This window comes from Ostrinia nubilalis, chromosome 27 (genome assembly GCF_963855985.1).
Source record: "Ostrinia nubilalis chromosome 27, ilOstNubi1.1, whole genome shotgun sequence".
Lineage (NCBI taxonomy): Eukaryota > Metazoa > Arthropoda > Insecta > Lepidoptera > Crambidae > Ostrinia > Ostrinia nubilalis.
Window position 1 is genome coordinate 127,201 of NC_087114.1, and position 72,089 is coordinate 199,289.

The 72,089-nt window shown below is 39.0% G+C and overlaps 4 protein-coding genes and 1 long non-coding RNA gene across 5 annotated transcripts; 2 read left to right on the top strand and 3 right to left on the bottom strand.

The window, feature by feature from the left end:
* Positions 1-5,647: 5,647 nt before the first annotated feature.
* On the bottom strand, positions 5,648-6,358 carry LOC135084760 (integumentary mucin C.1-like). The gene has a single exon (XM_063979499.1). It carries the CDS (start codon positions 6,356-6,358, stop codon positions 5,648-5,650), a length of 711 nt encoding a protein of 236 aa, XP_063835569.1.
* An 11,018-nt stretch (positions 6,359-17,376) lies between these two features.
* Positions 17,377-19,045, bottom strand: LOC135084883 (uncharacterized). Its single transcript, XR_010259965.1, has 2 exons — positions 18,200-19,045; positions 17,377-17,875 (listed from the first exon to the last, which is right to left on the bottom strand). It is a non-coding gene; the product is annotated as an uncharacterized LOC135084883 (long non-coding RNA).
* Positions 19,046-30,314: 11,269 nt separating this feature from the next.
* Positions 30,315-31,867, top strand: LOC135084914 (elastin-like). Its single transcript, XM_063979661.1, has 2 exons — positions 30,315-30,424; positions 31,358-31,867. Exons 1-2 carry the CDS (start codon positions 30,410-30,412, stop codon positions 31,757-31,759), a joined length of 417 nt encoding a protein of 138 aa, XP_063835731.1. The 5' UTR covers positions 30,315-30,409; the 3' UTR covers positions 31,760-31,867.
* An 8,029-nt stretch (positions 31,868-39,896) lies between these two features.
* LOC135084844 (perilipin-4-like) lies at positions 39,897-42,731 on the bottom strand. The gene is made up of 2 exons (XM_063979581.1): positions 42,632-42,731; positions 39,897-40,949 (listed from the first exon to the last, which is right to left on the bottom strand). Exons 1-2 carry the CDS (start codon positions 42,644-42,646, stop codon positions 40,002-40,004), a joined length of 963 nt encoding a protein of 320 aa, XP_063835651.1. The 5' UTR covers positions 42,647-42,731; the 3' UTR covers positions 39,897-40,001.
* Positions 42,732-50,288: 7,557 nt separating this feature from the next.
* Positions 50,289-59,435, top strand: LOC135084866 (perilipin-4-like). Its single transcript, XM_063979604.1, has 2 exons — positions 50,289-50,343; positions 58,680-59,435. The coding sequence occupies exons 1-2, from the start codon at positions 50,329-50,331 to the stop codon at positions 59,328-59,330; spliced, it is 666 nt and encodes a 221-aa protein (XP_063835674.1). The 5' UTR covers positions 50,289-50,328; the 3' UTR covers positions 59,331-59,435.
* Positions 59,436-72,089: the final 12,654 nt, after the last annotated feature.

A 72,089-nucleotide genomic window follows, 5' to 3' on the forward strand; every position in this document is an offset into this window, starting at 1 on the left:
CAACTTGCTGTATCTACTCTAATCCATATCTGTGGGTTATTGTTATAGTTACGGTCAAAGTTAGCTGGTCCAACTCAGCCTAAGACTTCGTTAATACTTACATAGACTTTTATTAGTGCATTCTCCAAAGCTCGAAGGCAGCGCAGGATCAGATCGCTCGGAGCAGGAGCGTATGCGACGTGTCGACAGTTTGACGCCCTGAAAACGCATTTTAAACGCTAAATTAGCGGTGCAATTACCACAAATAAAAATGTTGTGGTCATGTTACAATTTTAAGTATTTTTACTATATGTAAGTAGGCCCTACTAGCTAAAGTACTAATTTATTCATCACTATCAGTAAATTGTACGAGTCTACCCATGAGAATTAAAGAAAGCGTTGAGTAATAATAATCATCACAATCTTACCTTATAGCAATAATTAGATATTATTTCCTCATCAGAAAGCCACGATGACCCAAACTTCATGATGCACCAACATTCTTACATGTTGGGAGCAGGCGCTGACAAACTTTCAGCTTTAAAATAACGTAGGTGGTTATTAGTTCATTAGATTCGCAACGCGCGTATTATATCTGAAAACATCCAAAGCAAGAATAATTAAATAAATTTTTGAATCAATCTCGAATTATTAACAAGTAACAGAAATTTTATAGCAAATTAAAAATTAATCACCCACCTCTCACGAATCTGATTAAAAATCTATCTTTTTTTCGTCCACAGATATTCTATGCCACAGATTATATTTATCCGAGAGTTCTGTATCCACCCGCCAATTATTACCGGTTTTTGTTTGAAAATTGTTGACCGTACAGGCAAAGATAACCATTATTATTCAGCCATGTTTTTTTCATGTTTTAATTTTAATTATTTATTGGCCATGGAATAAAGATAAGAAATATTGTGTAAAATCTACTACTTTTATTTACTAATGTTACATTTTGTGGTTACTGTAATGTAAAGTGCTTCATTATTTTACTAATACTTTCAATTTTATTAAACCTAAACTTACACGAGCCGTGTATTTACATTCTTGGATGCAAATAATTACCTACTTGTTAAAATTAAAAATTCTTGTTAAAAAGTTTTTGGTGTTTACCCAGATGGTGCGTGCACTGTCGTCATCGCGCTGATGCAACATCAATGCAAAATAAACATTAATAAAATAAGTACCTAAGTTTGCGCCAGAAATAACTACCTAATCGTCGTTTCAGCCGAAAGACGTCCACTGCTGGACAAAGGCCTCCCCCAAGGATTTCCACAAAGACCGGTCCTGCGCCGCTTGCATCCAGGTACTTCCCGCGACCTTCACCAGATCGTCGGTCCACCTAGTGGGAGGCCTGCCCACGCTACGTCTTCCAGCTCGTGGTCGCCACTCAAGAACTTTTCTGCCCCAGCGGCCATCAGCTCTTCGAGCTATGTGCCCCGCCCACTGCCACTTGATTTTAGCGATTCTGCGGGCTATGTCAGTCACTCTGGTTCTCCTACGGATCTCCTCATTTCTGATTCGATCACGCAGGGAAACTCCGAGCATAGCACGCTCCATCGCTCTTTGGGTGACCTTGAGCCTTCTTATGAGGCCCATAGTAAGCGACCACGTCTCAGAGCCATACACCATCACTGGCAACACACACTGGTCAAATACTTTTGACTTGAGACACTGCGGTATTTCGGACGTGAGAATTTCGCGAAGCTTCCCGAACGCTGCCCAGCCGAGTTGGATTCGACGATTAACCTCTTTCTCGAAGTTGGACCTACCTAACTGGACTGTTTGTCCCAGGTATACATAATTGTCAACAACTTCGAGTGTAGTGTCTCCAACCTTCAGAGGAGTGGGTACAACACGGGCATTTGACATAATTTTTGTCTTGTCCATGTTCATTTTAAGACCCACTTGTTGAGAGGCTCTACTGAGGCCATCGAGCATTGTGTTTAGGTCCTCCACGGTCTCAGCCATGACTACGATATCGTCCGCGAAACGAAGGTGGGTGATATACTCGCCGTTGATATTTATGCCGAATCCACTCCAGTCCAGAAGCTTGAAAACATCTTCCAGGGCGGTGGTGAACAGTTTCGGAGATATGACATCTCCCTGTCTCACCCCTCGCTGCAACTGAATAGGTTTCGAGTTCTGATCCTGGAGGCGGACCGACATTGTGGCGTTTTCGTACAAGCCCTTCAGCGCTTCGATGTATCTATAGTCAATTTGGCACCGTTGGAGAGACTGTAGCACTGCCCAGGTCTCGATCGAGTCGAAGGCTTTTTCATAGTCCACAAACGCCAGACAAAGTGGCTGATTATACTCCTCGGTCTTCTGTATAATCTGCCGTAGCGTATGTATGTGGTCTATTGTACTAAAGCCTTTTCGGAAACCGGCTTGTTCGGGAGGCTGGAAGTCGTCGAGCCTGCGAGCGAGACGATTCGTAATGACTCTCGAAAACAGCTTGTAGACATGGCTCAGAAGTGAGATGGGTCTATAATTTTTCAACAAGGTTTTGTCGCCTTTTTTGAAAAAAAGTATCACCACACTTCTGTGCCATGCCGTAGGCGTTTTTCCCTCAAGTATGACGGAATCGAACAGCCTCTGAAGAGCCTTTAGTACCGGCGTTCCGCCTGCTTTCAGAAGCTCAGCCGTGATTCCATCATCACCCGGTGCCTTGTTGTTTTTCAGCTGTTTGAGAGCCATTCTAATCTCGTACAGGCTGACGTCCGGGATATCTTCGGTGTAGTGTCGGGTCAGTCTAGCTCTTGGGTCTTCGGCTAGATTTGTGACAGGTGTACGTACACTCGTGTATAATTGTCCGTAGAACTTCTCAACCTCTTCCAATAACTCAGGCCCCGACGAGATGTCTCTGCCATCCTCGGTCTTCAGCTTGGTCAGTTGACTTTGGCCAACAGACAGATCCCTAGCGAACACTTTAGAGCCTTTGTTACGCTCAATCGCCTCTTTAATACGATCTGTATTAAATTGGCGTAGATCGCGAGTCAAAGACTTGGAGATCTGTCTGTTAAGATGCCGATACTGAGCAGCATCTTCAGAGGACTGCAGAATCAAGTTTCGTCTCTCTTCCATAAGTTTATTGGTGAGGTCAGAGATCTTTTTGGTTCCTTTTGGACGACGGGTTTTAAAGAACTTAGACCCAGTCGTTTGGACAATTTCCACGAACCTGTCATTGTATTCGTCCACATTTTCGCAGTCTCCTAGGCATTCGAAACGATTTTGCAACTCGAGCTGAAAGCTTTCGGGGTTTTGGAGTTGGATGGGCGCTGGGCGGAGCGTAGACTTCATCAGTCGACGCCTCTCGAGCTTGGGTCTGATATTCAATGTGCCTCTTACCATTCGGTGATCGCTTCCTGTTTTGACCGAGTTGATCACAGAGACATCATTGAATATATGCTTCTTCGTCGACAAGACGAAGTCGATCTCATTTTTTATAGCGCCATTGGGATGCAGCCATGTCCACTTTCGCTGTTTTGGCTTCCTGAAGAAGGAGTTCATCATAAAGAGGCCCTCCCTCTCCATAAAGCCAGCCAGCAGTTGGCCACGTGCGTTCCTCTCTCCATACCCAAATTGCCCCACTTTCAGCTCATTATCGCTTCGTCTACCCAGCTTCGCGTTGAAGTCCCCCATCACAACGGTAAAATGGGACCGGGAGCTATGTATGGCTCTGGAAATATCCTCATACATAGTCTCCACTTCGTCGTCGGGGTGTTCCGTGGTCGGTGCGTATACCTGTATGACCTTCAGCGAATACCGTTTGGTGATTCTGAGTATAAGGTACGCTACCCTCGCCGAAACACTCTCGATCTGGACCACGTTGTTGACAAGGGACTTGTGGACGATAAACCCGACACCACCCTGGGACTGCTGGTCGCCCTCCCGGAAATAGAGCAGGTTTCCGGATTTCAGGATTATGGTGTCCTCCCCCTCTCTTCGGACTTCGCATAATCCTACGATATCCCACCGCAACCTGCTCAGTTCTTCCTCGAGTTCGGCGAGCCTCACGTCAGTCCGCAGCGTGCGAGTGTTAAATGTTGCCAGGGCCAGAGGTCGTCGGGGTTGGTAGCCTGTCGGTACCCGGTGATTCTTAGCACCCCTCGCCCCACCGTTACCGTGACCGCTACCGTGGCCCGGGATAGTGGGGCCGCCGGGGACTAGGGGCCGTGTTTTTTTGTTCCTCTCCATGGGGGGGATTTGCCTTAATCGCCACGCTTGGCAGGCGGGTTGGCGATCGCAGTTTTTTATAAGGTTTCGCACGCAGACGCTGCTGCCCGTCCGGTGCTGCAGGGATTTTGTCGCCTCTTACGACACGCCTCCTGTTGGCGACCTCATAATTTTGTAAAAAAAAAACAATTTAATCCTTTGATGATTCATTTCGTTACTATAGGAAATAGGAATTAAAGGTAGTGTTGTGAAAAAGAGAAGTATTAATTAACAGTAAATACCCTTAAATACCTACATTTTTATTTTATTTTATTTACAAACCAACGGCGTTACAATGAGTAAATCTTAAAGTAACTTAATTGTATGTAGGTATGGCTAATTATAGGTTTCCCTGGAATAACCTTAAAGTAAATCTACTGTTCGGATTACCGATTTCACTTTACCATGTGACGATTATCTCGTGTTTTGATTAAGGCGTAGAGCTTGTTTAGTGAGGGCTTGTAGAGCTACAAACTTGGCTCTTTCACTATGGCATCCATTAGTGTCTCGTCTTAGCAACATTTTTCATGAAAATGTTTTTGATGGGATCAGTCTTTCTGTACCAAAAGTGTAAAAATAACTTAGATTGTAACAAAAAGGGTAAGGGAAGATCTATACGGCATAAAAGTCAAATACACACGACCCCACGTGCGGGAGAGACTACTTTTAAAAAGTGTACCTATATTTAAATACAAAACATTCCACTCACTAGACACCACCTGACACTGACATTCGCCATGTTGTCTGGGCTTAGTTTTTACCCAATGCCAAAAGGAGAGTTATGTTTTTCAAGTGTATGTCTGTATTTTCTATAGCAATGTAATCGGGTAACGTTTTTTCCTTTTTTATTATAATCAAAACCATTAACTTAAATGCAGACATCATAATCATCGTCATCATTGCAGCCACAGGATGTCCACTGCTGAACACAGCCCCCCTAGACAAAACGCACTTTTTGATCGAATCGAAAATCGAATCCGTCAAAACTCCATACAAAAAAGGGGCTTTTCGACCACTTTTCGACTGGTTTGCGATTATAATTTGCACTTTGTCTAGCTAGACCCACAGGCCTCCCCCAACGATTTCCACATCGCTCGGTCGGTAGCGGCCTGCATCCAGCGCTTTCCTGTCACCTTTATGAGGTCGTCAGAAATGCAGACATAGAAGATTGAAAAATATAATAACAAACGGGTTTCCCGCTGAAAATCAGGGTGTCCCGATTAAAACTGAGCAGGCACCATTTGAACACACTTTTTTCTTTTAATTTTTATGTCTTCTGTGTGTTTCTAATACAGTCTTTTTATTATTATTAGCCTTTCTGCTACCTTTATTAATGCTTTAATTTTCTGTAATACTTAATCAAATAAATACTTTCTTTCTTTATGAGGTCGTCGGAAATGTAGACACAGTAGATTCAAAACAGCCAAAAAGTTTATCGCAACATTTATTTCAAATTAAAGTACGCGGGTATCCACGCCAACATGTTGTTGGCGGCGGCGTAGGCGCGCGCGCGGCCGGGACCGGCGTAGGCGGTGGCGGCGGCGGCGGGGGGCGGGCGGGGAAGGTAGACAGGCGGGAGGACGTAGGGCGGCACGTAGGGCGGGTACCTTCTAGGCGGGTACCTTCTAGGCAGGGTGACGGGTCTGGACGTGGTGCGGGTGGTTATAGGGACAGGTGTAGTAGTGGTAGGGACGGGTGTAGTGGTTGTAGGGACGGGTGTAGTGGTGGTAGGGACAGGTGTAGTGGTTGTAGGGACGGGTGTAGTCGTTGTTGGTTTTGGAGCAGGAGTCGTGGTACTTGTTGTCGGAGCAGGAGTAGTACTAGTGGTTGTTTTTGATGTCGTAGAAGCAGGAGTAGTACTAGTAGTTGTTTTTGATGTCGTAGAAACCGGCGTTGTTGTTGTTGTTGGAACTTTCGTTGTTGTTGTCGACGTAACCGGCGTGGTTGTTGTCGTAGAGACAGGCGTTGTTGTTGCTGTAGTGGAAGTCGAAGTTGTTGTCGTAGGAACGGGCGTTGTTGTCGTAGGAACGGGCGTAGTTGTCGTAGGAACCGGCGTAGTTGTGGTCGGCGCAGCAGTAGTGGTGGTGGTAGAGTACGGGATAACAGGGGGCGCCGGGGGGTCGGGCGGGGGCGGCGGGGGCAGGCCCGGCGGCATGTTGGGGGGCCCCGCGGGCGGCGTGTTGGGGGGCCCCGCGGGCGGCACGTTGGGGGGCCCCGCGGGCGGCGGTCGCCTGAACAGGTCCCATATCGTGGGCGGCGCGGCCTGCGCGGTCAGCAGACTAGCGCTAAACTGTCGAACAAAATTTATTTCTTAGTTAAATTGCACATTCACTATTAAAGATTCGTACCCACTTTTCACTGAGTTTTGAAACGGAATTCGAAACTACAGTAGGTATGGTATACCTTCCTATGATATTGTTATGGATCGTTTCATCCACGAAGACCATTCATCCGCCAATGTTAGAGTGTTATCGGTACACGCTAAATTATCCATGAGTGCACACGCACACTACAATAATAACGCTCGGATTGCTCGGATCAAACTCCCCGCACCAAAAATTGGTGGAGCGCGTCTTCGTGGATGAAACGATCTATTTTAACTCTCCGTCAAAAAAGCTCTTGGAAGCTCTCTCTTCTACTTGTTTTTAAAAAATATTCTCGATTCTTTATTAAAAATGTGTACGTGCGATTTACACCAAACGTCATCGGTAGCGGCTGCCTAAAAAAATACATGAAATGTATGAGGATTGTGCAGCATCTTCAATCTAAAATCTTCATACATTTTGATGCTCTCGCTTAGTATAGCGACGACGTTCAATGCAAGCACACAGTTACTTCCTATTGTTATTCTCTTTATTTTGATTATTTAATTACTCTGCAACTGAAAAAATCCTTCCATCTATTAACTGACATGCTGCACATCACCACAGTAAACACACACACACACACACACACCTCACTCACATACACACACCTCACTCACACACACACACACACACACACACACCTCACTCACACCGCACACACCTAGTCACAACCTTAGATCCTTAGATAGTAGTTTTTGCCTGCCTTTACGACGCTTTTACATTTCATTAAAACCTTCAAACTTTATTGTATCATAGTAGAACCGGAGCTTTTTTTCACAGTATAATTATTGAAAGTAAATTTCACTCACTGGCTGCTGCGATACAGGCCGCGAGCCTAGTGCAGGAGTCGCTGTTAAACTCAAATTATGTAACAATTTTAGCAATAAAGTTTATTTATTATTATTTATTATTATTATTATTATTATTTATTAATGTTTTTTTTTTTAATATGACTTACCGCCACAATAAAGACTGTCTTTGCGAAGGCGGCCATCGTCTTTCTAGCACTCTGCGTGTGCCCGTCCCATTTCACCCGCGCGTCTGTGCCGCGCTCCTGAACAACAATATTTATGTGCTTGTTTTTATCGTACAAACATTAACTGCATTGTAAATGCAACTAAACAAATAGCTTCTATTCAGAATTAATTTATTATATTAACTTTTACAATGTAGGCACGTCATGGCGATAGCAAATTAACGCAATATGAAAAATTAAACGTTACATCAGAAGGTCGAGCCGACCTTGTTGAAGCATACGCAAAAAAAACATTAAGAAGTTCCATGCCAATCATGCTTTCATTCACTGTTCTGCAAACATTGAGGTGATACTCAGAAATAACCAAATTCCTTTGTCTAAAATAAATTAACATTAACTGTCAATGAAATGTTTTGTAGCGATCCAACTGGACAAACAAAACATCATGTAGGTATGTTTTCTTGCATAATTCTATGAAAAAATTTCACGCTAAATTAAAATAATGTAACTACGTCAATCTAACTGACGCATTATCTATTTGAACTAAAGTCATTGAATGATGATGCCCATAGAATAATCAAAGCAAAGAAGAAAAGAAAGAAAAGTAGGGAAGGTGGAACATGCAAAGTGTATCCCATAAGGAAAAACAATTGTCAAACAACACTGTTCCTTTGTCCTCATCATTCCCGAACCCACTAGAAACGAGGTGTTCCATCTATCGCCATGTTAACAGTGGCTTTAGGTTCTAGAAATGATAAAGAACATGCTCCTCTCAATGGGAGGCCGTGGGAATAGCGGGGCACACAGGGCCAATCTTACAGAACATCTATACTAATATTATAAATGCGAAAGAACTCTGTCTGTCTGTCTGTCTTGCTTTCACGTTTAAACCACTCAACCGATTTTGATGAAATTTGACATAGAGATAGCTTGAGTCCCGGGAAAGGACGGATAGTTTTTATTCCGGTTTTTGAAACAGGGACGCGTGCGATAACGTTTTTTTGTGACAGACAAAATTCCACGCGGGCGAAGCTGCGGGCGTAAAGCTAGTAGATTATATTATGTTCTGAGGCCAGTCTCATCAAATGATGGTGGTGACCGGTGCTGGTCATTGTGTCTCTACGCCTTCGGCTTATTTATTTATTTACTTTTTGCTTGCACGAAACGAAACGATCATACTTCAAACCCTCTCTTCGGGTCTTTTCAATCCTATCCGCTTGCGCTTGCCTGTGGGTACCACAATATGCGTCGCAGCAAGTATCAAGGTGACATCGTGTCATGGTTAACATTATTTATTGTAAAACAAACACATTGCCTCAATGAGAACCGCGCAAATTGAATAAAACAAGTGTTTTGATGATCGTTTACACTTTACGTCAATGATGCATACAAAGGAATATCAGGTGGTTAAAGACTTGGTGGTCTAAAAGTTCGCTTCATCTTTCTGTGACTATAGAGCACTATTTTTATCCTACTTCTCTTATCGTGTCAATAGCATCATCCGACTAAAGGTCATAGCACACTAATCAATCCGGAAAGGGATCAACACCATATCGCCTATCGCCGCGAGGCGAGGCGTTTTCGTGCGTTGCAGTGCGGATTTTCATTCAAAAATATGGGCTAATTCAAATGCATTTGTCGAGAGTAGAAATCGTCTGTCAAATAATTTTCTAGTAATCAATTTTGAACTGATTGTCAAGGTAATACAGTTGAAAATTGAATATCAAAGCCAGACTACGCCTAATGTCAGATCAGCCGATGGTAGATGCCAAATTTCCAATATCGCGTACGAAGACGGAGAACTTTGTCAATATAGTGGTACATAAGGGTCATAATTAGTGGATGCCGACGATTTTCGCGCTGTCATCTCAACGACTGCCCACCCTTGTCGTTAGAGCAGTCGACTGGATAAAAAGCATGGAAATAACATGGTGATTGATAAACTAGGTGCAAATAAACATATTTTATAAACACAGAATGCTTTTTGCTTAAATTTGAACATAAATTTACCATAATATAACTTATTACACTTATGTCTGGATTTGTAAGCAGAAATATGGATAGGTACCTACTGGATGGAGTGGATGACATAGTGGATGGAGTGTTTTGTAAAACTGCAAAAAAACTTTACCACTAGCTGCTACTAACTGTAACTTACACAAACTTCTGCCGTTCACCGCTAGGGGCGCTGTGCAATCTGCCATACATTTTGTACGCACTTGGTAAGGTTAAACTTATGGTAGAGCTACAGAACTTTCATATAATAAATTATCATGCGCAAAAATTAGTCTGTTTGGGCCCGCCATACACGGACAGTTCGAGCAATTAGCCAGTGGTCAACATAAAGGCACGGACCGCTTTTGCAGCCAGTCAACAGCTTGAATCTACCATTGATAGGTAACTGCTGGAGTAGTTGGTAGTGAAACTGCTCAACAGGTCACAATTTCATTTTCATTCAAATCAGTAGCAACATTGATTTTGAGGAAGAGGAACCACTGCTACTTTGTAATATTTGCTCGAGCAGTCAGTATAAAATATACCTGGCAACTGAAATTTCACCGTGCCGAAGTAGTCACAACTGCTCGAGCAGTACCGTGTATGTGTGTATGTAGAAATCAGTTGCAGCTAGAAGCTGTCGTAATTGTGTAAGAGTGCCTAAAATGATTTGTGTCTTAGTTTTACTGCTATAAATTTATACTACCCATACCAATATTATAAATGCAAAAGGAATCTGTCTGTCTTGCTTTCAACCGATTTTGATGAAATTTGGCATAGAGATAGTTTAACTCCCGGGAAAGGACATAGATAGTTTTTATCCCGGTTTTTGAAACAGGGACGCGCACGGTAATGTATTTCGGTGACAGACAAAATTCCACGCGGGCGAAGCCGCGGGCGGAAAGCTAGTATAAGTATTATAACCCATGCTTAGAAAGGCACGATAAATGTTGGTCTGGGCTAATATCTCTTTTCGTCATTTTCAAAGGCTTTACAACAGTTTTTAACTGTATTATCACATTGTAACACCTATATTACTATTATGGAAGCAATAAACGTATTGAGTACAATTGAGTATTGAGTATTTGATAAAATCTAACATTAAGATTGACCCCTTCCCTCGCACACCCACATCTCTCCACCTAGATTAAATTATTGTCATTATTTACTGTGTTCATTTGATTTGGTGCATAATCTGAAAACCATTTAAAGATTTAACCATTTACAATGAAAATAATTAGCTCGAATTCGTATAGTTTTTTTTATTTGTCATTTTTGACAAATAGTGTAATGTTTTAAATAAGACCGAAAATGATACGATTTTCTTTATGGTTTTTGTATTTGTTTTTAAAATTCACTTTATAGTAAATTACAGATAAATCCAGATTTAATCACAGTGTTATTTATTAAACTAGCTGTGCCCGCGACTTCGTCCGCGTGGAATAATGACTTTGGGTAGGCACTTTTAATAATTTAGTCTAATTATTTTACAAATAGCTTTTGCCCGCGACTTCGTCCGTGGAGAAGTCGAAAACGTTCTCATACGATTATTTTTAAATGTTTTAACGTTATTATCTAAATGTTTAAATACTTTTAAAATATAAAAATTAGGTTAAATAAACTTGAAAATATTTTTTTCTTATATTTTATGAATATGCAGCTCGGCCTTTGATCCGGTGAAAGTTACTCGGTGGTATTATTTTTTTACAACGAAATCGAAAACTACACCTACCGCAGTATTATTGGTAAACTTTTTTTTTATATTTTCCTACGGGTGCTAGAATCACCAAGCTTCCAGCATGCCACTGGCCGTGGGAGAAGGAGCTTTTCCTCAAGACTACTCCCACTACCTCAAGGGCCTCCGCCAAAACTCTCGCGCGAAAATGAGTTTATGTATACAGCGCAAGCAGGTGCCCGCGGCATGACTTTCATGCATTACTATGCATTGTTGGGCGAGCGCACGCAGCGGGCACCCACTCCGAGGTTAAGTGGAGGCCCCTAGAGTATGGTAGTCGTTAACATGACGTCATGATTGTAAAAAAATGCACTAATGAGTAATTAATATCAACTTTGAAGCAAATCACCACTAAAATAACTTTCTACCCCTTTTTAACATAGTTAGGGGGTGCATTTCACTAAAATACGAAACACGTCTTCCATTAATTCTGTTATAGAATGCTTATGCAAAATTTTAAGTAGATTGGACGAAGGAATCTCGTTATTTCATACAAACTTTGCCCCTCCTTTTTACCTCCTTAGGGGTAGAATTTTGGAAAATCCTTTCTTATCAGATGCTTACGTCATACAAAGAACACACCGTCCAAGTTTCAGGTCTTTACGATCAGCGGTTTAGGCTGTGCATTGATCCATCAGTAGCGCGCGTAGTACCTACTTGATCATTATTTTGCTGCGATGTGATTTTAAAACTGGGATATCTCCTAAGATATTTATTGAAATCGAATGGTGTAAAGGGCAAGAATGTTTAAAATTAAATACTTGTGGTGAATAATTTATTTATTTGGATAAGGATTAATATCATGTTTATAAAAACACCTTCGCAAATAATGCATTATTTTAAAACAGATTTTTTTTGCATAAAAATGGTTACTATGAGCCAACCTTAAAAGATAGACATATGCTACCGCGGACTTTTTTAAAGAGCTTTTAAAGGGGAACAATCCTGTCATACATGATTTTTGCGAAACTTTAACCGTTTACGCAGCATCAGCTCTCAAAAGGTAAAAATTCATTGATTTGAAATATTCTTGATTGGTGCTCCGCTCCTATTGGTCTTAGCGTGATGATAAATAGCCTAAAGCCTTCAGGAACTAACGGGCTATCCAACACAAAAATAATTTTTCAAATCGGTCCAGTAGTTCCTGAGATTAGCGCGTTCAACCAAACAAACAAACAAACAAACAAACAAACTCTTCAGCTTTATAATATTAGTATAGAAGTATAGATATACCTATATATAAAAATGTCTTCATTAAAGTAAATATATTATGTAATTTTAACAGAGGGACTTATATTAGGCTGTCTTTACATAACTAAATTATTATTTTATAGCTCTAATGTAAACTTTCATCAATCATTCCTCCCTCCAATCCAATGACATATAAAAACATCTTAAAGATGACCTAAACTCTATGCCTAAACTGAACTGTCCCACCAAACTCATTGATAAGGGGGCGCTACCGTCGTTCAACTATATAGTTTCCAACATGGCAAAAATCGGAACCAGCGATCCGGTATTGACGGTGGCGCCCCGCTGCCAATGTCAAGGTTTTATTTCTATCATATTTTTTTTACCACAAAAACTGTCAGATGCTATTTTTCAAATAGCCCTATCCTACTATTTGATACAAAATCTAACGAAATGAATACTTTACATTTCTTGTGGGCTGCCCACAGGGAAGAATTGCGGAGAAGGCGGAAAATGCGAGAATTAGCCAGAATATATGAAGAAAATTTTGAAGACATGCCAGAGCTTCTGTTCAGGCAACGTTACAGGCTTAACAAAGGCCAATTTCAGGAGCTTTGTCATATATTGAAACAGGAAACCTCTTTGCGGGGAAATACAATAATTTCTCTGGAATCCAAGGTTTAATATCTTACTTAATATTATTTAAATGCGAAAGTGTGTGTGAATGTATGTTTATGCGAGTACCTATAAAGATAAAGATACATTTATTTGTTCAAACATGTGTAGGTACCTACATAAGGTGTTAAGTCAGCATTTAAAATGGTATCAACATGTCTTACCTTTGCGGTGTACAAATTAAAATTAAATTAAAAGAGTATTATGAATGTTACTCTTTCACGCAAAAACTACTGAAGGGATTTTGTTGAAACTTTATAGTATTATTGTATAAACGTCATAATAACATCCTACTAATATTATAAATGCGAAAGTTTGGATGTCTGGATGTCCGTATGGATGTTTGAGTTTGTTACTCTTTCACGCAAAAACTACTGAACGGATTTTAATGAAACCATACAGTATTATTTTTTATAACACAGAATAACATTATAGGCTATAGGGGTAAAACAGGATCCACGCATACAAAGTCGCGGGCGGCCGCTAGTGCCCAATATATTGTTTGGATAAATTATCTATCAAATTATTATCTTCTTAGTTTCTTCTCCCTTTTCTTTATTTTAAGAAATGCTGTCAAAATATCTGATTACTTAACTAAAACTTGTAATATTGTTTAAGATGAGCTGCCTGCAGGATCTGTTGCAACAGCCACTTTTCTGGAGCATTTTAACAATTTATTTGATTTACTTAATGCGCATGCATTCACCAGACTGGCAAGAAGGGAAGCAATCAGTGTGTATAATATTAATTAAAAGATTTTGTTTAATAGAGAACAGAAGGTTCTCCACTGAATCTGCCTAGTAAAGGCTGCCAAAAAAAAAAAAAATATTAAAAAATTCATACCTCCTTGTTTTATTGAAGCAGCTCTATAATGTACATTTGTTTAGTTTTGAGCAAGTTAAAGCAGTTAAGCCATAAAATTTGTTTCTTCATAACTTCTTGCTTTAAATTAAATGAATGAATGAATAAATAAAACTTGAATAATTGTGAAAGAACTGCGCTGCCCAGACAGTAGATTTATTAAATTAGTTATAGCTTTCGATGTTTAGGTTTCACAAATTGAATACCTTACTATGAAGTTTTCACAGCTATATCCTAAATCCTCTCAAAATTTGGTTGTGTTGGATGAGTTTTTTGAAAAGATCACTCTGTCCAGGGATATCCGTAACCGAAACTTTCGGTTATCCGAAACCGTAACCGATTTAAAAGTTTCGGATGTAGGCAGTTTTAATTGTTTTTGTATAGCATTATATGTAAAGGCAAAACAGTCTGATTTACCTTTATAATGCCATCTAGTATAAATTTATATTATTTATTCGATGTAAAGTGTGCGGCCATGAATGAACCGAAAAAAATATCCGTAACCGAAACCGGTATAATATTATTCCTATATCCGTAACCGTATCCATAACCGAAACTACATAATATCCATAACAGCCCTAAGTAACTCAGTCCACACGCACATGGCTCAAGGGTATAGGTATTTACAGCTTAATTACTATCCATTCGCTTTAAGTTTGCCGCTGGCGATATGACGTCACTCGAAGGGAAACGTCTATAACTATAACAAACTATATTTAGAATGTTTTTTAATTATTAATATTGATAAGAATTGTGTATTTGCATAAAATAAGACACAATATTATTTGCGTTTAATCACTAACCGATTGCCTTGAATCGCGGTTGGGGGAGGGGACGCGCGTTTAGTTATGGAGTAGTGTCGATGGGAATGAAGATGTATGGTCCTTATAAATAACCCATTACCCAGGACACTACTGGCTTGGTAGTGTAGAAGGGAAAAAATATTCCCCACGACACTACTGGTAGTGTGGTTTGTTGGTGCGGTCGGTCAGAAGGGCGGCAAACTTAGCGCGAACGGGTAGTATGTGAGCCATTCCACACGCATACATAGGTACGAGTAGTACCTATGGCCCCATGCTAGGGTGTCATACTTGCTATCGAACGTTGAAGTATCTATTGTCTAGATATCGATAACTATGCATCAACGGGTCGCTACATCTACGGTACTCCATATTAAAAGTCATGAAATCAACGGGTCGCTACATCTACGGTACTCCATATTAAAAGTCATGAAATCAATCGGTTGTTTAATCAGTGTCATGACATCAAAAGTCGCGGTGGGTAAATAACGAACTTCTCAGGGTGGGTAAGTAATATTTTCCTACCAAATTTTGTACTAAAAGGTAAAGTATTAAGAAAAAACAATTTTTTAATCATACATAATTGTGTATTTAAATAATGAAATAAAGTAATTAATTAGTACATGTTTAAAGTAAAGTTAAAGTATCTTATTGTGTATGATACGTACTACAAAAAAGAATTGCTTGCTATTCCTTTCAGAAATTGAAAAACATCCATACTATCGTCACGCGTTCAAGAAACCGCGAGATTGCTTCTTGATGCATCCTCTTTTTCTTTCTAGGTGGAGTAGCTGGTAGCCCGCTTTCCATTCTGGCAATTGTTAAGTTGGTGGCTGCTTGTTCTTTTTTTAGCTCACCAATTGTGGCATAAAGACCCATTTTTTTATTATCCATTAAGGAGTTCCAGCGTCTGTGCCACGCTTCAATTTTATTTTGAGTCCTCGGCAAATTACTGTTGTTATGGTGCACTGACCACAATTCTGGAGGAAATACTGGGACTGTTCTACGTATAGTTAGTTTTGAGTCACCAGTATTTCGCGATACCAGTTTGCCGTTCACGTAATTGGTTTCAAACCATTCCACAATTCGAGTATCATCTGTTGGAAAAACATTTTCCTTCAAAAGTGCGAAAACTGACGGTATCTCTATAGGTGGTAAATACGCTAAAGCGATGAAATGACGGATCTTAAGAGAAAATTCGCCATCTTCAACATATTTTTGTTGCAGCCCATACTCCTGAACTCGTCGCCAAACATTCTGCCCCAAATGAAATAGACAACACTTGTGGACTGTTCCAGGAACTTGCGAGCAAATCCGTGGGTTGCGGGCGTACGTTAAAAAACCCATGCCAAAGCGGGAATACAAATAGATACAGCAACATTCATTGTAACGTACCTACTAATTATTATGGAGTACCTACTGTAGATGTAGCGACCCGTTGATGCATAGTTGTCGATATCTAGACAATAAATACATCGACGTTCGATAACAAAACATTCATTGTAACGTACTAATTAATATAGAGTACCGTAGATGTAGCGACCCGTTGATGCATAGTTGTCAATATCTAGACAATAGATACTTCGACGTTCGATAGCAAGTATGACACCCGGCAATAGATAATTATTATTGTCTTTGCAACACGTCTAGCATAAATATGTAGGGTATACCTACTAGGTAAAAATAGGTGATTTATTGTAGGGCTTTTGTTCACACGGAAAAAATGACAAAGTTTTTAGTTACTTATCAAATAGGTAGTAGTAACATATATGTAGAAAACAAGAACTTAGATGCCAACGAAAGAAAATAGGCTATCAAATGTTGTTTTGGGGACTTACCTTTATAAAAATATCACATTTAAAAATTCATACCATTTGTTGTTATTTAAAAAACAATGTCAATTTTGACGATTAACTGAAAGTCTATTATCTATGAATATAGTAGCGATATATGGTATCCAGCGGCAATGGCAGTGCAAAATTTTGACAATGACTGTAGTTATCATACTTCGAGTTTGTCCATGGAGACGGCAAAAGTCCTTTAGTTGGCCATAAAGTAAACTTAACGAAAAATGTTACTTAATTGATACCGAGGCGCAACCTGGAAGCATTGCTAAGTGTGCTCCTCGTTACTGGTTCATCGTTCGTCATCGTCATTGTTCGTAAAAACCGGGTCGCGGCAGGCAAATAATAAAATTAGTCTTATGTCTTCTCCCTTATTAACTTCGATGGATAAATAGCTAAACCTCCTTGCGCGTAACTGACGTTTGTTGGAAAACCGATTTTTTCAGGCCATCGGATTTTAATTTCAAAAGTCATTGACCAATCCCAGTTCATATAATAACTATTATGACGTTTTCTATTGGCCAAAAGATTTAACTCTCTAAAAATCCGCGTGCAACCATATCCTGCTTAAATATTGTGCCTTTATTGAGCACAGATTAAACAAGCTAAATGACAAATAGAATAGATTGAAATGACAGATTGCACTTGAATTACCCTACTGATCGCCTTGAGTTGATACGGGTACGATCCGTTTCCGGGTACTTGCAGCTAATTGAAAAAAACAAAGAAATCATTTTCTGAAACAATTGCTTTTATTTTTCTAACACAATAATGATCATTTTGACACAAAACTTCGATTAACAAAAAAAAACATCTCTTGTAGTGAGTTACCAAAATGTATTAGGTATTATGTACCACAGTTCCAGCTACCCATTTCCGGGACATTTAATGTCGTCGCGTTCTATCGCAAAGATTTATTTTATGAGAGCGAGAGAAAAAACGGAAATGGGTAGCTGGAACTGTGGCCTGCTGCATCAGTCAGGAAATTAGAAATACCGCGGCCGCGGTCTCCTTGTTGCTCGTGTGGTCGTGGTCGGCGCTGGAGTCGTCGTGGTCACTGCTGGAGTCGTCGTGGTCACGGCTGGAGTCGTGGTGGTGACGGCAGGGGTTGTCGTGGTCACGCTAGGGGTCGTCGTAGACGGCCCAGGCGTCGTGGGGGGCGCGGGGCCGGCGCTGGCGGACGCATTTGCTCCAGTCGCGGCGTACGCCAGCAGGACCAGGGAGCAAATCTGAAAAGAATGTATTGTTAAATAATATTGCATGCAGAATGTAGACGTCATCTATTATCGTATAGTCAACTACGACTATAAAACTACTGTTTAATTGGCTCAATATTGATCAAACATGAAACAAACACAGCTAACTTAGAGTAAACTTTTCAGACAAACAGCTTGATTCAAGTGTACAATGTCTTATGTCCCAACTTATCTGATTGCAATTATATTTCGTCTACTAGTGTTCCCTCGCCACTCATTGTGTCTGTATGTATCCAATGCATAACTGGTGTAGTGTTTTAGTTGCTTTAAATATTTTAATTGAAAAGATGTTCTTACCAGCACAAGCCTCATCGTGTCCGGTCTCCGCGTGGTTGCTTGGCTACAGCCCAGAATGTGACAGCGGCTGCTTTTATAACTTGACACCACATCTATGTAATTTCAATTTCACACTTAAACAGGCTCACTTTTGTTCGCTTTCAGCTGTTCAGCATATTGCGTCTTATTTATGACTACTACCACAGAATAAGTAATAGTACAGGTACAGAAGGATTACTCCGCAAGACGATTTAAATAAATGCGAGTCTTGCTACGACGCGATACAGTGGAATTCAGCTCGCACAGCACTACGTACCTACAATTTTATTCACCTACAAGTTTTGTCTCTTTCTATCGCGTGCCTCTGAACTCTTCTTACGCTGTTAGGGTTGCTGTCTAGTGAAAAAATAATTAATCTAGGTACTTATTTGTAATGAGGTACGTATGTAGGTAAGTATGCATTCATTATGGAAAACCTTGGGAGAGGCCTTTGTCCAGCAGTGGACGTCATTTGGCTGAAACGAACGAACGAATTCTGAGCAGTAGTCATGGTAGGTTAGGTTCCTATACTATCCTAAGAATTATTGATTACCTACATGGCCAACATACCTTTCAGCATCTTTGGGAAGCGAAAAAAAAAGATAAACCCGGTAGATTTCTTTTCGAATTTTAACACCCGAACGCCGCACAATATTTCTTTCTCTTTATGTCCATTTTTAAATAATACTTCGATCATAGAATTATAATCATACTACAACGCACGCCAGCGTCCTGAGGGGCGCGCGCGTGACACTCGACTGATATAATACCCGCCGGCGGGGCGCTTCGCTGTAGGTAATTATCGGATGTACCGCGCGGAGTGAGCCAGGCCTGCTACTACTATAATGGCAGGTTATTGCTCCTTCCCCACACGCATTACTTGCTTTCGACAGCAGAGCTAACAGACAGCTTTGGGATCTTAATGTATGGACTAAGAGCTTCTCGGGCAAGGAGTTCTGGTGGTCAAAGCTATCTGTACGGCTAGCACGAAAAAGTTTCGAGTTCGAATCGTTTGCGTATTCAGTCAGCCACATTGTGAACGTGTCGTAAAATAAACTTAGTATGAGAAATGGTGGCATGAAACTTATTTTGAGAATCCAAATACCTACCTACTCGTATTGTCACGTTACTTATCTTTTCATTCAAAGGTTTCGAATCAAGCGATTCGAAGACGAAAGTTGTTCATGCTAGAGGTAACTATTATTAATTTATTCTGTGGTACTATCTAAGCATTTTAGGGTCGCTGCCAAAGCCACGATGACCCAAACTTGATGATGGTCCAACGTTTTTACCTGGAAGCATAAGTACTTAAATGATTTCATTTTAATCATATTTACCAATCATGAGGTAATTAAATAAATAAATAAATAAATTAGTCATAATAACCGGTAATTATGAATAATTTTCACATTTATCTAATTTACCGTAATATTTATCTTTTGCACGGTTTATCCTAAACGGCTTGATATTTTCAGCGTGAGAGGTGTTGTTAGCACAGTAGAGACACTGCAGAACACCGCCGGCTCCACTATGAAGATATTTTCGGTGAGGGAAATTAAATTGTTTGATGTATTTTTAAATGTCTAAGTATTTACAATTTAAGGATACTGTTGCTGGCAGTTTGGCCAGCACTCCTCTTTTGATATTATTTATGGTTTTTTCCTTTTTTTTAAAAATTTTTTTTTGTTTTTTTAAGTTGCTTTTTACTGTCTTTCGGCTGTATCTAAGTCTTGAGAAAAATACACTGTTCGGAAATTCCTCAATAGCTTCTTGCATAATCACCAATAACAGGCCTATCTCACGAATATACAGTCCACTCGTTCACCTTCTAACAGATACAATTATTTTTTGTATAAAAAAGCTTTATATTGACTTCACTTGTTAGTAGGTATGTGTGGGATAAATCTTGCAACTGAATTTAAGACCACTTTTCCTCAACCGATTGAGCTGAAATTTGGCATACTTATGTAAGTACGATGACAATGCAATGTTATGGTACCATTGAGTTTGAGCTGGTCTGATGATGGAGTCAGGAGGTAGCCATAGGAACTCCTAAAAGAAACGGCGGAACCTTATCGACTTTGGGTTCGTTGGATTTGTCTTTTCGAGCACTTTAGTGCTAGATGATCTCGGGCTCTGAGATTGAGATACAACTAAAAATTGTAAAATAAAATTATAACATATTTTTTTTAAAACAAGCTTTATTCTGATATGCAGTTTTACTAAAACGAAAAGATAATTGTATGCTAGGTTTAAATTAATAATTTCGAAAGCTTGTAGCGCAAACAGAAAAACCGGCCAAGTGCGTGTCGGACTCACGCACAAAATTCATAAAATTCATTTATTTTTGCAAATAGGCTTTAAAAAAGCGCTTTTACACGTCCCAATATTAACCCTACCACTGCTTCGGGACAATAAATGGGCCAGTGCTGAGAAGAAGCAGCGCAAGAAACTCAGTCACTATTGTCAGCCTCCTTTTCAAGGTTTTACAGTCTTTAAAATATACAAATTATAGTCATAAGTATTAATGCGAGCTAGGTAGTTAAACATTCCAAACATTTTTATCCTTTATATAATCATCAACTTTATAGTAGCCCTTTTTCATTAAGGTGCTTTTGATATGTGCTTTAAATTTATGAATGGGCAATTCTACAACAGTTTGTGGTAATTTATTGAAAAGTTTAATACATTTCCCCATAAATGAATTACCAATCTTGTGCAGTCTGAAATTTGGAACGGCAAGTTTATTTTTGTTTCTTGTATTGAACTTGTGTAAATAACTCTTTCTAGTAAATTGCTCTATATTTTTGCGAACATATAAAAGGTTTTCATAAATGAACTGTGAAGCTACTGTCAGTATATTAATCTCCTTAAAGAATTCTCTCAAGGAAAATCGGGGTCCAAGGTTATAAATGGCCCGCACTGCTCTCTTCTGCAGAACAAACACAGTTTCAATGTCCGCAGCTGAGCCCCACAACAATATGCCGTATGACATTATACTATGAAAATAGCTAAAATAAACTAGCCTTGCCGTTTCAATGTCAGTTAATTGCCTTATCTTTCTCACTGCAAAAGCAGCTGAACTGAGCCTTGCTGACAAGGTTTCAATATGAGGACCCCACTGAAGTTTAGAGTCTAAAGTGATTCCCAAGAATGTTGTGGAACTTATGCTATTTAATGGTTCATTCTTCACCATCAATTGTGTGGGAACCTGCCTCACATTAGGTAAGGTAAATTTAATGCACTTAGTTTTGTTTGCATTTAACAATAAGTTGTTAACAGTAAACCAATGCAAAACCTGTGAGAGTGTGTCATTTATATCATCAAGGTTTACTTTACCTCTATCAACTTTGAAAATGAGAGATGTGTCATCAGCAAATAACACAATATCACATAGATCTTTTACAAAGTAGGGAAGGTCATTAATATAAATAAGAAATAGCAAAGGTCCCAATATCGATCCCTGCGGCACACCCATGGTAAGAGGTGCTCCAGAAGACTCAGTTCCATTAATACAAACTTTTTGCTTTCTGCCTGTGAGATACGAGTTCAACAGATCAACTGCCTCATCCGAAACACCATAATGTCGCAATTTTTTTAGTAAGGTTTGGTGGTCTACACAATCAAACGCTTTTGAAAGGTCACAAAAAATACCAACAGCATCTTTTTTACTCTCCCAAGCATCAAAGACGTGTTTCAGTAGTGCTACTCCAGCGTCAGTAGTACTTCTACCTTTGGTAAAACCAAATTGTTTATTGTGAAGTAATTTGTTGAAAATAAAATGAGAAAGAAGTTGATGAAATATAATTTTCTCAAAAATTTTGCTAAGTACTGGTAAAATAGAAATCGGCCGAAAATTAGAGGGGTCACATTTATCACCAGCCTTAAACAATGGGATTATTTTACTTAATTTCATTAAACTAGGAAAGCAACCTTGATGGTCCTCGGTTTTTTTCATATTCAATTCTCTGAAGGTTTTAATTACTGTATTACAATCTATATGCCTGAACTGGAGTAGAGACTTGCACTCGGTGACATTAGATTTTAAGAGAGACTCTGCAAGAATTGGCGATGAATTCAATGCTTTAGTTGTTTCGGACGCAATGTTTGAGAAGAATGTCTCAAATGTGGTTGCAACATAATCTGTATCTGAATTTATTACTTCATTCCCGACTTTCAGTGAGAATGTGTTATCCTTCGATTTATTTTTACATGTTTTATTGGAAATAGGATGCGGGCGAAAAGAAAAATGCAGGTTTAAATATGAAAAATACGTTAGAACGTATATTATTATATGTGGGTAGTATACGAGGAAGGTATAATGTCTGCCTCCTAACACACAGTGCGTAGCGAAGTATCGAAAAGAAAAGAGAGCGTAAAATGGGCGTCCATGGCTTTTATACTGAACACATTTGGTGTTGCCATGTTAATAACATTGCCAGTAAAAGAAACATAAAATAATTAATTTTTGCAATAATAATTTAAAGTAAATGCTAACACGCCCCCTCAAAAATTTATTATAAACTATTTACAATCATAGTTTTCTGACTAACCAGAACATTAAAACCTTCCAAGTATTTTCTGGGAAAAATTACAATAAACAATGGCCCAACATTTGTTGCAAGGATTAGGAAAACCCAGTAAAACCTAATCAGACCATTAAATAATAAAAAATATTGCATCACTCATTAAATCATATTTAAAATATTGCAAACATAAACTCATCTCATCTCTGAACTTAAATAAACAATGCATCACTCATTAAATCATAAGTACATAAAATAATAAAATATTTACAAACATAAACCCATCTCATCTCTGAACTGTCTAAATACAACTGCTGGTAGCGGCTTAGTTAAAACATCCGCTATCTGTTTACCTGTGGAGAGATACAACAATTTAATTATATTGTTTTGTACTTGTTCTCTAGAAAAATGGTACTTAATATCGATGTGTTTAGACCTTTTATGGCTTGTAGGATTGTTTGCTATACTTATACAACCATTGTTATCCTCAAAAATGGGTATTGGATCGACAATTATATCAATTTTGAAACTAATTATTAGAGACTTTAACCATAATGCCTCTTTTACAGCCTCAAACAATGCCATAATTATACTCGGCCTCAGTCGAAGAAGCCGCCACAGTATTTTGTCTCCTTGTATTCCAGGTTACTGTACAGCTTTCAAACAATTTAAATAAGAAACCTGAGGTACTTCTCCTATCATTTATATCATTACCACCCCAGTCTGAATCTACATACCCACACAAAATATGCTCAAAATTATTACACCTTTTATACGTTAGTTTTAATTCTGAAGTGCCTTTCAAATATCTAAGCACTCTTTTGAGACTTTGCCACAACTCCTTATTATTTTTATTTGTGTATCTGCTCAATATATTAACACTGACGCTCAGATCAGGGCGTGTACACAACATAACGTACATTAAACAACCAATCAAGTTACGACAAGGTGCATTATATTCACTATCTATGTTAAGAGCTTCATAGTTAGGTTTATTCTCCATAGGTGTACCAATTTCATTACAGTCAGCCATGCCAAATTTCTCTAAAATGGCTTTTATATACGAACTTTGATCTAAAGTTACAGTATCATTACTTCGAGTAATTTTAATGCCAAGAAATAGTTTAATCTCATTAAAATCAACCATTTTAAATTTACTCAATTAATAACTCTTCAAACTATTGAGTAATGACTCATCTGCACAAACTAAGACCAAATCATCGACATACAGTAACACATAAATATTCTTATGTACATCACCGTTATTTAAAATATAAATACACCTGTCTACCGATGAGTTTACAAAACCTTTCTCCTTAAGACATTGGTCAAATAACTCAAACCAACATCTGGCAGCTTGTTTTAACCCGTACAGAGCTTTATTTAATTTACAAACATAACCTTCTTTACTAATAACACCATCTGGCACTTTCATATAAATTTCCTCTTTCAAAATGCCATTTAAAAATGCTGTTTTTACGTCCATATGATGTACCAATAAATTATATTGATTTTCAAAACTAATCATGAATCTGAAACTTGCTATACGAGCAACTGGGGCAAAAGTTTCATTGTAATCGCTTAAGTATTCCTGACTAAAGCCCCTGGCAACAAGACGTGCCTTATATTTTAATGGATTACCAAACTCATCCCTTTTAATGCTAAAAACCCATTTACTGTCGACTATGTTTTTACTATCAGGTTTAGGCACTAACGTCCAAGTATTATTAGCCAAAAGTGAATCTAACTCGTCTTTTATTGCACCTTCCCATTGAATCCTATCATCCCTATTTTTAATTTCATGAAATGAAGTAGGTACCTCGCAACTAACTGACTGAGCACACAACAAAACTTCGTCAATTTCATTATAAGATACTGGTGTACGACCTTTTAACCTAGCACTCCTTCTCAATCCACAAGAATCATCGTTATCCAAATCAGAACTACAAGTTTTATTTGAACTTGCTTGATTGTCAACGTTTGGTTCCAGCACATTATTTGAATCGTTTAACTTACGAATCTTACAATCAGAAACAGACTCATCAGGTTTTAAACTACCTGATTTTAAACTACCCGATTTTACACTATCAGATTTCGAACTTTCACCACCCTGAGGATTTATTGACCCTGACTTCGATGTCAGTTCAGTATTTTGGAAATGTTCCATTTCATTTCCTTCGAATCTCAACTTAGGCCTAGATTGCAGAAAATTTATTTCATCAACTATGACATCCCTCACTGTTTCATATTTTTCATGTTCTGTGTTCCATACCCTATAACCATTCGGTACATATCCTACCAGAACACCCTTCCATGATTTTTCATCAAACTTAGTTTTTCTGATTTTATTATGCACATACACGGTAGCACCAAAAACTTTTAAATGTTTAATTGCAGGCTTTTTATCATGCCACATTTCAAAGGGAGTTTTATTTTGTTGCAATGCGCGGGTAGGCGTTATATTAATCAAATATACTGCGGTTAATACCGCATCTCCCCAAAAACATTTAGGTAATTTTGCACCACTAACCATTGCGCGGGCTTTTTCTACTATTGTACGAACCATACGCTCTGAAACCCCATTTTGTTGCGGTGTTCTCGGCACAGTAAAGTGGTATGAAATTCCTCGAGACGTACAGTACTCTTTCATTTCACTCGATAAATACTCCCGACCGTTATCACAATATAAGTTAACCAATTTTAAATTGAACTTTGCCTCACTTTTCGCAACAAAATCTTTAAAAGCGGAAAACACATCCGATTTATAAGCTATCGGGTACGCAACACAGTAATGAGTAAATTGATCGACAAACAACACAAAATAATTCTTGTTATCAATTGTAGAAGGAGTGATCGGCCCACATACATCAGTATGCACAATAAATAGGGGTCGTTTAACATGACTTTTATCCTTGCATGTGTTAAATGGCAATCGACTCTGTTTCCCATTTATGCATGCCTCGCACAGTTTTTCGTCAGGCGTTATTGATTCAATTATACTACTGTCATCAGTCATACAATTATTTCTCAATTCCGAAAACTTTTGTTTACTTATGTGACCTAATCTTTGATGCCACAAGTCGTAATTATTTTGCATGCACAACTGAGAAACAGATCGATCGACACTAACTTTAAAATCTAGCGAAATTAAGTTATTAATCGCCTTACCTCGCATCACTATTTTACCGTCCTTACTGATATTCGTTCCATGCGGATCGAAGGTGATGGACAGCCCAGCACGCTGCATCTTCGTCACCGACAGCAGGTTGTGCGGCGCCTCGGGACAGAACAGCACGTCCTCCAGGGTGCCTTGGATGCCGGTGTCGCTCATCACTTGCAATGTTCCACGTTTGGTAGCTGAAATGAATTCACCGTGTTTAGCAATTGAAATTCTAAACGGTGGGTGTAAGGTCGTATAGGTACTGAAAAGATCTTCCCTGTTAACGATGTGGTCGGATGCTCCGGAATCCAACAGGAATGTTATTTGTTTCACGTTTTCGTCAGCTTGAGCAGCTTCATGATTACCGGACATGAATGCAAACCCGGTGGCTTCACTGGACACGGGCGCCCCCTCAGTCATTTCTACCGTTTGAACAGTTCGGGGCCGGTCCACTGGCTTCCGTTGTTGGTTGTTGTTAGGTTGACTTGTCCGGTCGAACCTTTGTTGGTAGTTTCGGCGCTTGAAGTAATAGCAGTCCCTCTTGACGTGGCCCTTCCGCCCACAATGGTAGCACTTGGTGAATTTCTTCGTATCCTTAAAACTCTGCTGGTTTGATCTCGTATCAAATCGCCTTACGTTGGACTCAGCGCGGACGTGAAGTACTTTTGCTGAAGTGTCACTACCCTCATTTTTGATTTTCACTTCATGATCCAACAATCTTGTTTTTACAAATCCCAAAGTCAAATTATCTTCTGATAAGGTTTCGATAGCCGTGATGACACCATCGTATGAAGTTGGGAGGGTAAGAAGTAGATGAGATACCTTATCAGTTTCATCGATCTTCGCTCCAGCGGCCAACAACTCCGTCATTAAGTCGTCGAAAACCGTAAAATGCTTGACTAATGAAGTATCACCATGCAGCTTCAAGCTCAACAACTTCTTCCGTATTGCCAACTGCGTTGCTAAGCTTTTTCTCTCGTACAAAGCGTCTAGGTTCTGAAGGATTTCTCTGGCGGTAAGTTCTTCTTTGGCAAAACAGAGAAAGGAGTCTGCCAAATACTCGACGATCACACTCTTCGCAGTTCGGTTTTGCTTCTCCCACGCATCGAGCCGTATCACGGGTACTTCATCGATGACCTTGATGACGTCCAATTCGGATAATAGCGCGCGAATTCGGAACTTCCACACACTATATTTTTCGCCGTTGAATGGTTGGATGTTTCTCTTGGTTTTCAAGTTCTCCATGACGATTAGTTTTAAGAACAACAGCACAATACCTTAGTCAGTATGGCTGGGCCCATAACCTATTGGAAATAGGATGCGGGCGAAAAGAAAAATGCAGGTTTAAATATGAAAAATACGTTAGAACGTATATTATTATATGTGGGTAGTATACGAGGAAGGTATAATGTCTGCCTCCTAACACACAGTGCGTAGCGAAGTATCGAAAAGAAAAGAGAGCGTAAAATGGGCGTCCATGGCTTTTATACTGAACACATTTGGTGTTGCCATGTTAATAACATTGCCAGTAAAAGAAACATAAAATAATTAATTTTTGCAATAATAATTTAAAGTAAATGCTAACATGTTTGTTTATTTATTATGTTCCACGTAGCCTTAGCTTTATTATTAGAATTTAAAATCATGTCTCGAAGATGATTCGATTTAGCAGCCACACAAACCTTTTTAAATATTTTCGAGTAATTTTTAACGGATTCTATAACATTCGGATCTTGCGTATCAGCTTTAAGTCTATATAATTCATACATTTTATTTCTACTCTTGTGAATGCCGGTTGTAGCCCAGTCGTCAAATTTACATTTAATGTAAATTTGACGATTGAATATTTATCTGAATAAATTCGATAAAATTTTTATCGAATTTATTCAGATCTTTTTCTGTGGGAATGTGGTTTTGTAGGGTACCATTGATTTATGATTTTTTTTTAATTTAAGTTATTTGTATGAAAGATTACGCGGTAATAAGCGGTTTACAATTTACGAGGTATTAAAAAAACTACTTACTAGATCTCGTTCAAAACAATTTTCGTTGGTAGTTTTTATAGTAATGTAGGTACAACATCATATTATTATGTTTTTTTTAGATTTTTCATTTTCTTATTTTAGAAGTTAGAGGGGGCCCCCCACTTTTTTCCACTTTGGAAGCGTCTGTCACGCAAACTATTCGGTTTAGAAAAAAAATATTTTAGAAACCTCGATATTCGATATCATTTTTGAAGACCATAGATGCCCCACACGTGTATGTGATTGATGAAAAAAAAATTTTTGAGTTTCAGTTCTAAGTATGGGGAGCCCCCAATATTCATTATTATTTTTTTATTTTTGCATCAAAATCTTAATGCGGTTCACAGAATACATCTACCTACCAAGTTTCAACAGTAGGTATAGCTCTTATAGTTTCGGAAAAAAATGGCTGTGACATACGGACGGACAGACGAACAGACAGACATGACGAATCTATAAGGGTTCCGTTTTTTGCTATTTGGCTACGGAACCCTAAAAAGAGGAATAAATTGAACGCGCGATACAAGCTTTCGAAATTAATAATTTAAACCTAGCATGCAATTATTTTTTTCGTTTTAGTAATATATTAATTTTATTAAATAGGTAATTAACTAATATTCTGTACTTCAAAGAAAATTGTATTTTATTATTTGCACTTCGCAGATCTGCATCCTCGCTATAATGGCGTGCGCACAGGCGTCGGCGCAGGTCGAGCTGGACGGCAGCGTACAGCTACAGCTGCGAGCGACGCCGCCCGGGGTGGCCCCCAGAGGCCCCCCCGGTTACGTCCCACTGCCAGACGTGCCCCGCGGCGTAGGCTTACACCCGTATTCACAAACGATGCTTGCTTAAGTGAAGCAGCAAATCGAACGCACAGCGTTGAATAAAGCTTTGTGATTGGTTTATGTGCCATCCTGCTCGTCCTCGCGCACTGTGAGACCTCATAGTAATGTTTGTGAATACGGGCGTTATTATCTTTGCCAGGAGTAGGTTTAGATAGTTACAGAAGGAATTTTAATGTGAAACAATAATATTGTCTATTTACATGCCAGAAAAAATACCTAAGTCCTAAACTGGAATTTTCATTTGAATATAATTAATCAGTCGGCCGTTTGGTGTAGTGGTTCAGAACGGACTACTATGCCGAGAGGTCCCGGGTTCGATTCCCGGCCGGGCAGAAATTGAAATGATGAATTTTAATTTCTGTGATGGGTCTGGGTGTTTTCTATGTATAATATGTATGTATTTACAAAAAAAAAAGTATTTAAGTATGTTTATATCCGTTGTCTAGTACCCATAGTACAAGCTTTGCTTAGTTTGGGGCTAGCGGCGCAGTGTAAAATGTCCAAGGATATTTATATTTATATTATATTTATATTTATAATAAAAAACATTTTTGATTTGTTTTTTTTTTCTTCTTTTATTTTATACTCGGTAACGGTAACAATAACGTCAATAAGTATTTTTATGTGAAACATTATCCGACGCAATGGCGTGCCGATGATGCGCCGGCGCCGGCTGCGCACACAAACGCGCGAGCGTAGGCAGACTCAACATATGACTCAATAGTGGACTATAGCAGGGGTGTTAATGGATATCCGTAACCGTGACCAAAACTTTCGGATATCCTAAATAAAAAATATCCGTAACCGTAATCGAAACCGGTATAATTTATTATTACTATATCCGTAACCGTATCCATAACCTAAATACTTATTCTTAACATCCCTAGTATAGAGATCGTTGAAATACGATTTATTGAGAGATCCGCGGATACGGATACAGAAACTTTCTTCAGCTTCGGCCAAACCAAGGCGTCTGAGTTCGCAATACCGTTCACGATGGGGATTAGTTGTCTTATAGGGTTGCCAGGTGTCCGGCTTTAGCCATGTTTGGCTTTTTATGGTCTTGTCCGGCCTGTCCGGCTTTTGTTAAGCTTTTCCATGTGGCTGCCGCGCCAGGCGAAAATCGAGCTACCATTAGGATGTTGGGCAACCGATGATGATAGTACTCACTCGTGAGCTATGACACTAATTGCAATGTCCGGCCAAATGAAGCACAGAGTCCGGCTTTTGTGTTTTTGGACCTGGCAACCCCGTGTACAAACTTCCAGCCCCTTGTTAGAAAAGCATTTTATGGTAGCTGCCAATGTCACGACGAACCAAACTTCACAATGATCCAACGTTCTTGCTACTTAGGTCAGGCGTTCACTAGCTTTTAGAAAAGAAAATTATTTCTATTTTGATGTTAGTATTTTTAAATGCGCTTTAGAAGCCTAACTTAGAGCAAATAAATGAATTTATTTGTTTAAGAAACAGAGCTTGACTTATTTATTACTCCAATGCACATTTGCACAAGTGCAGTTATTTGCTTGCGCTATTATTAACGACCGGTGCACTTGGATGTGTCGTGTGAAAGTGCAGTATTTAAAGGGACATTGGTTGGTCCCTGCAGCACACTGCTGAAGACCGCCGGCTCCGCTATGAAAATCATTTCGGTAAGACAACTTAAAATATAATTCAAACTGTAACTGTATGTACGAGTAGCTGGACTTTCATTGGCACTGAAACTGATCAGTTGAGAACTGTTGTACCTACTTACATCCAAAAACAGACCGTGTAGGTATGTGAAATCTTTAGTTGAAATAAAATTAAATTGTTCACTGTAAATTTTTTGGGTGGAGAGTGTTGGAGACTTGGATGGTTTATTCGTCCAAGGTTGGAGACGACAGTGCAACTGACGAGTTTAACGGACTGTGAATATCCAGCTTCTTGTGAACTTTTTGAAAAAGTATTTTTTTGTTAATTTTGGTGCAGTGTTTCATCATGGGCAAACCTGCGATCTAACGATGTGATTCAACGATCCAAACTTGAAATCTTATCCATTATTTCATTCCATACATCTCATCCATTAAAATATTGCTATCCAGGATACTCCTCGCCTCTTTGGGTCGCAGACACGCAATTATTTCCACATCGCCCGGTTGGTGACGGGCTACATCCAGCGCCTTCCTTAAATTATTATCACATAAGTAATTATGTCGTCGGTCCACCTTATTGTTGGACGTCACACGTTGCGTTTTCCGGTACGCGGCCTCCACACCAGCACCTTGCTGTCCCATCGGTCGTCAGTTCTGCGTACTCTTTGCCCTGCTCATTGCCATTTCAGCTTGCTAATCCGTCGCGCTATGTCAGCGACTTTAGTTCGTTTACGGTGTCCACCAACAATTGGACCGACGACATCATGAACGTAGCAGGAAGGCGCTGGACGCAGGCCGCTACCAATCGATCAACATGGAAATCATTGGGGGATGCCTATGTTATGTTCAGCAGTGGACGTCCTATGGCTGTTATAATGATTAAGTTATTATAATATGCTATGCTAGGTACCTCAATGAAAATAGTATTATAATATTGATTGCCCTTCACAGATCTGCATCCTCGCTATACTGGCGTGCGCGCAAGCAGCGCCACAGGGGCTAGGAATCGCGTCAGCCGACGGCGTCCAGTCGGCGGTGAGAGGCGCCGGTGGGCAGGCGGCGGCGGCGGGCTCGGCGGTGCAGGGCGCCAAGGGGCAGGCCACGGCCGCCGCCGGCGCCGCCACCGGGCAGGTCGCCTCCGTCACTGCTCTGGCCCAGCGAGGCTTGGGCCAGGTGAGCGCCGCCGGCGGAGTGGCCCCTAGAATCCCCCCCATTGGGCCCCCATCTTTGCCAACACCAGGAGCGCCAAGCCTGCCAGGCGTCCCCAACAACGTAGGTGTGCCAGGACTGCCAAGCGTGCCAGGCGTGCCCTCCGACGTAGGCGTGCCCGACGAAGGCGTACCATCTTTGTAAGGAGTAGGTTTTGAGAAACATGAAAAACATTGTCTGTTTACATGCCAGAAAAAAATACCTATTCCTGAACTGAAATTGTAGTTTAAATAAAAAATCATTTGATGTCAATGTGTCCTTTATTTTAGTTATTGTAAGCAGAAAGAGCGAAATAAGGTGTTGTATCTTGTCGGTTTTAGAAAGTCCCCCGACAGCAGTAAATATCCTAAAGGAAACTTTACTGTACCTACTTCTAGACTGGGTCCAGGTTTCCCGCGAAATAGGTCTAACTGAAAAAAATTTAGGAGTGTAGACTGGTGATAGGACATTATTTTTAATATCGACCATTGAGAATTAAAAGGTACATTTTTGGTTCAATCTTACTGTAATAAACCCGGCCCCTTCAGTCATATTGGGCTGATTGGGCAACAAAATGATGCCATTAAAAAATAATACCCTTTGTATGAACTTGATTTATTTTTGTGTTATAGGTATTCTACTGGCCTATTACCCCGGTTTCTGATTTGAGTTGAAATAATATTTATCTCATTGTAAGTGGACTATGTGTTGAGTTCAAACTTCAAACATTGTAAACAAGATTTTCGCAGTCGCAAATACAATTCTATCGAAGATACACGCGTTTCATTCAAGTAAAAGTTAGCTTAGCAATAATCACCCTTAACTACATTAACATAATGGTCAAAATCGAGCCGGATCACCTGCGTACCCAGTGACTACCTGCGAGACCCGTCCGTCGACGAGAACAATAGAAGCCGCATTCCATTAACTGATAAGCGAGCGTCGATCTATTATTGGCACTTTTAACAAGTTATTATGACATCTGCGTAATATTCACAACATCAACGAGTTATTTAACAACTTCAAGTGCAGTTTTTGGACATTTACAAATGAAAAATGAGTGTTAAAAAGGAACAACTTATTCTATTACTTGAAGATACTGCGAATTTATTGAAGAAAGCGCAGAGTAACTTGAAGAAATCGCCGAAACAACGACTTAACAGCCGCGGATACATTGAAGCACGAATAAAATGCATTGATGAATATTGGATTTCATTCAAACGCGCCCACGACGACTTGATAAAATGCACAACTTTGGAAGAACGTGGACAGTTTTCTTATTTCGTGAATGAAGAATTTTACTTTTATGAAGACTTGTACGTATGCATGTTGGCAGACCTAAAGGACATCCTGTCGTCATTACCAGCGCGTGGGGGACGCTTCAATACTTCACCTGCCCCAGGTTCCAACTCCTGCGTCGCACAACTACCCAAAATTGAAGTGAAGAAGTTTTATTCTAATTATGAAGAATTCCCGGCCTTTCAAGATCTGTTCGAGTCGTTAGTGCACAATAATTCGTCGCTGAGTAACGTTGAAAAACTACATTATTTGAAGTGCAGTGTCGGCGGAGAAGCAGAGCTTTTACTTAGAAATATACAAGTGACAGACAGTAATTACTTAGAAGCATGGAACACCTTGAGAAACAGATTTGGTAACAAACGTGTAATTGTGAATTCCATATTGAAGAGACTTTTCAATCAAAAGAAAATTTCACATTCAGCTAACCAAATAAAATCACTTTTGGACACCACTTCCGAATGTTTAAATAATTTGCACAATATGAAGATAACAACAGACTCCTGGGATCCTCTAATAATATTTCTGGTGGTACAGAAGTTGGACTCGGAGTCACATCAAGCCTGGGAAGAGTATGCCTACAAGGACAATTCTGAAGAATTACCCAAGTGGACAGACTTAAAGAAATTTTTGGAAAGCAAATTTCGAACACTAGAAGTTGTCACGACATCCACATCTGTTACCAAAGATAAAGTGATAAAAGAACGATCATTTCATGTCACAACTAAAGAAAAAACTTGTTCTATGTGCAAAGAAAATCATACACTGTGTCACTGCAAAGAATTCACGAAGATGTCTCCATCTGAACGTAGTGAGTACGCAAAGAGCAACAGGTTATGTTTTAACTGCCTGGTACCAGGGCATTCTGTAATAAAATGTCGTGTTCCAATGTCCTGTCGTATATGTCACAAGCGGCATCATTCTCTTCTACATCAACCAAGTAACGCAAGTACCCACGGTAATTCAGAAACCATACAACCAACGGTATCAGCACTATCCAATGTAGAAGAGCAAGATATCCAAGTAAACACAATGATGACGTCACACTCAAATCGCAGTACCAGACCAGGAACAGCACTATTAGCCACTGCTATGGTGACAGTGAGAAGTGAGCAAGGACACACCATAGTACTACGCGCGCTAATAGACCAGGGCTCACAGGCATCTTTTGTCAGCGAAAAGGCGGCTCAAATGCTCAAGCTCACAAGACAACCAGCGAGAGGAAACATAATTGGCGTAGGATCGACAAAAACTAGCGTAAATCAAGTCGTGCAGTTGCAAGTCTTATCAAGATACAAGCCAGTTTCTACCTTGAACATACAAGCTTACGTCATGTCAAAACAATTGACTTCACAAATACCTGCCAAGTCAATCGCTGTGAAGAATTGGACACACCTAGAAGGACTCAACCTGGCCGATCCGACGTACAATACACCAGGGTCTATAGATTTGCTTCTAGGTGTCAGAGAATATGCACAAATTGTTCAGCAAGATATAATCAAAGGTCCTCCAGGCACACCTTGCGCTCAGAAAACCAGCCTAGGTTGGATCTTATTTGGAGAAATAGACACAAACTCAAGCAAAGACTCAATTCTCGTCATGCATCACCAAGTAGATGTAGAAGAAATGCTGAAGACAATTTGGGAAATAGATACAGATCGTAAAAGAAAACATACACGCGAAGAACAACTATGTGAAGATTTATACAACAACTCATACACAAGAAACGAAGAAGGAAGATACGTTGTGAAACTGCCCTTTAAAACGAAACATATAAAGTCAACAGAAGGAAATACAAGAGAAGTAGCTATGAATAGACTATTGCAACAAGAGAAAATGTTTAGAAGATTACCAGAAAGACATAAAGAGTATGTGAAAGTTATAGATGAATACAAAACAATGAAACATATAGAAAAAGTACCTCTGGATGAAATAGAAACAAAGAAATCTGTTTATGCACCTCATTTTGCTGTCATTCGTGAAGGAAAAGAATCGACAAGCGTGCGAGTCGTTTATGATTTTTCTGCTAAAGGTTCTAACGGAGTATCGTTAAATGATGAATTATTATTGGGTCCTACGTTACAAGATGATCTCAGAAGCCTGATTATCAGATGGAGGATGCACAAAGTGTGTTTTGTGTCTGACATCGAGAAGATGTATAGGATGATACTGATAGCCAAAGAAGACGCCGATTTTCAAAGAATCTTGTGGAGAGCATGCCCAACGGATCCAATCGAAGACTTGAGATTACTTACAGTGACCTTCGGCACGGCATCAGCCCCTTACCTGGCGATAAAGACGCTCCTTCAACTCGCCACTGATGAAGGCATAGATTTCCCACTAGCTGCTAATGTTGTTCGTGAGGATTTTTATGTTGACGACCTACTGTCAGGGTGTGATGATGTCGAGACTGCTGTCAAGATTAGCAAAGAACAGCAAGATTTACTCAGCCGTGGTGGATTTAAACTCAAGAAATGGGCCTCAAACAATGCAGATTTTATGAGATCAATCGAACCAAGTGCAAGATCAGCATCTGTTCATCTTGATATGAATGTCGGTGGAACCACAAAAGCATTGGGCGTTGTCTGGGATATCGGAAGCGATCAATTTCAATACAATTTGAATTTTCCAACAATGTCTGAAACAATCACAAAACGAACTATCCTGTCAGACATTCAGAAACTTTACGACCCATTAGGATGGATCGCACCAGCCATTGTCTCGGCAAAAATGTTAATCCAAAAGCTCTGGCAAGAAAAAGTCAATTGGGATGAAGATATAAACGAAATACTGAAACAACAATGGTTAGCTATTCGCACAGATCTGGAGAATGTAAATGAAATACGAATGGATAGATGGTTAGACACTTTAACATCTGAAAAAGACGCTATTCAGATCCATGGCTTCAGCGACGCTTCCATGAATGCCTATGCTGCCGTCGTCTACTGTCGAGTGAAGAAACCTGATGGATCTATAAAAATCAAACTGATTGCCGCACGAACAAGAATTGCCCCACTGAAGACAGTATCATTGCCGCGTCTGGAGCTCTGTGGAGCCGTTCTGCTCTCTGAGTTGCTGAAACAAGTCTCACAAGCCATGAGAATCCCTAGTTCACAAGTTTTTGCATGGACAGATTCCTCCATCGTTTTATCATGGCTGCTTGGAGATGTGAGTAGATGGAAGCTCTTTGTGGCAAACCGTGTCGTCGAGATCCTGGAAAACGTGAATGGCAATCAGTGGTATCACGTTATGTCAAAGGACAATCCAGCAGACATTGCGTCGAGAGGTATGCTACTGAAAGATTTAAAAGATTGTCAGCTCTGGTGGGAAGGGCCTGAATGGCTTTCGAGTGACAATATAGAATACAGAAGACCTAACTACCTTGCTACAGACATTGAAAGGAAGAAAGTTATACAAGCTAACTTGAAAATCGACGATGCCGAGAATAATTCACTTCTCAATCAAATAGAAGAATTCGATGATCTTAGCGAGCTTACAAGATGTATTGCTTGGTGTAGAAGATTCCTGAAACAAAAAGAATACAAAGATGAAATAAACAACACATTAACAACAGAAGAATTAGAAAAATCGTTACTTACATGTATCAAGTTGATCCAAGAGAGAGAATTTTCTGAAGAAATAGATTCAATTAAAGAGAAGAAAGAAGTAAAATCAAGAAGCTGCTTAAAATCTTTGAATCCTTATTTGGACGACCATGGTATTCTCAGGGTGGGCGGCAGATTAAGGCACGCCAATTTAGACGAAGACACCAAACATCCTATTATACTCAGCAATAACAACAAATTAACATCATTGGTGATTGCAGACGCTCACTTCAGAACCATGCATGGAGGAGTACAACTGATGCTCTGTTATTTGAGGTCCAAGTATTGGATTATTAGAGCTAAAGGACTGGTCAAGAAATACATACACAAATGTTTGATATGTGCAAAACAAAGCGCTGCAGCTCGAACACAACTTATGGGGGACCTGCCAAAGCAACGTGTCACTCCATCAAGACCGTTTTCACATAGTGGAGTAGACTTCGCTGGTCCTCTTCAAGTACTGATTTCGACGGGACGAGGGTCACGAACAAAAAAGACATACATTGCCATTTTTGTGTGCATGGCCACAAAAGCCATACATTTGGAGTTAGTCGGAGACATGACTTCAGAAGCCTTTATCGGAGCCTTTCGAAGATTTGTGGCAAGACGTGGAAAATGCTGTCATCTCTGGAGTGACCAAGGTCGAAATTTTGTTGGAGCCAATAAAGAGTTGGTTGCAGCCTGGAAAGAAGCGTGTCTTGAATTCAGTGGTCAAATCGCAGATTCTCTTGCCACAGATGGAACTCAGTGGCATTTTATACCAGCATACAGTCCACACCATGGAGGGTTATGGGAATCTGGCGTCAAGTCTATAAAACACCACTTGAAACGCATTCTAAATACCAATCTAACCTTTGAAGAAACGACCACAATTCTCTGTCAAATCGAAGCATGTTTGAATTCTCGCCCTCTCAGCCCCATAGATGATACAAGTACAAATAACTTAGAGCCACTGACCCCTGGGCATTTTTTAATAGGCGAAGCTCCTATCGTTGTCCCCAGCCCTAATCTACAAAACGTCAAGATCTGCAACTTGTCACGCTGGCAGCATACTCAGAAGCTTGTGAACGATTTCTGGCACAGGTGGCAAGCAGAATATTTATCTAGACTGCAACAAAGACCTAAGTGGTTGAGAAAGCAAAAAGAATTTGATGTAGGCCAGATAGTGCTCATCAAAAATGAATGTCTCCCACCAGGAAAATGGGCTTTGGGCAAAATAGTAGACAAACATCCAGGGACTGATGGCATTTGCAGAGTATACAGTGTCAAAAGCGGTGATACCGTTACCAAACGACCTATAACAAAATTGTGTTACTTACCCATTGATATTACAACTGATTAAGCATTAGTTAGATAATTAAATTAATCTATTTATTGCATTAGCTGTTGACTAAGATTTAGTTTAATTGCACTCTAAATTCATATTATTTTTGATAATAGATAAACGTAACTTTATTGTAAATTCAATGTAAAGTAAATTCATTTAGTTGAAAAGCAAACTACACTAGTAATGATTATGTTGATTGAGTTTTTGTCATTCTAATATTTACATATAAAGTAATTTAAAAGGTCTAACAGCCCTTTGGTGGGCGGTATGTTGAGTTCAAACTTCAAACATTGTAAACAAGATTTTCGCAGTCGCAAATACAATTCTATCGAAGATACACGCGTTTCATTCAAGTAAAAGTTAGCTTAGCAATAATCACCCTTAACTACATTAACACTATGTATAATGTTCTTATGAGAATAAAGTCTTTAAACCTAAACATAGTTGAGAATGATACGGCCTTTCGCCCTAAGGCCCTATATTTCAATAGCAAATACTTACCTCTACTGTGTAATTGCCACCTAGCTTGTGACAGTTATTTACATTGAGTTTACCTATTTAGTAAACGTTTCTTTTGGATTGGATCATTCGTTCGTTTCATCCAAACGTCCACTGCTGGACAAAGGCCTCCCCTGAGGATTTCCATGACGGCCGGTCCCGCGCCCTTCACCAGAACACCGCTCGCTGCAACCGGAGGTTTCGAGTCTGATCTTGGAGACGCACCGATATTGAGACGTTTTAGTACAAGCCTTTCAACACTTCGATTTTAGAATAGGAAATGTGATACAAATTTATCATCAGTAGGTACTGGTAGGTACCTGACACAAAGGAGCCTTCGATCTATCTAGTTCCTTTTACTTTACTCAAGAAAGCGTTTTGTATTATGTAGGTATCTACTTACATAAGTTTTAGTATCCTTATTACAAACAGTATTTCGTTCGTTCATTCGTTTCAGCCAAATGACTTCCACTACTGGATAAACTCATGAAACTCATTATTTTTTGCAAATAGGCTTTAAAAGCACTTTTACAATAAGGCCTCCCCCAGTATTTAGGTACTCGAAACATATTTCGATTAATAGGACTTGTGATAACATAACATAAACTCTACTTAAATAAAAAAAAAATAGGCGCATTATAATAAAGATTTGGAATTAAAATAAAAACACCTATTGCAATCGAATCCGGTATTTATTAGCAAGTCGGCATAAAATGCTACAATATTATTGCAATGTTGGATACTAACTGGATCTAAAAATCTAGACTAGTATATAGTTCATCGATGGGCAATATTTTATTTGAGACTAGCTGACCCGGCGAACTTTGTTCCGCCTTAATGGCAATAAATAAGCAGACTTTTTTTTTTAATTTCGAACGGGATAAAAAGTATCATATGTCCTTCTCCTGGCTCTAAACTACCTCCCTGACAATTTTCAGCTAAATCGGTTCAGCCGTTCTTGAGTTATAAGTGGAGTAACTAACACGACTGTATATAAATACAGGGTGGAATTTTGTAATGCCACCTGGAGGGAAAGTACTCTTAATACTGCAGATAGAAAATTTTACTGAAAGAAAACATTCCTTTATTTTTGAAAAGAAAGAGAACTGCATTCATAGATTTTCGAAAATTTTTCGAAAATTCACTACCATACCACAAAATTTTTTGTACATTATTAAAATAATTTAAGATTTTATGGATTTCCTTTCATTTGATTTATCAAGTTTGTTAGAGAGATTTCATCCTTAAACTTGACCCTAACGATCGAGGCAAAAAAATACAGGGTGTAATTTTTAACAGATTTTAGTTGGTTCGATTCCCGGGGGTGGCAAGCAAATTTTTGGAAATCTTTGAATGCAGTTCTATTTCTGTTCAAAAATAAAGGAATGTTTTCTTTGAGAATTTTTTTCTATCTAAAATATTAAGAGTACTTTCCCTCCAGGTGGCATTACAAAATTCCACCATGTATATAGATGATCAGGTACTCATAATGGGATGGTAGGTACTTTCGATGTCAGACCTCCCAACATCGAAGCGCCTGGTACACTCGAAGTCATGGAGGTGATAGAAATAGAAATAGAAATAGAAAAACCTTTATTTGACACGAAAACACAAATGAAAATGAACAATAAAAGAAGAGAAAAACAAAAAAAAGAAACATTAAACACACAATATTACATTATCAGCCAATATAGGAGCCAAATGCTGGGGCGATGCCGGATGGGCTGTCCAATCCGGTATCCGGCTGTCCTTCCTTGGTGCCGGACCCAGCGCTGATGCCGTTCGACAACGCGGCGCCAGAGGCTGGGGCGATGCCGGATGGGCTATCCAATCCGGTATCCGGCTGTCCTTCCTTGGTGCCGGACCCAGCGCTGATGCCGTTCGACAACGCGGAGTCAGAGGCTGGGGCGATGCCGGATGGGCTGTCCAATCCGGTATCCGGCTGTCCTGCCTTGGTGCCGGACCCAGCGCTGATGCCGTTCGACAACGCGGAGTCAGAGGCTGGGGCGATGCCGGATGGGCTGTCCAATCCGGTATCCGGCTGTCCTGCCTTGGTGCCGGACCCAGCGCTGATGCCGTTCGACAACGCGGAGTCAGAGGCTGGGGCGATGCCGGATGGGCTGTCCAATCCGGTATCCGGCTGTCCTGCCTTGGTGCCGGACCCAGCGCTGATGCCGTTCGACAACGCGGCGCCAGAGGCTGGGGCGATGCCGGATGGGCTGTCCAATCCGGTATCCGGCTGTCCTGCCTTGGTGCCGGACCCAGCGCTGATGCCGTTCGACAACGCGGAGTCAGAGGCTGGGGCGATGCCGGATGGGCTGTCCAATCCGGTATCCGGCTGTCCTGCCTTGGTGCCGGACCCAGCGCTGATGCCGTTCGACAACGCGGAGTCAGAGGCTGGGGCGATGCCGGATGGGCTGTCCAATCCGGTATCCGGCTGTCCTGCCTTGGTGCCGGACCCAGCGCTGATGCCGTTCGACAACGCGGAGTCAGAGGCTGGGGCGATGCCGGATGGGCTGTCCAATCCGGTATCCGGCTGTCCTGCCTTGGTGCCGGACCCAGCGCTGATGCCGTCCAAACTGATCTGTGGGCGCGCCGCGGCCACCGCGAGCACAGCGAGGAAGCAGACCTGAAATGACGACATTGTCACCATCATGTCCAATAACTCCACTGCAGCACAGCACACGCTGCAGAAACTAGTACGTACGTACGAGTACTTCCTGCATCACGACCCCATACTGAGACCTTTTTTGTGCCGTAATATTGCATCAATTTAAGTTGTTTTTTTTTTTCAATTTCATCATAATTATAATCAAATCAAATCAATAAAATTTATTTCAGACACAATACAGTCCATACAATAAGGAAAAATATTCAAAAGCCAAAACAGTCAGTCTTACATAATAAAAATAAATTAAAAAGAACTATCAATTAAATTTTACACATGCAGCCGAACCCACTGCGTGATAAATGGACAGTTTACTCGGCCGGCTACAACGCGCAGAATGTCGTTGGAGCCCCCACGCACACGGCTCAGCATAGAGGCTGCCCTTTTCCGAAGAATGGCATGGAAGCCATCAGTATGTGCTTCGGCAAACATGCCTGACGCGCTAATTATCATTATCACTTCAGCCACAGGACGTCCAAAGCCTAGCTGAACATAGGCCTCCCCCAATGACTTCCCCATCGCACGGTTGGTAGCGTCCTGCATCCAACGCCTTCCTGCTACCTTTATCAGGTTTTTTTTTTTTCAATTTGCCCGAGGCAAATGGAGAATTTGGCGTACCTACACTCCCCACGCTGGTCATACGGTGATGACTTGTAAATTCGGCCTGATGATTTTACTGGAGGCTAGTCATGTAGTTGCGGCAGATTTGAGCTATTCTTCCGTGGATGTAAGAGGCAACTAACGGAGGATATTTTTTTTAATCCACAACGAGGAAGTTCTTAGCCTGCATCTCACTCAGGCCGAAGCTAAGGTGGAAGCGAGCTTCACCCCGAATACTCAACCACAGAGGGACTGGCTATCCTAGTTACCTCTATAATAACTGCCGGAACACAACAATGCTGTTAACGTTGTTGTTATAGCGAGAGACCTAGGTAAGATTAGCCAGGCGGACTTAGAACAGAAAAAAATCCGCCCTCACTAGAATCGAAGCCGGGACCTTTGGGTCTAAAGCTATGATCTTGCATCAAAGACAGTGACAGGACAGTGCAGTGAAGGCAATGAACTGATGATGATGACCGAACTGACGACGATGACACTGACATTCATATCTCGTTACAAAATTCAAATGATTAAAATAACTAATTTCATAATAAATAAATAGGCTCAAAGTTGCACAGCGTACTTTGGAGAGGGTTATGCTCGGTGTTTCTTTACGAGATCGAATCAGAAATGAGGAGATAATTTTAAGTAAACGAACTAATTTCGCTGACATAGCCAGGCGAATTAGCGAGCTGAAGTGGCAATGGGCAGGGCACGATCGCAGGACTGACGGCCAATGGGGCAGCAAGGTTCTGGAGTAGAGGCCACGTAGGGAAAAGCGCAGTGTAGGACGTCCACCCATAAGGTGGACCGACGACCTCATAAAAGTAGCAAGAAAGCGCTGGATGCAGGCCGCTACCAACCGGCCTTTGTGGAAATCATTGGGAGAGACCTATGTTCAGCAGTGGGCGTCCTGTGGCTGAAATGATGATGATGATAATAAAATTATTCTTCACTCTGCGAGCCAACGAGCACCATTATGTATTGAGCCCAGTTCTCCAGACAAAAATAGTGTACTTATTAATAAAATTATAAAAACTTACCAATACGAATTTCATGATGAATCCGGAAGTCGTGTGTGGAATTAATGTCTCGATGAGAAATTTTCGCTTAAATACCTCAAGTACAATAGCTGTCTTTAATTACACGATAAACAAACGCATCTGTGCACATAAACCAGGGCTAAGATGCTATCAGCCAAAAATATACAGGGTCCTTCTAAACTAGCTACATTCCTTTTAATGGGGGCATCTATACGGTACACTGAACAAGTTCACCAAATTTGAGTATGTGTTTTATAATGATTTTACAAAGTTACATTTTCTAACAAAAATAAAAATTCATTTCGTCTTACATAATGGAACATGCTGTATTTTTTACTCACACAACAAAGCTGTAGTGTATTCATTCTGCACAGGAACACGAGACACAACACACACAACGCTCACTACCACTGCACACTTTTTTGTTGTTTACACTCACGTCATAACAACTCACAGCAGTCGTCACAGCTGATAGCCGATTAGCTGATCGACTGATTGGGCGAGCTATCACTTCAATGTTGCAGGCCTACTCTCATATCGTTGTCTATCCTTATTATCTTATGTTAATCACAGTAAAACGGACTCACGATACCATCGAAAAATCAACCAGAAAAAAGGCCATGATTTTTAAGGCGCGTCTTAGTAAATTTATTTGCATTTGTGCACCTGTGCGTCATAGTTCACTTCACGAGCACTACAAAACGCACCTTCACACAAGAAAGCTAGTCAAACACTCAGAGGCGGGGCAAGACCTAAATTTGATGTGGGCAAGACAGATTTCGCGAGGCCTTGTTCTGTGGCGACCTGAAGACGGATTTTATGAAATAATAAAAAAAAGGGTCAAAGGTCTATACATTGACAGTTTCTGATTTCTTGATTCAGTGATTATTTTTAAAGGAATATTGCGCCAAAGAGTAATGTTCGTCACTTAAAACCGTGTTGTTGCTTAATTTTGTGTCTGATTATGGCTGAATTTGTTTGGAAAAAAATATATTTTTATTTTTAACTACATTGTTTAGCTATCAAGAATTTATATTTAATAGTCAATGTTCGTATTGTGATATTGTCATCTCCACCTTGTATACATTTTTTCAAAATTTTTGATGCGCGAGGCCCCTTGTACCGCGAGGCCGTAGGCGGTGGCCCACGTCGCCTACGCCTTACGCCGCCTCTGCAAACACTGAATTAAATCAAAGCGCACGCGCCGACAAATGCCGACAAACAAGCCGCACGCCTTTTGTTGACACAAAGACGCCGACGCCGCCAAAGCAAGAGCCGAAAAGTTGGCATAAGCGTACAGTCGACAAAAAAGAAACTTATTTGTTTATTATTTTATCTGCTTGCTTTCGATTTCAATTGATTCGAATCTAAATTACGGTGTTGAGTATTTCATGGTAAAATATCCTATAACAGATAATAATTAAAAATTAATCAAACTTATTGTTTTGTGAAGGTAATTCAATGGCCTAGTCAATTATTTAGAAACATTATTAGGCTATTGAAGCAAATAAAACTCTTCAATTTGTTTGTATTGATATTCCATTTATCCTAAATCAAAGTCCATTCTTAAATTAATCGTTAATGTCATCATTTCTATTACAATAGAAAAGTAGATGAGGTAGGTAGGTACCTAATTAGTTAAATAAAATTTCCGAATCATTTCCGTTCCAACTTGGTTTTTATTTATGACCTATCTTATGTACCTGTGATTTAACAATAAACACAATTTTAATTTGAATAGTAAAAAAAAGTTTGTTGCATTTCTTAATTTTATTTTGGTGAGTGTACATTGCGCTAGCCGGCGGCCGGCGGCACGTGTCTAAAGGCGGCGGCAAGTTCGTTTGCTGCGCCGGCTAGTGTTGTACGATACGACACTCGAGTCTTGGAATCTTACTTATTAAAAGTTTGAAGAAAATAAAATAGCAATGAATTAAGACTGTGTGTTTATTATTTTATTGGACCGTTTTAACTTTTTGATTACGAAAATCGTCAGTCTTTAGATGGATACTTCTGATTCGATTATTTGCGTTTAATGCAATTTTATTGATATTACATTTGTATTGTGCGATTTATTTTATTTTCAATTAGGATATAACATACGGATGATGATATGAAATCACTCATTATTGCCTATTAGTATACACCAACTCATGTCATAATTTAGTCTAGCTCAAAGAACTTAAAATACTCGAAAGAACTCGGAAGACTCAATTATTCCCTTATTCATGTGACTAACGAGTCCTAGTCTTAAAAATAAACTCAAGTCTCGAAATAAAGACTTTAAAGACTCGAGGTTCTTACAACACTAGCGCGGTCGGCTATTGTGAGGGACGGCTGTCTTTGATACCACCGACTCCGCCACGCATAAATAAGGATGTCAACTCCAAAATTCTTTCTAATCTTAACAATAATAAAACTATCATTATTTACTTTTATAATTTTTTTTTTGTTTCTACGATGATTTTAATGATTATTATTTCAGTTTAAAATTGATAGTTGGGAACAATTATTTACTTCGGAATACTAAAGACTGCCGATAATCACAGGTAGATAATTCGATAGCGTTTAGTTTCTGCTATAATCGAGTCAATTACGAATCACATTTTTAATTTGCTAAGGGGATATTAAGCGATTAAAATTAACATGAAAAATGTGCCTGCTTTATCGTAATAATAACCGTAATTCTAAATTTCATAGTCATGGTAACTATCCCATTTGTGTATGGCATAAAAATAAGTCATTGATTTCGGCAACTAACTTTTTTGCTTCGTTTCGTTGCTACGTTTGAAATAAAAGATTTTTGCAAGCGCAAAGGTATTTTAACGAACTTTTGAATAAACATCATTCCATTAAGGCCACTAAATAAGTACTTACCACATAAGATTTTTTTATGTTACCAAAAATAAATAAACTTTAATTTTCTGCTTAATTTAATTCCTTAAATAACTAGTAGTAGCCCTAGAATAGCTTGAGTGGCGCTGCCCGCCGGTCCGTCGTCCGGCGGCACTCTTGTGTTCGCGGCCAGTGGCCCAACGGCAGCACAAGCGCAATGGCGGCCATTACGTAAGCTCGTGTGCGTGCGGATTTTTGTCAGTGTAGTAGTGAATCAGCTGAACAGGGTGTTATATTGGGTTGATAAGAAATGAAGTTGTTTTCTTAATTATCTCGGAAACTAGCCTGAATTTTTGGCTCAAACTTTGGAAACGTATTCAGTGTGACGTATACATGCTCCCATTAAACGGAACGTAGCTGATTTAGAAGGACCCTATATAGGTAATTACGAGTAAAATAATTTGAACAATAATTTATTTATTTATTTATTTATTAAGGTACAGCAACAGATTGCAAATCATGGCTTAAAAATAAAGTACATTGAACAAAGATTAACAATTAATTTGCACTCCGATTGTAGCTGAACACAACATTCGTTTTAGTCTAGCTTTGATTTAAGTGATACAGTAATTCTAATAAATACATGCGTGTTAATTTACAATTTGCACCTACACAATGAGGATCATTTCGATTTTTAGCTGTGAATGCAGATTTATAGGGCTAAGAAATCCTTAATACACAGTCCAAAAATTTTTGTCCTACGACAAAAATTGACGAAGTTATGGCCAAATTACTAAAAAAGTTCACTGCCCGCCCGGCGCGGGGACGATAACGTCACTATATCCGTACCTCTAGTTGGAAAAACTTTCGAGTTCGTTTCGTTGCGTATTCAAAGTGTCATCGAAAAATTTTGTATGAAAAATTAAACAGCGCCCCCTATATTATAGCCGCCCTAGGGGGCGCTGTTTAATTTTTCATACAAAATTTTTCGATGACACTTTGAATACGCAACGAAACGAACTCGAAAGTTTTTCCTACTAGAGGTACCGATCCAAACGCTGCCGGCGTACTGCGTGGATAGAAAATATTTTTTTCTAGCCAAACTATCAGTTTTAGAGAAAAACTTGTAATGACATTTATTCATCAGAATAAAGTAAGCTATCGATAGGTAATTTTTAAAAATAGAAATTGTGAAAAATAACGCAAAAAATCCATACGCTCATACGATTCAATGGAACGCAGAGACGCGATTGGGGTCTCCGCGGTGGTATATTTGGCGATTTATACAAATAAAGTGTTCATAAGTGTTGTTAGAGTCATATCTTCTTCCAAGTAAAATATAAAAATGTATAAGTATTAATTTATTTACTTCTAACAATAAGGTATAGCTGAGGCAGATACACTCTGCCTAGGCTACAAGACATTGCTATGAAGATCATTTCGATGTACACGTAATACCTACCTGTTATTTAGTTTTTCTGAGTTAAACCTACGTACCTACCTATCTATTCGCCGTTCCCATGGGTGGGCCAGCTGCTGCAGGAAAGGACAGCTGCTCCCTCTTGGAAATCTATTTAATCTTAGCCTAGAAGCTGGGTATGACTCCCCCGCCCCCCTCCTTTCCCCAGGTCATAAGCTGGGCATGACTTCCCCCTCGGCCAGAAGTTGGGTATTATTTACCCCCCCCCCCCCAGGCCCGAAACTGGGTATGACTTGACCCCTCCCCCTCCCCCCAGGCCAGAAGCTGGGTAAGGCTAGCCCCTCCCCCGAGCTCATAAGCATAAGCTGGGTATGACTCCCCCTCGGCCAGAAGCTGGGTATTACATACCCCCCCCCTCCCCCCAGGCCAGAAGCTGGGTAAGGCTAGCCCCTCCCCCCAGCCCATATAAACTGATTATGACTTGACCCCCCCCCCCCCCTCACCCAGGCCAGAAGCTGGGTAAGGCTAGCCCCTTCCCCCAGTTCATAAGCATAAGCTAGGTATGACTCCTCCTTGGCCGGAAGCTGGGTATGACTTACACCCCCCCCCCCCCCCCCAGGCCAGAAACTGGGTATGACTTGCCTCTCCCCCCCCTCCCACCAAGGCCAGAAGCTGGGTAAGGCTTGCCCCTCCCCCCAGGCTATAAGCTGGGTATAACTTCTCCCCCCCTCCCCCCAGGCCAGAAACTGGGTATTAGCATCATATTATGTATTATTATGTTCAATACAAACAATCATTAAGTTACACTCACCCCAACCGCGTCTCCGCATTGCATCGAATCCTATGAAAATGTGGTTTTTGGACATAGCGATACTTATTTTTCACAATTTTTATTTTTAAAAATTACTGATCGATAGGTTACTTTATTTTGATGAATAAATATTATTAAAAGTTTTTTTCTAAAACTGATAGTTTAGCTGGAAAAAAATATTTTCCATCCCAATAGTACGCCGGCTGCGCTCGATTCGGATATAGTGACGTCACGCGGCCCTGCGTACGTTGACTTTTAGCGGCAAAAACGGCCTATGTTTAGTACTTAATATCTTCGTAAGTAATGGTCCGATTTGGATAATTCAAAAAGATATATCTTTCTTATGTCTTAAAGATTAACGTAGATACTAGTTTTATTGAATTTTCTACAACAGTACTGATCCTCATTTAAGAAAAGATGCACGAGAAAGTGAGAAAACATCTAGATCCTTGCTAATTTCATTGTAAGCTCTACACATTCGGAACACTGGACTGTTGTACGTTACATTATTCTGACATTTTGGCAAGGAAAAAAGTTTTTGCGTTCTTTTACTACCACCTATTTTAAGTGAAAAATGGCTCTACAGTTCACTGCAGTCACATTCGAAATTCAAGATTTTATAGAGCGTAGCCATGCCAGCAATGCCTCTCCTAGATTGAAGGGTGCTCACCCTAAAAACGTCGAGTCTGGACTCGTAGGTACCCAGCCTACGCCTCAGACCGAATTTTGCACTCAGACAACGCAGGAAACGTCTCTGCACAGCCTCTATTCTATCTATGTGGACATCATAAAACGGTGACCACACCACCGAGCAGTATTCCAAAACACTTCTGACCAAGGCGTAGAATAGTGTTAGTATGCTTGTTGACTGTCTAAAAGGTTTATTAATGGTCCTAAAAATGAATCCCATTATTTTATTAGCTTTAGATACTACCTATATGGTCATAGTGCTTGGTAAATGTTAGCTTACTGTCCAGAATAACCCCGAGATCCCTGACCACATCATTACGAGAGAGTGGCTCGTTGTTTATAACATAAGTGTTATCTATAAGGCGTTTATTTTTGGTAAACGAAATCAAGTTACACTTAGAGACATTTAGGGACATGTTGTTTCTTAGGCACCATCGGAAAAGTCGTTCAAGGTCGTTTTGTAAGGCTACGCAGTCACTTGTCGATCTGATTCGATGATTGATGATGGTCTGCGACTCGGTAATATCGCAAGAGATGTGTGGCTGGCTCAGAACAAGATCCAAGATTCTATTGTTAACGTTTTTTACGAGGTTGCGCTGATTCATGCCAGTTCTTAAGAGAAACTCTTGCAGAATTGAGATTTTCCCATTCGATAAAAATATAGAAGAAGAAGCCGTGTCGGTCCAATCAATGGCCGGGATGTTAAAATCACCAACTATTAGGGTCTCAGTTCCAGAAGAAGGAAGAACGATATGTTCACAGTTATCAATGAATTCCGAAAAATCCTCTTGACTCAGGTAAGTACACAGTGCAAAGATTTAGAACAAAAATTTTGAATTTTATGCTTACCCATAGATCTTCAACGGATGTCTGCCATTGATTTTTGATTTTTTTTTTTTCAATTTTAAATTGTTATATTCTAGAAGTTCTTTAAGTACGTCCAGTCAATATCGATTTTTTCATACATTATGCTGTTAGGGGTCCTTGAGAGAAGTAAGTACCTATACACCCAAGGTTGCAATCCTGAAAACCCTGTGCTACTTACTTAAATAATGTTAAGTACCATATGGTGCTCGAAAAACTGGCAAATCTGTTACTTAATTCTCACAAACTAAGTATACATTTTTGGGCAAAGAGTCCACTAAAGTCCATTAAAATTGTAACATTCTAAGCCCAACCGTAGCTCTATAAACCTTATAAAGGACCAATATGGCTCTTTGAAAATGATGTAGGTAGGTACATTACTACCGAACATTTTGCTGCCGTTTTGTTTCAGATATTGTTAAAATCGATCATTCTATGACAAAAATCATCAGGAAGGAAGTAAACGGCTACAAGTTCGTGATAGTACCTACGTAAGTTCGTAAGTTTTTTTCTAGCTCAAATAACCAAGTACCAACATTGTAGCGCCAAAAATGAGAGTAATACGAAGCTTCAAACTCTCAGAGAGCCAAAAACAGCCGTGCGGCGTGCAAAGGTTGCTCTCACCGTAAGGTTAGCGCTCCAACTTCTTAAGCTTATAAAAAGGCAAAGGAACGTCCATTTGAATAAAACTTGTAATAGTGGTTTCATGTGTTCCTTGACAATTGATTTGGCAAAAAAGTTATATGAAAACGTAGAATTCCTTTAAAATTGCGATTAAGTAACTCTCAGGATTGCAACCTTGGGTGTATACTTACTTCTCTCAAGGACCCTAACAGCATAATGTATGAAAAAATCGATATTGACTGGACGTAGGTACTTAAAGAACTTCTAGAATATAACAATTATTGTTTAAATTATTTTACTCGTAATTTTATTTTTTGCTGATAGCATCTTAGCCCTGGCTTATGTGCACAGATGCGTTTGCTTTTCGTGTAATTAAATACAGCTATTGTATTTGAGGTATTTAAGCGAATATTTCTCATCGAGACATTAATTCCACACACGACTTCCGGATTCATCATGAAATTCGTATTGGTAAGTTTTTATAATTTTATTAATAAGTAGGGTAAGATGGGGCACAGTGTTACAAAAAAAATATACGGGACTATAATTAATGATTAAACGAACTTACCTGTACGTGAAGTTCTATCATAATTATACGATTGTTTTCGTCCGAAGAGATTGGCATAAAACTTTGTAGTATCGCCCAGGATCCGCCACTTGTGCACACGTTTGAGAGGGTATCACTTTTTTTTTTTTTTTTTTGTTGGTAGTTCAAAACTTATTTGACACGGACCATTACGACCGACCTTCATTACGTTTAGAGCATAGACATAATAACTACATAAATTTGCGGGAGGATGGGAGGGATGCCAATCTCTTCGGACGAAAACAATCGTATAATTATAATAGAACTTCACGTACAGGTAAGTTCGTTTAATCATTAATTATACTTATGTTTTCGTCCTCGAGATTGGCATAAAACTTTGTAGATATTGAGAGGAGTTAAACACATTATTAACAGGCAAATTTATGAAGATTATAATAAAGACTTTATTCAAGCCAAGATGAATAAAAATATCACAGTAAACCAAAAACATGTATTGAAAAACATCATTTGTAAATAATTGATTAAAAAATCATGTAGAAATAATTATAATGTAATACATTGTATAATTTTAATTAATGGTCTCATCATTAACTGAACTGGACAAAATCATTATACCAAATTCATTATTATCACTTGGGTCATTGTCTACCGTGACTCTATTATAGAATCTCCCAAAGACTTGTGAGCTGCCAGACCACCCAGCAGTATTTCTTATGAGATCTAAATTAACCCCAAGCTTACGAGCCTTTGACGTGGCAGCATGCCGCGTACTGTGAGCCGTAAAAATTGAGACATCTATGCCGCATTGTTCTAACACAGACTTAGTCCATCGGCTTAGCGTTTGTGGACCTACCGCGCAGTAAGGTTTTCTAAAACTGATGAAAAGTTTGCTCTGATTGTCGCGAAGATTTTTAGACCGTTCTATGTAATCAGTTAAGGTTTTGCAAGGACATAAAGCTGGGTTCTGGTTAAAATAAGGCAATGTAAGGGTTGGCTGGAGCGAACCGTTTCGAGACGTCTTGATAAATTCTGGAATTTTAATTACAATGTTACCAACGTGTTTCTCAATATTAAAAATATTAATCTTGGAGAGAGTCTGCATTCTATGTGCTGTAACTAATGCCAACAATGTAATTAATTTTTTAGTCAGGTTTTCGAATGTTATTTCAGTATTTGGATACCAAGTACTAAGAAAATTTAACACTATAGATGTATCCCATGTATTATTATATTTGGGCAATGCCGGCCGTAATCTATAAACGCCTTTAAAAAAGCGCTTAACGCGATCATCATTACCTATTTGATTTCCTGAAATGAGTGATAATGCAGATCTGCAACTATTTAGAGTTCCGAACTGAGCACCGTCGTTAAATAGCTGTGTTAAAAACAATATTACGTTTGGAATAGATATCTCAAATAAATCAATATTATTATGATTACAATAATTAAACCACTTCTTAATACAGGAATCATATTGACGCAATGAATTTTCACACAGTGAAGCCATCATTATATTTAGAGAAGAGGGTGGAATTCTTCTTCTCAGTAATGAAGGTCGGTCGTAATGGTCCGTGTCAAATAAGTTTTGAACTACCAACAAAAAAAAAAAAAAAAAGTGATACCCTCTCAAACGTGTGCACAAGTGGCGGATCCTGGGCGATACTACAAAGTTTTATGCCAATCTCGAGGACGAAAACATAAGTATAATGACAAAAATATTGTTTCAATCGGCTACTTTTTGGTATGAAAATAAACTTTAACAATCCCTCTTTAATTGAAATAGCTCAAACATTAACATTATTAGGAACTACTAAATTTAAATTGTACTTTAAATAAATCAGTCGATTTTAACACTGAGCCCCGTATCTGGGGTAGTCTGTTACAGGGTAAGGGGCGCAATGTTACAACAAAATAATAGGTTCGGTTCAAGTGGAAAATAGAGACGATTGACAATTTTGCCATTTCGACGTAAGTAGCTAACGTCGTCGTCGTAACCTCAATATCTGGCAGTAATTTAAAAAAATAATGCTATCAACCATCAAAATCGCTTCTGCCATAATTATCTTTTTCACTGTGAAGACCATAATCTGTCTTCCTCTTACGATTCCGCACCATTTTCTTTTAATACCTTGAAATGGTACAAAAACATTTTGTAATTGGGGCTGACTTTTACAGTGTCACACAGTGCCCCGTAACACAGTGCCCCAGAGAGGCAAACCAAATTGAAAAATTCGAATTAATATTTTAAGGTATGTTTACAACAAACAATTCAACGGTAATATACAGGGTGACTGGAACTGAACCCGCCATAGCTAATACGCGTATAGAGGAGGTCATTTGCTAATTATAATTAGCAATAATTATTGAACCTTACTTTCTATGGCTAAAGTTTTATAGTTTAGGAGATATGTCAATTTTTATACTTTTTTCAGATTTTTCCGAAATTTGACCTAAAAACTGCTTCAATTTTTTTTCTCGCGAGATTTCAACAGTTTTTTTTATTTGATATTAATATCGAATATGTCTTTATTCAAATAAAATAAATTTCTGATCCAGTTAATGATTGAATAGCTAGTTACGAGCCGCCAAAGTCTAACAAAAGTACAAACCACGATAAAAAATTCTACTTCGAATTCGATTGAAACAATAATTAATGGTGATAATGGATTGCCAATAATCTTAAAAATATCTCTAGCTTCTCTTCTTTCCAATGATATATCACACGTTGTAATTAGATATTGAATTTGTCAAAAATTCAAAGTTTATGGAAGAAAATGGAGTAATAATACAAAAATTATCCATACAAAGTTGATTTTGAATTTTTTAAACTCTTTTCTTCGTAATGTGATTATTATTTTTAAATTCATTTTTCAAAAAACACACAAAAATAGTTATGAAAAGGATTATAGCAGAAAATTTGAGATGTTTGAAGAAACTTTGTATGGATAATTTTCGTATTATTACTCCATCTTCTTCCATAAACTTTGAATTTTTAATAAATTTCAATATCTAATTACTACGTGTGATATATCATTGGAAAGGAGAGAAGGTAGAGATAGTTTTAAGATCATTGGCAATCCATTATCACCATTAGTTTTTTTTTAAATCGAATTCGAACTTGAATTTTTTATCGTGGTTTGTACTTTTGTTGAACTTTGGCGGCTCGTAACTGGTTATTGAATCATTATCTAGATCTGAAATTTATTTTATTTGACTAAAGGTTTATTCGATATTAGTATCAAATAAAAAAATCGGTTAAAATCATGCGAGAAAAATAAATTAAGCAGTTTTTAGGTCAAATTTCGGAAAAATCTCAAAAAAGTATAAAAATTGACATTTATCTCCTAAACTATAAAACTTTAGTCATAGAAAGTAAGGTTCAATAATTAGCAAATGACCTCCTCTATACGCGTATTAGCTATGGCGGGTTGAGTTCCAGTCACCCTGTATAGCTAAATAAACATAAAAATAAAGAAAAATATCAACATTGACCTGAATACAACACGTCCGGCAAAAAATTAAAAACTTTGAAACGGTTTTTTCGACGTTTAATAACATAAAAACAATTTTTGTTTGTTAATTTTCAAGCGCGGCACTAACTGTGACAGGAACAACGGTTCAAATATGGCGGCTTATGAGCTTGACATACGTGTATGTATACCAACATCATACAATTAATAGAAAGGGACGGAGAAATGTGCATTGTAACATTGTGCCCCGTGTAACATTGTGCCCCACCTTAACCTACACTAACTATTTTTGTCTGGAGAACTGGGCTCAATACATAATGGTGCTCGTTGGCTCGCAGAGTGAAGAATAATTTTATTATCATCATCATCATTTCAGCCACAGGACGCCCACTGCTGAACATAGGTCTCTCCCAATGATTTCCACAAAGGCCGGTTGGTAGCGGCCTGCATCCAGCGCTTTCTTGCTACCTTTATGAGGTCGTCGGTCCACCTTATGGGTGGACGTCCTACACTGCGCTTTTCCCTACGTGGCCTCTACTCCAGAACCTTGCTGCCCCATTGGCCGTCAGTTCTGCGTTCGTGCCCTGCCCATTGCCACTTCAGCTCGCTAATTCGCCTGGCTATGTCAGCGAAATTAGTTCGTTTACTTAAAAATTAGTTCGTGCCTTTTTAATTCAAAAAAAGTGTCTGAGAGCTATTTGTGGTGCTGGGCCAATGGATTGATGTCGACCAATATTTAAAAAACTTAATTTGCTGACATTACCATCAATGTATATTTTTGAAATATGTATATTTACTAAAAACAATATTAATTCTTTTCAAACGAAACGAGAGATTTGTACATTTTTTACACGGTATCCTAATCGTTTGGTGGTACCGTCTTGTTCAACGACGAATTTTCAGAGAAATTGCTACTTTATGTCTGTAAAACTCGATGGGTGCCGGGAATAAAGCCACAATCGACAAAACACAATTTTACAGGAGAAGAGATTTAGTGTTGAATAATAACGTATCCAAATGGTTTGTATATCAAACGATGCGTTATTTTTTCTGGAGTAACATAATATAATGTGCATAAGGTTATAGTGCTTAGAATATACCTTAAAAAAGGTAGAAATACATATTGCCGCTTCACATCTACAGTCGGTTCCGTAAGAGTACATTGTGGTTTTATTCCGGTAAAAAGTGCGAAATTAATCATACAGCAATAGTTTATTGCAGCGTTGTACGCTGATCTGAAGGATGTATGGCGAATACAGTAATAGCGGTTTGCTTGAATTTAATTATCGACTTGGAAAATGTACTGGTGAATGCTGTGTACATTGTATGTTCATATGGTCCGTATCGAAATGAGTACAAAGTTGAATATCTAGAGTGTTTCGTTAATATGTTTATATAAAGTAGTGGAATTCATTAGTACATAATGACAATATTATAATATTACACGCTTTTGCCCGCGGCTTTTTCGTAGTTTAGAAGTTATCATTAATTTTGTAACATTTTTTCAATTTCATGTCCTAGTAGGCTTTAAAAACACTTATCTTTTTTTCGGGTTGACTTATCTCAGATTTCTTTATTTTGACAATATCGCTATTAATTGCAGATGTTTGAAACAAATATTCACCTTCCTATCTTTGATGCAAGATTCAAAATTTTTGCTAGAAACATAAAAAATACTCTTTTAGCAGAACATTCTCAAAATTTCAACTTAAATGTTTAAATAATAAAAAATAAGAACTTTCATAGGTCTAAAATAATTTTAAAAACTGCGCAGTTTTCTGGACATTCATAATAATACAAAAAAAACATGTACTTAATAGGCCACTATTTTTTGTAATCGCTCCACTAAAGTGGTAAGTCGCTAAATGTTTTTGACTTTCTTAAAGTGAATTAATATGGGCAATCTTCTAAGTTTATATTACGTAGAACAGATTTAGAGACAATAACTGAACAGAACATGTTTTTATTCTCAACAAGGAAGCTTTTGCCCTTCATCACACCTGGTAGAAACTGTGATCAGGCTCAAGGTAGAAGGAAACTTCAACTACAGAGGAACTATGGCTTCCTACCTCCAAATGCCGAAACTTATTATAAATAAGTTTTAATGAACATAAACCAAATATCCCTCCTTCTTCTCTTCCTAAGTCTGTCACCATAACAATAATGTTGACAGCATTACTGTTTTCCAGCAGTTGTCAGGTAGGTACACAGCATTGCTTAATGTAAATCAATCAACATATTTTTATTGCATAGAAGAACACCATGAAGTATTTAATTGTTGTTAAATTGTACAAGTAGGTAATGTTTATTGTGACTTGGTACTCATAGTTTGTTTCGGGGAACAAAGCCGCAATGGCCGTTACTTCGATGGGTGCCGGGAATAAAGCCACAATCGACAAAACACAATTTTACAGGAGAAGAGATTTAGTGCCAATTATTGAATAATTCTAAACTACGAGGCGTATCAAAACGGTTTGTACCTAGGTATATCAAACGATGCGTTATTTTTTCTGGAGTAACATTTAATGTGCATAAGGTTATAGTGCTTAGAATATACCTTAAAAAGGTAGAAATACATATTGCCGCTTCATACATTGAAAGTCGGTTCCGTAAGAGTCCATTGTGGTTTTATTCCGGTAAAAAGTGTTCAATTAATCAAACAGCAATAGTGTATTGCAACCTCGGGCGCTGATCTGAAGGTACAGTAATAAACGTTTTCTTGTAGAAGATTGAAATAAAAGTTTTAACATTGTATATGGCACGATTATGCCGGTAAACAAATTCTAAATTATGAATGGGGAATAACCTCAGATCATAGAAAGGGTTCTATGATCTGAGGGAATAACGATTCAATATCCATAGTGCTTTTGTTAAATCAGGCAGTTTCAAAGATAAAATTGTGAAAAAAATTCAAAAGGTGTATTGGGACCCGCAGTTTACTAAAATCACTTAATCGGAAAACTGCTGCTATGGCTATTGCGGCTTTATTCCAGGCACCCATCGAACTGTACAATAAACTTCCGGACGCAATGAAGTACTTACGCACTAAGCAATTTAAATATCATCTTTATAAATTGTTAAGCGACAAATGTTTTTATAGCATAAATGAATTTATTAGTTGCAAATTTTAAAGAAATTCACACTATTTTTCTATTTTTTTTTAATCCAAATGTATTTTGTTTATTATTATTGAATGTATATCATTATTGTTAATTAATTAATTATTTTAGTTGAATTTTTATAGTCTTAGAGACTTATTTATTTTGACATAATTGTGTGCTTTCTGTTTCACTGTATGTTGCATGCCAATTGTCGTTGGTTAGATGTGTGAAACGGACATTCATTGTTTATCACTACTTTGTACCACATTTACCGCAATAAAGAAATTCTATTCTATTCTATTCTATTCTATTCTATTCTATTCTATTCTATTCTATTCTATTCTATTCTATTCTATTCTATTCTATTCTATTCTATTCTATTCTATTCTATTCTATTCTATTCTATTCTATTCTATTCTATTCTATTCTATTCTATTCTATTCTATTCTATTCTATTCTATTCTATTCTATTCTATTCTATTCTATTCTATTCTATTCTATTCTATTCTATTCTATTCTATTCTATTCTATTCTATTCTATTCTATTCTATTCTATTCTATTCTATTCTATTCTATTCTATTCTATTCTATTCTATTCTATTCTATTCTATTCTATTCTATTCTATTCTATTCTATTCTATTCTATTCTATTCTATTCTATTCTATTCTATTCTATTCTATTCTATTCTATTCTATTCTATTCTATTCTATTCTATTCTATTCTATTCTAAAATTTTCTCCTCATTTCTGATTCGATCTCGTAAAGAAACACCGAGCATAACCCTCTCCAAAGTACGCTGTGCAACTTTGAGCCTATTTATTTATTATGAAATTAGTTATTTTAATCATTTGAATTATGTAACGCGATATGAATGTCAGTGTCATCGTCGTCAGTTCGGTCATCATCATCAGTTCATTGCCTTCACTGCACTGTCCTGTCACTGTCTTTGATGCAAGACCAAGGTCCCGGCTTCGATTCTAGTGAGGGCGGATTTTTTTCTGTTCTAAGTCCGCCTGGCTAATATTACCTAAGTCTCTCGCTATAACAACAACGTTAACAGCATTGTTGTGTTCCGGCAGTTATTATAGAGGTAACTAGGATAGCCAGTCCCTCTGTGGTTGAGTATTCGGGGTGAAGCTCGCTTCCACCTTAGCTTCGGCCTGAGTGAGATGCAGGCTAAGAACTTCCTCGTTGTGGATTAAAAAAAATATCCTCCGTTAGTTGCCTCTTACATCCACGGAAGAATAGCTCAAATCTGCCGCAACTACATGACTAGCCTCCAGTAAAATCATCAGGCCGAATTTACAAGTCATCACCGTATGACCAGCGTGGGGAGTGTAGGTACGCCAAATTCTCCATTTGCCTCGGGCAAATTGAAAAAAAAAACCTGATAAAGGTAGCAGGAAGGCGTTGGATGCAGGACGCTACCAACCGTGCGATGGGGAAGTCATTGGGGGAGGCCTATGTTCAGCTAGGCTTTGGACGTCCTGTGGCTGAAGTGATAATGATAATTATGATGAAATTGAAAAAAAAAAACAACTTAAATTGATGCAATATTACGGCACAAAAAAGGTCTCAGTATGGGGTCGTGATGCAGGAAGTACTCGTACGTACGTACTAGTTTCTGCAGCGTGTGCTGTGCTGCAGTGGAGTTATTGGACATGATGGTGACAATGTCGTCATTTCAGGTCTGCTTCCTCGCTGTGCTCGCGGTGGCCGCGGCGCGCCCACAGATCAGTTTGGACGGCATCAGCGCTGGGTCCGGCACCAAGGCAGGACAGCCGGATACCGGATTGGACAGCCCATCCGGCATCGCCCCAGCCTCTGACTCCGCGTTGTCGAACGGCATCAGCGCTGGGTCCGGCACCAAGGCAGGACAGCCGGATACCGGATTGGACAGCCCATCCGGCATCGCCCCCGCCTCTGGCGCCGCGTTGTCGAACGGCATTAGCGCTGGGTCCGGCACCAAGGAAGGACAGCCGGATACCGGATTGGACAGCCCATCCGGCATCGCCCCCGCCTCTGGCGCCGCGTTGTCGAACGGCATCAGCGCTGGGTCCGGCACCAAGGAAGGACAGCCGGATACCGGATTGGACAGCCCATCCGGCATCGCCCCAGCCTCTGACTCCGCGTTGTCGAACGGCATCAGCGCTGGGTCCGGCACCAAGGAAGGACAGCCGGATACCGGATTGGACAGCCCATCCGGCATCGCCCCAGCCTCTGACTCCGCGTTGTCGAACGGCATCAGCGCTGGGTCCGGCACCAAGGAAGGACAGCCGGATACCGGATTGGACAGCCCATCCGGCATCGCCCCAGCATTTGGCTCCTATATTGGCTGATAATGTAATATTGTGTGTTTAATGTTTCTTTTTTTTGTTTTTCTCTTCTTTTATTGTTCATTTTCATTTGTGTTTTCGTGTCAAATAAAGGTTTTTCTATTTCTATTTCTATTTCTATTTCTATTTCTATCACCTCCATGACTTCGAGTGTACCAGGCGCTTCGATGTTGGGAGGTCTGACATCGAAAGTACCTACCATCCCATTATGAGTACCTGATCATCTATATACATGGTGGAATTTTGTAATGCCACCTGGAGGGAAAGTACTCTTAATATTTTAGATAGAAAAAAATTCTCAAAGAAAACATTCCTTTATTTTTGAACAGAAATAGAACTGCATTCAAAGATTTCCAAAAATTTGCTTGCCACCCCCGGGAATCGAACCAACTAAAATCTGTTAAAAATTACACCCTGTATTTTTTTGCCTCGATCGTTAGGGTCAAGTATAAGGATGAAATCTCTCTAACAAACTTGATAAATCAAATGAAAGGAAATCCATAAAATCTTAAATTATTTTAATAATGTACAAAAAATTTTGTGGTATGGTAGTGAATTTTCGAAAAATTTTCGAAAATCTATGAATGCAGTTCTCTTTCTTTTCAAAAATAAAGGAATGTTTTCTTTCAGTAAAATTTTCTATCTGCAGTATTAAGAGTACTTTCCCTCCAGGTGGCATTACAAAATTCCACCCTGTATATAAAAGAAAGTCGTGTTAGTTACTCCACTTATAACTCAAGAACGGCTGAACCGATTTAGCTGAAAATTGTCAGGGAGGTAGTTTAGAGCCAGGAGAAGGACATATGATACTTTTTATCCCGTTCGAAATTTAAAAAAAAAAGTCTGCTTATTTATTGCCATTAAGGCGGAACAAAGTTCGCCGGGTCAGCTAGTCTCAAATAAAATATTGCCCATCGATGAACTATAAGTCTAGATTTTTAGATCCAGTTAGTATCCAACATTGCAATAATATTGTAGCATTTTATGCCGACTTGCTAATAAATACCGGATTCGATTGCAATAGGTGTTTTTATTTTAATTCCAAATCTTTATTATAATGCGCCTATTTTTTTTTTATTTAAGTAGAGTTTATGTTATGTTATCACAAGTCCTATTAATCGAAATATGTTTCGAGTACCTAAATACTGGGGGAGGCCTTATTGTAAAAGTGCTTTTAAAGCCTATTTGCAAAAAATAATGAGTTTCATGAGTTTATCCAGTAGTGGAAGTCATTTGGCTGAAACGAATGAACGAACGAAATACTGTTTGTAATAAGGATACTAAAACTTATGTAAGTAGATACCTACATAATACAAAACGCTTTCTTGAGTAAAGTAAAAGGAACTAGATAGATCGAAGGCTCCTTTGTGTCAGGTACCTACCAGTACCTACTGATGATAAATTTGTATCACATTTCCTATTCTAAAATCGAAGTGTTGAAAGGCTTGTACTAAAACGTCTCAATATCGGTGCGTCTCCAAGATCAGACTCGAAACCTCCGGTTGCAGCGAGCAGTGTTCTGGTGAAGGGCGCGGGACCGGCCGTCATGGAAATCCTCAGGGGAGGCCTTTGTCCAGCAGTGGACGTTTGGATGAAACGAACGAATGATCCAATCCAAAAGAAACGTTTACTAAATAGGTAAACTCAATGTAAATAACTGTCACAAGCTAGGTGGCAACTACACAGTAGAGGTATTTGCTATTTCGTGACACTACCGATTCAAGGATATTATGGAGTAATCCCCCCCCCCCCCCCCCACACACAAATTTATAATGGCTTGTGTAAATATTTGACATACTTATCGTTAGAAATAACAAATCAAAATTTTATGGGTACGAAGGGGGGGGGGAGTCCCCCCCACATTTCTAATGGTTATATAAATATTTTCACATGTCGCTAGAAATAACAAATCAAAATTTTATGGGTAGGTACGAAGGGGGCGGGGGGTAAGTCCCCCCCATTACATACATTTCTAATGGTCATATAAATATTTTTACATTTTTTTTATTTATGCAAACACACCGTTTACGCATACACCTTCAAATACAATTGGTAAGAATGAAATCGGTAAACATGTTTTTAGAATTAACAAATCAAAATTTTATACATAGGTAGGTACGTACCTAGCTAGACTCACATTATTTCTCATGAATATTTCAGGTAAGTAATATAATATGTTAGCTATACTAAATTTTCAAAACAAACGGCGAACAAACCTCTTTTCCACAGTGCCAGCCGCGTGCTCAGCCGGGCCCGGCGTATCTCCGAAATGCAGTTTGTTTGTGAAGTATTAGCACATATTGATGAGAAAGACCATAGTTCCATAGGGGCTGGATCCCGCACTCATTAGATTCACTTGATTTTGGAAATTGACAAACGCTTATGTGGTTGCCGAATTAAAGAACACACCGCTGATGCGCACGGGCGTCCTTCCGAACTCAAAACTCTTGCGTCACTGGGGGGCGTCGCAATCGCAATCGCGAGCCTCGCTCCATAGGATTGGAAAGAATGTTGCCAGTTTGTGATTAAAAAATGCAATTAAGAAAAGAGCAAATTCCTTCCAGTTTGTGTTGTTTTATCTTAAACTAAAATTAAGAAACTAATAAATATATTTCGGTACGAAACATACCGCTCACCTTAAAAGTACCGAGTATCTTTTAACAAGACAAAACCTACGATAAGAAACTTACAAGTATCTAAGCTATTTGTAGAGTGAAACCTAACTATAAACCTAAAACTACTCTAGCTTTACTTAGATGCAAAACGTACCTACTCCCTACTCAACAGGAAGAGGACAAATCTTAACAACAGCTCGTTTGAAGAACGACTGTCCAATTTGTAAAGTAACGACCCGACAGATCCCGTCAGGACCTGGGTGTAAGGCGTGAACACGCGCAAGTCTCCACTGCAAGGGAGGAACGTTGTCTTCGCGTAACACCACAATCATGCCCTCACGTATCGGGGCACCGCGATTACTAAACCACTTGGTTGCTTGTTGAATATGATGTAAATACTCAAGACTCCATCTCTTCCAAAAATGTTGAGTGGACTGTTGGATGAGACGCCATCTTACTAAGCGGCTAGGATTCTCATCCACTAAAGAAATGTCAGGAATTGACGTTAAGGGCTCACCTATTAAAAAATGTGATGGAGTCAAAGGGAGAGGATCCCTTGAGTCTGCACTTAAAACACAAAGTGGGCGCGAATTGAGAATCGCCTCTATTTGACATAAGAGCGTATGCATCTCGTCATATGTCAAAGTTCGTGTGCCGACCACACGATGAAAATGATGCTTAAAGCTTTTAACACCCGCTTCGAATAGTCCACCAAAATGACTAGCGTATGGGGGTTGAAAATGCCAAGTGATGCCTTGACCAAGAACTTTTGAATTGAGCGTAGTTTGTACTACGTCATTACGCAAGAAACTATACAATTCCGTATGATACCTATCGCATCCCACGAAATTCTTTCCACAGTCTGAATAAATATCGGTACACAAACCGCGTCGCGAAACAAAACGCCTAAGTGTAGCTAAAAACGCTTCTGTGGAAAGCTCCGAAACGATCTCTAAATGTATAGCCTTAACGCTCATACATACGAAAACTGCTACATAACATTTAACTATTTTAGCGTTACGAACCTTATTTGCCCGAACGTAAAAAAAAAATGGACCTGCGAAATCTACCGAAGTTTTTATGAATGGTCTGGCCGGTCGCAAGCGAGCTGCGGGCAACAAACCCATTGACGGCTGCGTGTGCGCGGGGCGCGCACGAACACAACGGACGCATCGATGAATGCGTTGGCGGATGACGTCACGACTTGATAATATCCAATACTTTTGTAAAAGTGTATATTGGGTGCTTTGAGCCCCACTGTGCAAGTTTGAAACGTGAATAAAGTCAATCAGTAAATAAGTTAAAGAATGTTTTTTAGGTAAAATCAATTGATGTTTTGACTCAAAAGATAAAAGCGATTTATGAATTCTACCGCCAACGCGAAGCAACTTGTTTGAATCTATAAAAGGATTAAGACGTTTTAATTGATTTGATGGTGATTGCCCATTACAAATCTTCAAAATATCATCATTGAAAACTGAATGTTGAACAACTCGTATAAGTCGATTCAAAGCGAAATTGTACTCTGACACAGTAATGTGTTTTGAACTAGAAATATTGACCTTTCTACACTTGTGATAGAAACGAAATATCAAAGCCGTAACACGAACAAGTCTACCGAGTGAAGAAAAACGTGAAATCATTTCTACGTCCTCGTTTGGAGTAGAAGTACTCGAACACAACACAACATTACGCTTTTCTTCATCAGTAGGAAGAACAGGCTTTGGAACAGGCCACATACTTTCATCCTCGCTCAACCAGCGAGGCCCATGAAACCACATCTCATGGTGCAAGAAAGCAGCGGGTAACATGCCGCGCGAAGCAGCGTCCGCGGGGTTGTCGGCCGACGGGACGTGCCGCCAACAATCCGCGGGGACAATATTCAATATCTCCGTAGTGCGGTTTGAAACAAATGTTTTCCATTCATGAGGCGGTGAACGCAACCATGCTAAAACAATACTTGAATCCGACCAAGTATTTTGATCACTTTGTATTTTATCACTATAATTTTGTAACACCTTTTTAATAAGTTGTGATAACAAAACACCTCCCATCAGTTCGAGACGGGGAATAGATACGCGACGCGTAGGCGCGACGCGTGTTTTCGCTAACAATAAGGACACGCACACACTACCATCCTCGCGCTGCGCGCGGAGATAAACACATGCTGCGTATGCCTTTTCGGAGGCGTCTGAAAAGCCGTGAAGCTGTAATTTACAATTTTGAGGGAAAACATGACGCGGAAAGCTAATTTTAGATAATAGTGGAAGCTGACTTGTAAAGCTAGCCCACGAATCGACTATGTCTTGTGGTGGGGTTTCGTCCCAGTCCACAGAAGAAATCGACAATAATTGAATTAAATGTTTTGCAAATAAAGTCACTGGAGATAAAAGACCGAGAGGGTCGTAAATACGTGCAATTTCTGAAAGAATGGACCTCTTTGTACATTTTTCAGAGTAACTTTTCACACTGAAACCAAAAGTATCTAAGTTAGGGTCCCACTGCATACCTAGGACCTTAGTGGATGAGTCATTCTCCATGTGTGCGAAGGGCACACTTTCGCACCGCTCACCATGAGAAACTGTCGGCTGAGAACCGAGAAGTAAGGCGGGAGAATTACTATGCCACTTGTGCAACTCAAAACCTGCGGATTGACAAATACCTATCAACTCTTGTTGTAGGGCGAGAGCCCGTGACTCATCACTTTCACCTGATACGACATCGTCTACAAATACGTCGCGCATGAGGACCTGCGATGCGCGCGGGAAGCGTGCGGCCTCGTCATGAGCGAGCTGCTGAATGGTGCGAAGAGCAAGATAAGGCGATGAGCTAACTCCAAAGGTCACAGTGCAAAGTCTATAATCGCGTAGGGGCTCCTCGGGCGAGGTGCGCCACACTATACGCTGAAAATCCCTATCCGATTCACGAATCATAATGTTACGATACATTTGTTTGATATCAGCTGTGAAAGCAATTAAATGAATGCGAAATTTTAATAACACATCAACAATATCTAAATGAAGTTTTGGACCAATTAACAAATTGTCGTTTAGAGAAAAACCGTTTGTAGTCTTAGAGCCTGCGTCGTAAACTACTCTGGTTTTGGTGGTTTCACTAGATTCTTTGACCACGGCGTGGTGCGGTATATAACAGTTACCATCTGCAGCTGCTGGACTATCGACGGGCTCCATGTGGCCGAGCTCTAAGTACTCCTGGAGGCACGCGTGATAATCATGTTTGAGCTGCGAATTGCGCTCGAGTTTGTACTCTAATTTACGAAATCTAGAAATAGCAATTTCCCGCGACTCGCCGAGGGGCAGTGCGTCAGGTTTGAAGGGAAGAGCGACCACGTATCGCCCACACTCATTACGCGTATGCGTGTTTTCAAAAAGGGATTGACACAAAAGTTCATCAGGAGTGAGAGACTTTTGTTCAGAAATTGTTTCTAATTCCCAAAATCGCTGGAGGTCAAAGTCGTCGTTAACAGAGCTGTGACACACCTGGACCGGAAGAGAAACCTCAGTCGATGAATTCAAATCGAGTTTACCCAACAATAAATAACCAAAAATACTATTCATAGCAATTGGTGAACCTGGTAGTCCCGTGATTGTGTTATGCAATAAAATTTGCGGAATAATGTCAGCACCTAAAAGCATTTCCACTGGTTGTGGTGTATGAAAACTCGGATCAGCTAAAGTTAAGTTTTGAATATGAGACCACCCTGTATAAGGTAATTGACAAGTAGGCATTTGTGTTGTAATTAATTTGGGCAAAATCAATGCATCAACATGAATCGAAGGTTGCGATTGATTTCTAGGCGTAATGAAGAAAGAGGTCACTCCCTTAGGGTAAACCGGTTTGTTATTATTTATTCCATAAACTTGCGGAACGTTCACACGTCTACGTGAAATACCTAAACGTTGTGCACACGCTTCCGAAATGAAAGTAGCCTGGCTGCCCGTATCAATTAAACAGCGCACGGTTGATAACTTGTGATCATCAATATAAACATCGACAAGTGCCGTAGACAATAGCACCGTACTCGTACGCACAATAGAATCGTTTTCCTTATCTCGAGTTGACGTTAAAGTCAGCTGGGCATCAGTCGTAGAAACAGAGACAACATTATTACACTCCGCCGTGAGCGGGAGCGGGACGGACTGATTAGTACCGCTACTCGGATCGAACGCTTTGTTTACATTATTGTCAAAATGAATTAATGTGTGATGGCGCTTCTGACAATTCCTACACGAAAAATTGGATTTACATTGGCTCACTTTATGGCCGAGATGTAAACAATTGTAACAAACACTTTTGTTTTTAATAAAAGAAAATCGATCTTTTATTGAAAGATTCAAAAACTTAGAACATTTCGTCAACGTATGTTGAGCATCACATAACAAACAATGTGTCTTATCGCTATGTCGATTAGGCTGAGTGTTGCCTGACACGTCAGAGGATTGCGGCGCGAAGTTCGCCGCGAAGGCTTGTCGCTGACCGGCGGCCATATTGCCGCTAGGGGGCGCCGCTCGCGAGCTAGACTGTGAGCCAAATCTACCGCCTTTATTGTTAATAATTTTACTCGACTGCCCGAAATTATCGTTAGAAAACTCCTCAGCGACAAGTTCACGCTCTAAAAATGAAATGAATGTGTTGACCTCTGGAATGTCTGAAGGTGAACACAATGATAACTCGAATTGCTTACGAACAGATGCGGGAATTTTACGTAGTAAAATGTGTAACAAAACGAAACTCCATTCACTGGTGGGAAACTTCATTACTTCAAGAGGTTTAATGTTTTCTTGGAATGTATTTAATAAGTTACGTAAATCACTCGTTGATTTTACGTTACAAGATGGAATGTTGAGTATTTTATCAAGATGATTCGAAGCTATGATTCTTTTGTTTTCATAACGTGAATTTAATATTTGTATTGCTACGAAATAATTAGCATCAGTGATTGGAATGGACTTTATAAGGTTAAATGGTTCATTTTTTAACGTAAGAAGCAAATACCTAAACTTTTCCGCATCCGTGTAGGCAGTATTGTGGTGAACGAGAGAACAAAACAAATCGAAATATGAATTCCATTCTGTGCTTTCGCCAGAGAAACTGGGCAAAGGCAAAGTAGGTAATTTAGCATTACTAGAAAATTCTGAATTAGCAAAGGGACGACTCATTCGTCTGCTTTGCTCCTGACATTGTTTTAATTTATCTACTTGAGTGACAATTGCATAATACGAATCGTCGAAGTCGTTTCTAATTTTGATTTGTTCCTCTTTATTGAATGATTTAGATTTAATGAGAGACTTTTCGACTTTAGTTTGCAATTTGCTAAACTTTCTTTGAAGAGCTGACAAATCTTTGGTACGTGAAATGAATTTTTGAATATCTGTAGTTGCAAACTGTAATGTTCTCTTTAAATCGTCTAAAATTAAATCTCGCTCGAAAATATCCTGAACACATGAACTACTACTCTCACTATTGGAATCTAATGAGGTCTTGGAATCATTTTCCACTTTCGATTGCGCCATTTTGCGTTACAAAGATGGTCGCACGTGGAATGAAAAATGTGGTACGTATGTACGCTAAAATTACGATAAAACTACACAATTGGAAGGAAAATGAAAATCCGGCTCGAAGGACCAACAAATAATATGTTAGCTATACTAAATTTTCAAAACAAACGGCGAACAAACCTCTTTTCCACAGTGCCAGCCGCGTGCTCAGCCGGGCCCGGCGTATCTCCGAAATGCAGTTTGTTTGTGAAGTATTAGCACATATTGATGAGAAAGACCATAGTTCCATAGGGGCTGGATCCCGCACTCATTAGATTCACTTGATTTTGGAAATTGACAAACGCTTATGTGGTTGCCGAATTAAAGAACACACCGCTGATGCGCACGGGCGTCCTTCCGAACTCAAAACTCTTGCGTCACTGGGGGGCGTCGCAATCGCAATCGCGAGCCTCGCTCCATAGGATTGGAAAGAATGTTGCCAGTTTGTGATTAAAAAATGCAATTAAGAAAAGAGCAAATTCCTTCCAGTTTGTGTTGTTTTATCTTAAACTAAAATTAAGAAACTAATAAATATATTTCGGTACGAAACAATTATCAATTTCACATAATTCTTTTATTCTAAATTTATATTATCGTTTTTAAATTTATTAAAACCTTAATCATTATTAAAATATCCTAACTCGATGCATAAAACCTTATCCCGAAATAGGGGACATGAGTTCACGAACTTAGAAACAGAGCAAAATTTTATCACGAAACAGGATCCAAACAAGAGGTCCGCAGAACAATAATTAATAATTTTTTTTTTTTTTTTTTTTTCGTCTGGCAGCCCTGCCTGTCAGACGTACTTAGATCAGCTGTTAGATTAATTTTAAGATAATTATAAAATAGTCGTAATAATGTATCAAAATACACTTAATTAGTTAAATAAATGTGTAAATATCGTGTACAAGTGTTTGCAAAACTGGACTTTGTGTAAACACATAGTTATAGTGTAAACATATTGTAAGAACTATTTATTAGTCTAAACAAATAAAGAAATTTTGACTTTGACTTTGACTTATTATATAAAGGAGATAAAATCGGCGACCAAATTGACAGCTACGACCAACGTACTAAATTAAATCGGAGCCACCGTTTAAACCAGGGGAGTACTGTTTTCAAAAATACTGTTTACCTACTTTAGGTCTAAATATTTTATTTTAAATATTAATTTTGTATTTCAAAATAATTGATATTGCAATCTGTTTGAGGTTATATTTTTGTGGTTTTCAATCATTAAACATTGCTTTGTCACTTTCTTTATGGGAAGTAAATTGCAATCAAACAGTACAACAATATACTCCACAAACCTCATGAAAGTGAGATTCTATACAATTCATTACGATTCGGCTCTGTTGTGCCTCTCTTTACTTGACAATAAGTGGAAGTAAAGTTGAAGATAACAACACCTTGGCCGCAGACAAACTTACTCAGCACACTCAACAATATACTTTTTGACACCTCACACATCTTTTGTTTGTTTGATTGTGTAAATTGTTAATAGTAAGATGTAATTTTAAACCTTGTTGAAAGCTAAAAATGTTACCCGCAGAAAAAAAATACAGTATAGTTTTCAATATTACTATTTGATTAATAATAATTTATAAAAAACTTTTCATGATAGTTGCATTTTGTGGAGTTAAAATTATAACTAAAGCTTAAAATTTCAAATTATAACTGTTATAACTCGTACCCCCTATTTTGCATAAATATCCACTGTACACTTCCTTTGGATAATTTCAGACAAAAACCACATTCAACATGCTTACACGCAGAGCAGCGGCACAAGCCATTGAGCTGAAACTTAGGAGGGCACTCGAGGAACTGAAACAGAGTCAGGAAAGCTGTAACCAACTCATTAGGGAAAGAGAAGAGAGTGAGGAGGAAATTACCTATATAATAAAAAAAAATACTGAACTGAAACAAGAATTGGCAGAACTGCATGGCCATCTCCAGGAGGTAACCGAACACCGTGATGAACTACTGCATAGAATCAGTACCTTCGACCAGTGCAGCAATATCTTTGAGCAGACCTTGATGCGCAACAATGAGTTAGAAGCTGAACTGAGGGACGCCAATAAGACCATACTGCACTTCGAAGAGGAAAGAAAGCAGCAGGAGTTCACACACACTCTGAACCTATACGAAGAGCTAATTGGAAGCCCTGGTGGACGTGCAGTGCTTCCAGACCTAAATGTATCTTGCGACACCAAATTATCTGAGAACATTAGTCAGCCATTAACTTTTTCTAGTAGAAATAAATTTAAAACATGTTAAAATTAATAGGTTTATATCTAAAACAAAAAAATTAATAAAACAGCAAGAACAGTTTCACAAAAATATTCTGTTAAGGAAAAAGAATTTAGATTTAGTGGACAGTTTAGAAATCTACCACAGTAAATTAGTAGAGAGTAGGTCCACTCATAACTTGGACGTTGAAAGGTTGCAGGCTGAAATCACAAACTTGCATGACTCGCTTGCATCCATAACAGCTAAATATAATTCAGCCAGGGAACAAATTAACGAACATATCGATGCCTCCTAAGTAAATAATCGTAAGCCACAAAATATCAATTTTGATTTTATAAGCATTTTATAATTACTAAAATACGTAGTATCGAACCCGCGAACAAAAATTGCAATATCATTTAAAATAAAAGATTTTTCACACGTATTCAATCGTATGTAATCCACGCTCGCAACGTATACTATCGTAATGTCCTGTGCGATCGTCTACAGGGGAGAAGCGGTTTGGTTCACCGCTAGCGAGCGCATACTATTAGGTAAGTAGTAATTACAGTTTTCCTTTTGGTGTTGAAAATTGCCTTATATTTTGTTACTAGCTATTCAAAACTATAGTAATTAACACATACGATTCTTTACGTTCCTTTTTTAAGCTAACAAAGTATCGCATGTTTTACATACCATGATAAACGTTGTCAATTAAATTTATTTTTTATCGTATGTAATACATACGATTATTAACGTGGTTTGTTTTCGTACGTTTGATATTGTATGTGCAATTTAATATTGTTTACGTTGGTAAATTGAGTATTTATTCCTATTGTAACGTTTAATTACGATTTTTTCGTCTTCGTTGTGAAGTTAAATTATATTTTATGTTTGTGTTTTTTTAATATTTTCAGATTCGCCATTGCCTGAAGGAGCTGATTTAATAGAAATCCAAGCATTTTCTAATTTGATCTCCAGTGATTTACTTAGTGATGAAGGTACTTCGATCCTACTAATATTATAAATGCGAAAGTTAGGATGTCTGGATATCAGGATGTCTGGAAATTTGTTACTCTTTCGCGCAAAAACTACCGAACAGATTTTGATGAAACTTTACAGTATTTTTGTTTATAAACCAGAATTACATAACATATAGGCTATAATTTATGACGATCTGTGACAAACTAAATTTCTTTAATTAGTGACATTTTTATGTATTTTTATAAGTAATCAATAATAGGTAAAAAGCTTTATAACTAAAAAAAGTAAATCTGAATCACTCTCAGCATTATGATTAAAAGAATCTACAAGAAGATTGTGATAGAATTGGTGATGCACCGCTGGAATGACACCACTAGTACAAAGGCTTACCAAGTATTTTTTTTAACTTTGGTTATTAGGTAGCATATTTTATGGTTAAAAAGGGTCCAAAATACCTCAATGCCTGAAGACTAGAGTGTATAACCAATGTGTGTTACCAGTGATAACTTATGGCTCGGAAACGTGGCCTCTCACTATAGGCCTTATACAGAAGCTCAAAGTTGCACAGCGTGCTATGGAGAGGGCTATGCTTGGTGTTTCTTTGCGAGATCGAATCAGAAATGAGGAGATCCGTAAACGAACCAAAGTCGCTGACATAGCCCGACGGATTAGCAAGCTGAAGTGGCAAAAGGGGGCAAACATCAGAGTAATCTTGCTGTCGTCGTCTCGTGTTAGTTTTAGTAACAACAGTCATATATTGAGACTCATCCAAATGATATTTATAATGGAGTTTATTTGAACACAACATCACCGTTCAAGTTCTTAGTCCAATTTTTACAGCCTAAGATTGACTTAAAATCCAAAAATTTGGTATGATGCAACTCGATTACAGTATATGGTTTCCCATCTTGTTTAGCCCATCGTACCAATAAAAACCATTCTAAAGGAGTATAAATACATTTATTTTTGGCACATCTTTCAATCAAAGCATGAAACTACAACCATATATTGTAATCGAGTTGGATCATACCAAATTTTTGGATTTTAAGTCAACCTTAGGCTGTAAAAATTGGACCAAGAACTTGAACGCTGTTGTGCAATGGATGAAAATAAAAGAAGTCAAGGTGCTTCCTTCTGAGCCAAATAAACTCCATTATAAATATCATTTGGATGAGTCTCAATATATGACTGTTGTTACTAAAACTAACACGAGACGACGACAGCAAGATTACTCTGATGTTTGCCCCCTTTTTAACCATGTGCTACTATAACCAAAGTTAAAAATAATACTTGGTAAGCCTTTGTACTAGTGGTGTCATTCCAGCGGTGCATCACCAATTCTATCACAATCTTCTTGTAGATTCTTCTAATCA

Coding starts and splice junctions, on each gene's coding strand:
- LOC135084760 (XM_063979499.1), bottom strand. CDS start 6,358: ATGCCGCCGGGCCTGCCCCCGCCGCCCCCGCCCGACCCCCCGGCGCCC.